Source organism: Triticum aestivum, chromosome 4B (assembly GCF_018294505.1).
Source record: "Triticum aestivum cultivar Chinese Spring chromosome 4B, IWGSC CS RefSeq v2.1, whole genome shotgun sequence".
Lineage (NCBI taxonomy): Eukaryota > Viridiplantae > Streptophyta > Magnoliopsida > Poales > Poaceae > Triticum > Triticum aestivum.
Window position 1 is genome coordinate 478,358,504 of NC_057804.1, and position 72,089 is coordinate 478,430,592.

A 72,089-nucleotide genomic window follows, 5' to 3' on the forward strand; every position below is an offset into this window, starting at 1 on the left:
ACGGTCAAGAGCAACATCTCTCAATTTTGGTGGAACTGCACAAAATGGTTCAACTAAAGCGAAATCATGCTCTCCTGTCTCCTTGTTTGTGCTATGCAAACATGCTGTGCAAACAGGAATACTCTACTACAGATGTTGTGACGGTCAAGAGCATTCGCCAAGTTCTTCGATTGTATGAAATGGCTAGCCAAGATGGATTTAATCCCGATATTCACTTTATCAAAAGGCTCTAATGGGTTGGTTCTGAATCTTGCAAGCTGGGAATCAGTGAGATGTGTAGGCATCTTTGTTGTACTTATTATTTGAATCTTATTTGTTGGTTCTGAATCTTGCAAGCTGGGAATCAATGAGACATGTAGGCATCTTTGTTGTACTTATTATTTGGATCTTATTTGTTGGTTCTGAATCTTGCAAGCTGGGAATCAATGAGATGTGTAGGCATCTTTGTTGTACTTATTATTTGGATCTTATTTGTTGGTTCTGAATCTAGCAAGCTGGGAAACACGGCATGATGATGCAGAGGACAGCAACCATAACAAACAATTCAAACTTGGTAGTATTATCTTTGTGAAAGTGCGACAAATGTGTTGATCGTGTGCGTCCTGAGAATAATAATTCTAATTGCTGTGCATGTTGATCCCGTGCACTGATAGAACGAGCCAATGCATTGCTTGTTTTAAGTATAAATTTCTATTAAAGCTAATTAAATTTAACTAAAGTGACCACTAACTCCTGTTATTACAGTACCAATACAGACCCGCTCGTGAACCGATGTGTGGCCGGAGTAGGTTTCTTAATGGAGGCGTTTAAATGCGCCGAGGGTGCATCTTCTGCCGGGCGTGCAGCGGACGAGGGAGGGGTAGTAACTGTTGTCGCCTATACACACTCAGCTTACTGTTGAATCCAGTTCCCCAAGAGCTGAAAAACGAACTGTTGCCGCCGCCTACACACTCGTTCACTCGAAGAGACTCCAATGGTGATCCGAGGGGTGAGCCTGCTGGATATGGACTTCAGCAAGGAGTTAGTTTGCCGTTTAGTCCTATGGCTGCACCAAGTTGAATGTGATGTACACCAACAATACGGACTCGGTGAAGCTCTGCCTCGCCTCAGTCTTATGGCTGCACCAGGTTCTGGAGCATTCGTCCGTTTCATCGGCAGCGCCAACTGCACCTTCGCTATGGTGGAGAGAAGGAAGAACGTGACGATTCGGCCATCTGGTGCAACAGGCTTGTCGAGATCCAGAAGCAATACAAGATCATCATCAACGGGCAGGAGAAGGACTCCATGGTTGACCTTGCTGAGACCATCATCGACCCCTGATACGCCAACATGAAAGAAGACGACCTGAACACGTGGGAGGTACCTCTGAATCTAGCCTACATAACCTACGCGGCCAAGGACGCATACACATGCTACGACATGTACAGGCAGATCTTGGACATGAGGGCGTGTCTGCTTCCCGTAACCGACGAGTACACGAACAACCGCAGCGTCATGATCAAGCGTGCCAGGAAGGTCTAGATGTTGTACTTTATCTGTTTATAAGCACCTTTATCATCTGAGTGTTTCATGCATTAGCCTATGTGTCGTAATTATCTGTTTTGTCCGAAATATTTCTTTTAAGAACCCATTAACCTGATTGCTTTTTTTAGTGGCTATTTGCTAATGTATGTAAACTAGTTCACTTGTCCGTAAAAAAACTAGTTCACTCGGCTGCCGTGCTTTGAATCTCCTTCCTCCCAACATATTCCTCTCCTCAGGTGGACCCAGCAGATCTCTGAATTTTCTCCCACTTTCTTTTTCGATGTAAACTGAGTTTTCTCCCAGTACTTTCCCCTAGAACCAACTCAACTGTCCCACGTCTAGCCTAAAAAAAAATAATACCCCACGTACTATTAACTCATCAAATTAAAATGATATTTTATTTCGTAAGTTGAAAGTTCTTGCAAAATAATAATAATAATAATTGTTTATATATAACTTGCCATGTTAACTCCTAGTGATTGCGTACATAAGCTTGCAAAGATTTTACTGACGTGCAATCATGTGTTTATGTTTTTATAACATTTCTCCGTCTAGCCCAACATGATATTTTCACCAAGCCCAGCAAGTCCACGGATTTCGAGAAAAATGCAAATGGGATTTAAATGGGCTGCATAGATGCTACATCATTGTTTCACCCAGCCCACCAAATGGACTAAAAACAAATGGACTGGCTAACATGTGGGCCAGTAGGTCGAAGCCTAAGAAGGCGTTGGATTTACATCCAACGGCCGGCATTCTTCTTCAATCTCTCATCTTCTTCCCCCAGCGCTGCCGGAACCGCTTGCTCCAGCCTTCGGCGTCCAGCGGTGTTGTTTTGCGCTCCTTAGCGAAACGCTACGCCGCCGACGGCCAGGCCATCCCTCCACTCCGCATCGCCTGTTATTCTCTGCCGAGTGTAGGCCCACCCCGCACCCGAACCAGTCAAGTTTCCCACTCCTCTCCGTCTGCGACTCCACTACCGCATCTTCCCCATCTTCGGGTCGTTCCAGTCTGGGGCCTTGCCGTCGTCCACCACCTCGGTGCGCTCGGCGCGACATGGTCAACATACGAGAGTCGTCGGAAGAGGACTGTACGTGGAGAGCCTGACGGTTGGGACCCACGAGGTCCATGGTCGCACGCAAGGAAAGTTCCTCCTTATTATGCACTGTACGTGGGAAGGGCTTCTGTATTTCGCGAAACCCCCCCCCCCCCCCCCCGCTGACAGGTCAGACCCACCAGCTATATCTTCGCACGCAAGGAAGTGCCTCCTTATTACGCACCAAAAAAAGAATACCCCCTGCTAGCTGGGACCCACCATAGTGGGTGGCTGACTTGTGGGCCTACTAAGTTGACGAGGACGGAGGGCTTTCTCAACTTAGTCAATATGAACGATTCTAGCTCCAGTGACCGTACGATGTCCATCCAACGGCCATAGTGCTTCTTCAACCTCTGGTCTTCTTGCTCCAGCCGCCCAAAGCAGCGCCGGTCGTGCCACGTGCTCCTGCCTCTCGTGGCCGGCTGTGATGCCGCGGAGGCCTCACCGCCCCCTACTACTCCCACCGCTGGCCTAGGGTATCCCTCTACTCACCCACACCCCCTGTTATTCTGCGGCAACAGCAGCCTCACGCCGCAGCCGAACCAGTGAACCCTCGTACTCCTCTCCATGTGGGCATCCACTGCCGCGTCTTCCCCGGCTCCTCGTCGTCCCCTTCCTAGGCCTCGCCGTCGTCCACCGCCTTGGTGCTTTTGGTGCGGCGTGGTCAATGTGGTCAACGACCGACTTCCATCGGAAGAGTACTGTACGTGGAGAGGCTGACAGCTGGGTCCAAGGCCACAGCCCAGTTTTTTTGTGATTTGCCAAGTAAGTCGCTTTGTCAGGCCTGTTGGGCTGCAAATCTTTCAAGACGAGGAGAGCTTCATTCAGCTGGCCGAGAAAATGGCCTATCAGTAATGAGAAATGGGTTGTACATTTTTAAAACACATCAAACCGGCAATTAGTTTCAAATATCTTTTTTTTCATTTCAAGATTTTAAATTACATTAATGTTTATGCATGGAGAATTTGTTGGATTTTATATTGATATACATTTATTTTTAAAATCAGTTTGAATGTGAGTCAAAATTTCGGGATTAAAAACAATTCGGACCGCACCGAAATATGCAAAATTTCGTATAATTTTTTAACCGTGGCCACAATATGGGTTGTAATGCTAACAAAAAGAATATGGGCTCCAAACAAAACCTTAAGAATTAGCAAATGGGCTGTAAATTATTAGAAATAATGGCAGATGGGATGTATGCTGTTTTCCACAGATTTGAGGCTTTCCTAAAAAAAAGGTTGACGCACAAGCAGTGACTGTTGGATGGCCATCCAACGGCCGTCGTGCTTCTTCAATCTCTGCTCTTCCTGCTCCAGCCGCTCAAACAAGCGTCGGCGGGACTACCTGCTCCCTCCTTCCTGCGGCCGACTGTGCTGCCGCGCAGGCCTCATCGCCCCATCGTACTCCCATCGCTGGCCTAGCCATCCCTCTACTCACCCACACCTGCTGTTATTCTCCGGCGATGACAGACGAACCAGTAAACCCTCGTTCAGTCGTACTCCCCTCTGCGTGGGAAACAACTGTGGAGTTTTCCCTGCCTCCGTGTCGTTCCCTTCCTAGGCCTCGCCGTCGTCCACCGCCCTGGTGCTCTCGGCGCGGCCTGGTCAACATGGTCAGCGACTGACATGCATCTGAAGTGGACTGTACGTGGAGAGGCCGACAGCTGGGTCCACGGCCGCACGCAAGGAAATGCCTCCTTATTACGCGCAAAATAATGATTCCTCCACCTAACATCGAGGACCCACCGAAAGGGCCTCAGTATTTCGTGAAAAAAACGTTACCGCTGCTGACAGCTCGGACCCACCAGCTATATCTTCGCACGCAAGGAAGTGCCTCCTTATTATGCACAAAAAAAATGAATACTCCCCCTGTTAGCTGGGACCCAGTATAGTGGCAGGCTGACTTGTGGGCCTACTAAGTTGACGGGGACGGAGGGCTTTGTCAACTTAGTCAATATGCACGATTCTAGCTCCAGTGACCGTACGATGTCCATCCAACGGTCGTAGTGCTTCTTCAACCTCTGGTCTTCTTGCTCCAGCCGCACAAACCAGCACCGGTCATGCCTCGTGCTCCTGCCTCCCGTGGCCGGCTGCGATGCGGCGGAGGCCTCACCACCCCCTACTACTCCCACCGCTGGCCAGGACATCCCTCTACTCACCCACACTCCCTGTTATTCTGCGGCGATGGCAGCCTCACACCGCAGCAAACCAGTGAACCCTCGTACTCCTCTACACGTGGGCATCCACTGTCGCGTCTTCCCCGGCTCTGCGTAGTCCCCTTCCTAGGCCTCGCTGTCGTCCATCGCCCTGGTGCTCTCGGCGCGGTGTCGTCAACGTGGTCAAGGAACGGCTTCCATCGGACGTGGACTGTACGTGGAGAGGCTGACAACTGGGTCCACGGCCGCAGCAAGGAAGTGCCTCCTTATTATGCGCAAAATAACTATTCCTCCACCTGACAGCGGGGACCCACCGGACGGGCCACCATATTTCGCCAAAAAAATGTTTCCCCCCTGACTGCTGGGACCCACCAGCTACACCTTCGCACGCAAGGAAGTGCGTCCGGAAAAAAAACGATTCGCCCCCCTGACTGTTGGGACCCATCAGCTACATCTTCGCACGCAAGGAAGTGCCTGACAGTCGGGACCCACCTGGTCGAAGCGTATGTAGTGTTGTCATTCTGGTCGCGAACGTGTACGTACATACTAGTCATAGTAGAGGCGCGCACGTACACGTACGTACAGTGGCGAGGGTGCAAGAAAGAAAATACTGCCACGTATGTACATACGGGCAGGGTCTCGAACGCCTACTCGCGCATACGTACATGGCTGGGTCGGAACGGAGAAACAGCATCGTCGTCGTGTTCATGGGGAGGCAACGGAATGCGTCGTGTTCATCGGGAGGCAACGGAACACGTGGGAGCCAACCGGCTGTGTCGGAACGGAATGTGTGGTCGTGTTCATCGGGAGGGCTTGGATGGAACAGGCGATGGAAACGAGGCCTGGCGTACCGCACAACGGAGGAAACGGCCTTGTGTTCGACCGGCCACGTTCGAAACGGGGTCCTGTTGATCGGGAGGGGCCTGGCGTACCGCAAAACGGAGGAAACGGACCTCCTACGGTCGAAACGGGGGTCCTGTTGATCGGGAGGGGTGTGGCGTACCGCAAAACGGAGGAAACGGACCTCCTACGGTCGAAACGGGGGTCCTATTGATCGGGAGGGGTGTGGCGTACCGCAAAACGGACGAAACAGACTTGTGTTGGAGCGCTACGGTCGAAACGGGGGGGAGGGGTGTGGCGTACCGCAAAACGGAACTCCACGGGATACTGTTCATCTCCACCGTCGACCTCCTCCAGCCTCCACGGGCTACCATCGACCTCCTCCAGCCTCCACGGGCTCCTATTTATCCAGCCTCCACCGCGCGCTACTCCACCGGCTACTGTTCAACCACCCCTCCACGGGCACCCCTCCACCGTCTACTGTTCATCCAGCCCTCCACACCACGGGGTCCTGTTCAACCACCCCTCCATGGCCACCCCTCCACCGTCTACTGTTCATCTAGCCCTCCACACCACGGGTTCCTGTTCATCCAGAGGCAACGCCATCACTCACTGTTCATCCAAACCCCCCTGCAACACTCACTGTTCATCCCAGAGGCAGCATCGATCGGCTTCAGTTAGCAGCAGTAGCGAAGGAATCGCTCCATCGGGTTCAGTTAACAGCCATCGATCGATCGCTTAGGTTCAGTAACGCGTAGCCTGCAGTGCAATCGCTCGGGTTCAGTTAGAGCCCAACGCCTCGCTCGGCTTTAGTTAGAGCCAACGCCTCGCACACACGCGCGTACCTGTATGAGAGAAACGCGCATTGCTCTCCCACCGTAACCGGCAACTCCCCGAAATTTTCCTCCCCCTTGCTTCTACCACGGTTTTTTCCGTCATGGGCGGCCCAAAGAATGTCATGCAGCTGCGTCTCCGGCCAGCCCAGGACGAAAAGCCCATTTTCTGTCATGATTTTTTGTCATAGAAGTAGGAGCCCACCACATCTATGATGATACCGGGTTTTGTCACAATTATCGTCATAGAAGTGTCATATGTATGACAGAAAAAATTCGTTCGGCCCAAAATGTCACGGATGTGTCTTTTTTTGTAGTGACTACTTGTGCTTTCAAACATCCCTTAAACCAGTTTTGCCATGAGAGTCCATCATACCTACCTATGGATTGAGTAAGATCCTTCAAGTAAGTTGTTATCGGTGCAAGCAATAAAAATTGCTCTCTAAATATGTATGATCTATTAGTGTGAAGAAAATAAGCTTTATACGAACTTGTGATATCGAAGAAATAAAAGTGACGGACTACATAATAAAGGTCTTTATCACAAGCGGCAATATAAAGTGACATTCTTTTGCATTAAGATTTTGTGCATCCAACCATAAAAGCGCATGACAACCTCTGCTTCCCTCTACGAAGGCCCTATCTTTTACTTTCATCTTCTACCCTTATACAAGAGTCATGGTGATCTTCACCTTTCCTTTTTACACCTTTTCCTTTGGCAAGCACTATGTGTTGGAGAGATCCGGATATATATATATCCACTTGGATGTAGGTTATCATAAAGTATTATTGTTGACATTACCCTTGAGGTAAAAGGTTGGGAGGCGAAACTATAAGGTCCTACCTTTCTCCATGCCCGATTGAAACTTTGTACCCATCAATATCGCGTGAGTGTTAGCAATTGTGAAAGACTATATGATAGTTGAGCATGTGGAATTTGCTAAATCAAAGCTCTTACATAGACCCTTCCTGAAAATAAGATGAATTGCAATTGTTTGATGACTGTAACACCCCGAGACCGATGCTCCAGATGCCTTCCTTGTATTCCGAGATTCGTCGTGTGATTTGTTTTGTTCGTTGCATTCATCCTTGCATCATATGCATTGCATCATGTCATCATGCAACCCTTTTTTTAAAACTCACCTAAATAAATTACATAGATCGTTGATCTATTTAAATCGAGGGATATTCACACGGTGATTTCTCTTTAAAACATATTCAAAGTCTCCTACTATAATTAGGGAGCTATAATAAATATTTCATTATTTGGAATTGATCATAACACACTTGCAAATAAATCCCAATGCCTTTGTTATCTCAATTCTTGGTCTCCAGCTCTGCCCATAAATTCTTTCGTCATTTTCCCGAGCTCCACAAAATTTCTCAACATTTTTTGACATACCGAATACCCACTTCTTTCTCACACTCATTTGAATTAATTCAACTCCACGCCCACGCTCACTTTCTATTTTCTTGGATCAAGCTTATTTTTGTGAGTCCGGGGAAATTAACCCCTTGCGCATATTCTTTCCCTAACCCTTTCTTTCTTTTCTTCTCTCTAATTCTTTTCTGTTAAGGAAAGTGTGTGTGAGAGAGAGAGGAGAGAGACAACCCAGGCCGGCCCATCCATCCCCACAGCCCATCTAATCCCTATAACCCTAGCCCGACCCCCTCTGTTCACTCTCTTCCTCCCCTCGCTCCCTTTGAGCGCCGCCACGCACACGCATCGCCCGAACCCAGCGCCCGATCCCCATCTCCGCCCTCGCGCCGCCATCTCCCTCGCTCGACCCCCTCGGCCTCCTCCACCTCGTCGCCGTTCGGAGCCGCGCCCGTCCCTGTGCACTGGCGCCATGGCCAGCACCACCGCCTCCGCACCCAGCCACATGCGGCCTCCTCCTCTGTCGCCCGCGCCATCCAGCTGCGCCGCGCCCCAAGCGCCAAGCGCCCGATCTGCTCCAAGCCGCACGGTCGGCCATGCCTTCAGCCGGATCCTGCAGCCCGTGCCGTCCAACTCGTGGATCGTGCCTCCCCGTCGACCTTCCTCTCCCGCTTCGCCTCGCCCGCACGTCTCCTCCACCAGCAGCCGGCAACGTTCGAGGGGAACCGAGATCCTCCCGGTCCCCATGGTGGCTGCTTCCCCTGCCCCGAGCTTCCCTGCAGCCGACGTCCAAGTCCCGCGCCCCCATGACCTCGCTCCGCTGCTCATGGCCTGCAACAAACCTCCTCCTCCACCGCCAAGTCCGCCTTTCCCCGCCGTACCATCGCTGGAGTTCACGCCAAGGCCGCTGCAACCTCACCTTCGGCCATGCCTTTGCCTTCCTGTACTGTTGTTCGCTGCACGCCAAGACCACCCCCGTGGATTTTGCCAAGCACCACTATGACCCGTGTGCGACTATGCCAATTCACCAAGTACCCCTCCAGCAAGACCGACGCCTGAACAAGCACACCGACTCTGTGGATTTCGACAAGTCCCTCGACGACCGGCGCTTAGTACCACTACGTTCGCCATGTACATCTACACCAAGACCGGACCGACAAGTACCCCGACAACGTGTGTACCTCTACCGTCGACCCCATGGACCGTCAAGTTCCTCTACCGATGACTCGATCGTTTTCAAACGTGTACAAATATCGTCGCCAAGCCCGCGAGTGCCAGTACTTCCCACGACGACCCGTGAACGACTACTTCCCTCGACGATTTTGAACCGCCCCGAAATGCACGCTTCAAAGGTATAACCGCCGAGACGATGACCCGTGGACGAATGCATGTTGTATGAGATGCTCATGTTCGAACCGTGTCCGAGTTGTCTTTGCGCCGACATGTGGGAACTCGGTAACCGGGATCACCCCACCACCTTTTGCATGACACGCTCATCCGCACACTTCTCTTTTGCATCGGTATCTCAATTGAGTTACCATGACCCGAATGTTGCCGTGGCACCATTTTCGTTTCACCGCCGTGGCACCCTTTTCGTTCCGCCATGGTGACAAATGCTTCATAACATGCTCATGTTAACGTTTTCATAAAAATTGCATAAAACTTGCATATGTCATCCGCATCATGATAACAACATTTAAAATGGTTTAAATTGTGTTTGCATTATATTGCTAAATGACATATGGGGATTTTCCGGAATTGTTGTTTGTTGTTTCCGGCCACTAATGAAAAAGCAAACCCAAAATTAACCGTGTTTCTCTACACACAGAAATGGGATCCTAAACATATTACAATAAGACACCCAAATAATAACTCAATGTCGCATTCCCTAGAAGCAAAAGCTTAGCTCTTCGATGGAGGTACGAAAAGAAAAGGTTGTTCATATGAATTTTCACAGCTATGCCCGGAACAAATCATCACTCTCCACGGATTGACATGTGGGGTCTACTGCCAAAACAATGCCCAGAGCACTCACAGGTCGCCATGTGAAGGGAATATGAAAGTTGTAGACAATACTACATTCCTAGAGACACAAGCTTGGCTCTTCTATGGAGGTATAAAAATAAAATAAAAATGCTCATACTAATTTTCATGGCTATGCCTAGGATCAAATCATCGCTCCCCATCAGCTGACAAGGGGACACCAAAAAAGAAAGCTCGGAGCACTCATCACTCCCCATTTCTAGGGAGCATGGAGGTTATAATAGATATATGTTAAAGAGTATTGTCTTCCATATGAAAATCTGTATGATATATCCAATTGTAACCATTGACTGCAATTCTTTTTCTCTATTTTTACTTATGCAAATTTAACAGATGAACTGGTCGAGTATTACATATGGACTCTATATCGGTGCTCTCAAACTGTAGAAGCGAATATTTCAACAGAGGTTGAAAAATGTAAAAGATCCTTCAAAGGAGTGTCTCCTCAAGGATCAAAATATTATTAGGATCATTATATTTAAATTTATTTATGCTAGGATCATTATATTCTTAGTACCTCGTGTTAGTGTGATGTGTGTCAAAGTTTACTTCGATTAATAAACCAATATTACTCAAACAAGTTTTTTCCTTAAATAGACATGAAATATGTTTAATTAATTGCCATGTGTGAAAGGGCTAGGAGAAACCGAAGGGGAGAGGAGGGGGGATGGATTGATGCCAAATTGAAAATCAACTACCTAAAAAAAAACAGCTTATGGCCTCCAAGGGCATAAGCCAAGCCACAAACTATCTAGAAGGGGCCTGGGTTACGACGCATTTCGTAGTTGACCCCGACCTCAGTTGACATTATCAACACGCTTTAACCGTGGGCTATGCATTGAAGCACATGAAGGCTTGTATTGCATATGTCCAAACCAAATTGGTGCGATGGATGTGGGCCTAGGATACGACATTGAATAAATTTCTCTTTAAATTGGTGCTACCTCAACTCTCACATTCCGTGGCAGATCCTTTCTTCTGTGGCCACACATCCATCGCAACATGCACATCTCCACAACACCTAACTGTTGACCATATCACATTTTAGTCGACTAACACTCAACACTAAACAACATTGTGAGTCGAATCGCCGTCCTATAAAACCTACCTTTTAGCTTTTCTAGCACCCTCTGCGAAAAGAGAACGCCAAAAGCTTAGCGCCGCTTCATCCAACCGGCTTTGATTCGATGGTTCTTATCTTCATCAACATCACCATCCATCTAAAACATTGACTCCAAATGTCAGAAATGTTATTCTGAGGTACCACCTGCTCCCCTCAAATAAACACATTGATTTATGAAATTTGCAGGTACGTCATATGAATGTATATGTACTTGTTGACAAAAAGCAAGATTTATTTTTAACTTCAAATATGTTTTTGTCGAAATTTTTGTATATAAAAGAACAAACTCCAATTGACCCAAGCTCATTTCACAATATCCGGATGAAGAGGGGCTTTATTGTAACCAAGCGCTTGTATGTGCCTTTTGTACAGGAACAACCCGATTTACATAGTACACGATTTTATGTTATAACCTTACAACAACATGCGTCCCTCTTGACTGCAAAGGCACAGCAAGTCCGCATATGTTGTATTAGCAACAAGCAGCCCGCTTGGACAATATAAAGCCTCCTCCTCGGCGGGATGCCTGATTGGCAGTATCCTTCCTAGCCAAACATAGCCAGCATCCACAACTCTACATGATGGGTGGAAGAACTGAGTCATTGTTATCGGACACGAAGAACGACATGTTTCGAAATGCATCCATGCTATTTTCCATCATCCGACTCCAACTATTTTGACTGTCTCCTAAGATGAACTCGTCAGCTAGGGATCTTATTGGCGGTATATCCAAGTCCAGTGGTCCAAGTGATTCGGGCTGCAAAAAGAAATAAAGATAAAAATGTAAGCCTCGGCATAGCTAGTTTGGTTAGTTTGCAGCAAAGATAACAAGTGCTGCTAGGGCATTCGTCTAATACCCAGAATGCGTCATCTAGAGGCTGATCTTTCAATCCAAAATCATTGTCACTTTGAGGTGGTGATCTGGCACAAAGTTCTTCCATTGCCTTGACATCATCAGCACAAGGATTACCAGGAGTATCTCCTCCAGCCAAGTCCTACAACAAGAATGTAAATTAACGGTGTCGAACAGGTAAAAACTTGTTGAGAACCTGAAAATGACAACCGACCTGAAGAAAACCTTGAAACCCTTCTGAATTTGAAGAGTGAACTTCATTGTCGCTATCAGGAGGGCTGCTAGCTGAAGTGTTTAAACCTTGTTGCTTCCTAGCTGTGGCCAACATAAAACTGAACTCATCACATGTTTCTTCTGCACCCCACATGGTGGAATGGGATGTTTGAGCTGGCTGCTCTGCCGCTTGATAACGAGAAGCATGTAGGGCAACAGCAGCATCAAACGAGTCATAGCTGCACGGATTCTCATCGAAAAGAGGATTTTTGGCAATAGAGGTCACTTCACAATCCAAATTAGCAGCCTTGGATGCTTCTGTCAGCAAGTATCCAACACTGATATCAGTAAGGGTATCTGCCCAATCTACTTCCGATATTGCAAGACAATCCATCTGAGGATCAACCTGAAGTATAATAGAACAGATTAGAGATAACAGATCAACCATTAGAATTTTAACTTAAGACAGTTTGCACAAAACAGGAATAAGGACCTCAAAAGCTTGGTTTGCAGGAACTTGTTCTTGATTGTGATCGCCAGACTGAGAGGGAAAGGTATTAATGGAAGGCTCTTCCGCAGCATTCTTGCCTGTACTAGATGGTGTACCAAGCAATAATGCCGACTGATCTTTTGAGTTATTAGATGATTGCTCAGAAGTGAAGTCACTGGGTAAAGTGCCATCCTTTTGCACACAGGCCTCTGAGGAAGATTTGACCTGAATGTCTTCTGGTATCATGCAATTCTCAAAGCGGGTCAACGATATTTCACTTAGTCCTGCCTCAAGCTCAGCAAGGGAGAACCAGCCATACCTTACCAACAAAAAGTTCATACAGCAGTTAGCAATCATATGGCTGGCCACTAATGGTCTAGAACATCACTATTTTATACAGCACAGAAACACCGTACCTTAATCGGAAAATAGAGGGGCTATTCACAGAAAAAAAGACATCAGCCACTGCAACAGTATCTTGTGTTGTCCACCTCTGATAGGTAGCTAAATCCTCTTGATGAGCACAATATGGGAAAAGCACAAGCTCTCCACATGCAATGTTTGAGTTGCCCCACTTGCGATTCAGATGTTCTAAAACAGAAGACATTTTTTTCTTGGAACTTAATGTGAGCTCCAGATGTGGATTATGATCATCCTGTTATAGAGAGATAGGGATGTCATAACATGCTCGTGCTGTTTGAGAATATGAGAAAAGAACATAATATCTCAGTGTGTGCACAGCCATGGCACTAGGCAACACCCAGCAGCATGCCCACTGCAGAAAAAAGATTACGCACAATGTAAATAGCACTACCAAAGTTATTTGTGCTTCATGTTTCATATATCATGAATATTTTGCTGACTACAGGGATCTAAGACTAACAATTAACCAAATAACCAGTAATAACTGATGTATCAAGTGTAGCTGTTGCTGGAAACATGTGATTGGTTTTTTAGCTCGCTAGCAAAAGGAAACATTTACCTTCTCCAATGCCTTCCGTGTGGCTTCATTTATTGGAAATAACTGCAGCTTCAGCTTTGAAGGTGCTTGCGGATCTGCTTCTTTCATATGATTTGTGCCCGCATCTGCCAATACAGAATAAAAATATCAAGAGTTAGCATGACTTAATCTAAGTCCAGTAATTACATGAACTACAGAACAAAGACTAGAAACAATACCATCAACAGTAGATACGTTGTTGGGTGATGAAGCTAGCACAGTTGCATCCGCATTACACGACAAGTTCTGGGTCGTCATTTTGTGTTCAAGCTCCTCAGCTGCATCAGCAACTAAAGAAACACCAGCCATGGCAGCTCTCTCCCATTTCTTATATGCCGCACACGCACCAGCACCCCCTACAACACAAATCATCAGCTATCAACACTAATGCAAGGAATGTTTAACACTATAGAATCCCCCCATATGATAAATTGGGCCAGCAAGACTGGTCAGACATGCAGATTTTATACGATCAAAGATGAGTGAGGCTAAGGATACATCATATCAAAACAGATGACAAGTGATCACCTGCTCTCCTTTTTTGTCTCACAGTTCTGGTGGCAGAGAGGTCTCCTCTGATTACTCCTGACTTGTTAGAATTAGATTCTGCAACCCGTTTCATAAACGCTCCTTTAGAAGAGGCTCCTTTGCTACCGTTTTGGGCATCCATGGGCAAGAGTCCTACTGCGAAAGATTGATTTCCTGGAGTCTTGCTGAGAACTGGAGATGAAGAAGATAAGCGGGTATCCCCTAGTGAACACTTTCTTCTCGTTCTTTTTCTGTCTTTTATCAGTTGATTTCCCTATAAAAATAGGATATGTTGCATGAGAAACAGAACTACTCAAAATAAACAACCTTTATATTGGGGTAAAATCTTGAAGAGAACGGACCAATGCATCTACAAATGTTTTGAATCTCCGAGGCTTCAGATGTAGCTTTGAAGCACTGCAGCTAAATTTCTCGAGAAGAGACCACCTGCATAAAACTCAGTTAATATCTCAGTATTTTTTTCATATAATACAAAAGAAACAACACAGGATCAAATGAAAAGCGACAATTATTAGCAACAGGCATTGCATGTAGAAAAAAGGAGCATTTTGTCTGTCAATATACAAACAATAAGCACCCTCCTAGTCCCAAGCATCCACACCGAGTTATTGTCATTAATTTTGCAATGCAGGAGGAAGAGAAGCTTATAAATTTTCATAAAACTCATTTTGATTGATTAGTCAGAACAGAAAACATACAATGTAATACTCCCTCATTTTGGGGAAAACAACAAAATAATAAATATGACACGGTGTTTACACAATTGATCTATAAAGGCCTCATAGTTCTAGCTCCTAAACACTAATAACCCAGAGGTGTAATCTGCATTGCTGCAAAATATACTGCATGATTTGTAGGTTAGAATGACTATCCAAAGTTCAAGCCTCCTAGGAAAACAATGTCAGAAATATATAGCACAAAAACATTGTAAAATCAGCTACTCCCTCCGATCCACATATTACTTGTCGCTCAAATTGATGTATCTAGACGTATTTCAGTGCTAGATACATCCGTTTGAGCGACAGGTAATATGGATCGGAGGGAGTACTATTTTTTTCTATCATGCAACTTGAATAAACAAATAGTAGTTTGAACTTTGAACTACAACCCAGCAGATTAATTGCATGTCATTAAGGCTCATTCAATTACCAGCGGAGCATAGCAGCAATGGTGTCCTTGGAGTTTCGTGCATCAAGTGAGAACCCAGGACCCAGAAGCTTCTTCATGCGCCTAACAAGGCGATAGTAGTAATGCCTGACCTGTATTGCAACATAAATATTGAACCTTGAGGCTAATGGGAAGTACAACATATTCTCTGGTTCATGAATTTTTATAATTATATCAGACATGTGATCTGTAAGACAATATGCGAGGACAAAGCATCTGCCAACATAGAAAACTAAAAAGCCAAACTTGTCTTCTTGGGAATGGCCAGTTTAACGCGCTTTGCTAGGACAGCGTGCGCCTTGCGGCATTGCAAAATGCCTCAAGCTGCTCTAGGTGTAGCGTCTTCGATTAGACTTGTGCATTTTCTACTCGCCGCACAAGATGCTAAGATACTGAGGCATGCGCCTCGTAGCCAAACATGGTTAGGACAGGAAAATAATAAGGGAAAATAAAAGGCAAAAGATATTACGCTTGTGATTAGGACAGGAAAATAATAAGTGAGATGGTGGGGTGTTTCTAAATCTCATGGTCTGGGTTTTGAAGTTGTCCAACCACAAAACTTGGAAGTAAAATTAGGAAGTGAAATCAGCTGCAGGCTAGGAGGGTGAGTCGCTGTAAGGAGGGGACATCGGCTGCAAGAGAAAGGAGCTCATCATCATTGGATTGTTGAGATGAAGCTTGTGATTCTCCCTCCCTGCAACCCTTTCCCAGCTACCGCAAGAGCAGCTTAAGCAATAATGGCTTCATATGTTTATACTAAGGGGATAGTGGTGCTATGTGAACAAATAACAAAGGCCTTGGTAACAAAAATGATTCCCACTATGCCTTGCTTCCAGATTCCAAACATAAATTGTGCTTACCCTATTCTATTTCTCATAAAAATTGAGAATCCTTTAGGGCAGTTCGTGCACAGTTTGACTTACGGTCTCACATGTATTTTCCTCTCCTTCCAAATTCCTAATTAGTTATGTACAGCATATTGAAAATCCAAGAACATGTACCTGATCTTTGTTTTTGCTCTGGACACGTAGAGTAATCTTCTCAAAATTCTACCAACAACAAAGACAAGATGTTATCCATCCATCAACTAAAGCAGTTTGGAAATCACAGCGTAACATTGCATCCGGAAATTATGCATCTTACTTTTCCTACTTGGCGCAGAGCATTGAAGAAACTCTCCTCCTCTTGGCGTGTCCATGCGGCCCATTGTCGTGTCGCCTTTTTCGCTATCAAGATGAACATAGCGCAAAAAGATCAGGAAAATCCACCACAGGCAAACGAGGAGTTCAGGGGAACGAAATGGGGGGGGGGGGGGGGGGGGGGGGGGGGGGAAACGAACCAGGCTTCTGACTGGGATCGGACGCAGAGGGCGGAGTGGCATCTGGCAAATCAACAGGTTGAGGAGGCGGACTCATCTCTTCACACACCTCCTTCTCCATGACATTCGCGGCGCAAATATCTCGAGATTTCTCTGCTTAGATTTCACGCGAGAGAAAGAAAAATCGAATAATTACGAAACGGAAGAACAGATCCAAGAATTGCACATGCTAAGAGAGAGGAGAACCGTGGTGCCGATCGGGGAGAGCCGCCAGAAGATTTCGATTTGGGACAAAATTTTCTACAGTTTGAGGAAATTTTGAGATTGGGGAGTTAGGGATTTGGAGGAATTGGGGAAAATTAAGGAATGGAAGATGAGAACAATCGGTGAAAGAGGGATCTGTTGCCACGTGTACCTTCTTTTGGATCGCACGGCTATTTTTCTCCCTGGTATGGCCCAAACAACCTACGACGTCAGTGTGGAGGTATTGGACCCTCTTGGCCGGTCGGTCGGTCCGTCCCCTTGCAATACCACGAATTTTGCTGCGGTGTTGTATTCCTATTGTTAGCTTTTTGGGATAAAGAAGGGAAAAATACACTACTGCCCTTCTATCTCTAAAGAGGAATATTCAAGCTCAAGCTTTCTACAGTTGCACACATATGTAACTGTTAATGTTGTGGTGTACTCCATGAAGCAAAATGTGCTACGCAACGATAAAAATTACGGAAAGTGTTTAAACCAACCGGCTGATGTCTAGACAAATCAGCCGCATCCCTCGCGCAACACACGTCATGTAGGGCCCACCGGCCGCTTATCCTATTCTCTCCATGCAACTTCACAGCCACATATTTTCCTCACCGCTGCTTTGACCTCTTCGTCCCCTACCTCTCTCTCTAATGGATCTCGACAGATGAGCTTTCTCCTCCATGAAAGCTGCATGTGCGTCCCCACGCCACCATCTCGTCCCGTCGTCGGTGCTGCAACGCGGCATGATTGGTGAGTTTCCCGTGCTGCAAGTCCTCGACGGAAGCAGTGAGGGCTCGCCAGTGCTGCGAGTCATCGCTGGAAGTAGTGAGGCGTTGCCCATGCTACAGCGTCCGCCTGCTGCAGGCTCACCGTCATGTTGTGACGCTGCATTGAAGCGTACAGAGCGGCAGTTTCTTGCAATTTTATCGCACTAGAAATATAAAGAGGTGAAGATGTGGTTCATGTTGTTGGGGAACATAGTAATTTCAAAACTTTCCTACGCTCACGCAAGATCATGGTGATGCATAGCAACAAGAGGGGAGAGTGTTGTCAACGTACCCTCGTAGACCGAAAGCGAAAGCGTTAGCACAACGCGGTTGATGTAGTCGTACGTCTTCACGGGCCGACCGATCAAGCACCGAAAGCACGGCACCTCTGAGTTCTTGCACACGTTCAGCTCGATGACGTCCCTCGAACTCCGATCCAGCCGAGTGTCGAGGGAGAGTTCCGTCAGCACGACGGCGTGGTGACGATGATGATGTTCTACCGTCACAGGGCTTCGCCTAAGCACCGCTATAATATTATCGAGGACTATGGTGGAGGGGGGCACCGCACACGGCTAAGAGATAAATGATCAATTGTTGTGTCTATGGGGTGCCCCCCTCCCCCGTATATAAAGGAGTGGAGGAGGGGGCCGGCAAAGGGGAGAGGCGCGCCCAAGGGGGGGAGTCCTACTCCCACCGGGAGTAGGACTCCTCCCTTTCCTATTTGGAGAGGGAGAGGGAAGGAAGAGGAAGGAGGGAGGAAGGAAAGGGGGGCGGCCCCCCTCCCAATTCGGATTGGGCTTGGGGGGCGCCCCCTCCCTTGCTCCTTATCCCTCCTTTCCACTAAGGCCCATTAAGGCCCATATACCTCCCGGGGGGTTCCGATAACCTCCCGGAGCTCCGGTATTGTCACAATCTCACCCGGAACCTTTCCGGTGTCCAAATATAGTCGTCCAATATATCAATCTTCATGTCTCGACCATTTCGAGACTCCACGTCATGTCCATGATCACATCCGGGACTCCGAACAACCTTCGGTACATCAAAACACATAAACTCATAATATAACTGTCATCTAACTTTAAGCGTGCGGACCCTACGGGTTCGAGAACTATGTAGACATGACCGAGGCACGTCTCCGGTCAATAATCAATAGCAGAACCTGGATGCTCATATTGGCTCCTACATATTCTACGAAGATCTTTATCGGTCAAACCGCATAACAACATACAGTGTTCCCTTTGTCATCGGTGTGTTACTTGCCCGAGATTCGATCGTCGGTATCTCAATACCTAGTTCAATCTCGTTACCGGCAAGTATCTTTACTCATTACGTAATGCATCATCCTGTAACTAACTCATTAGCTACATTGCTTGCAAGGCTTATAGTGATGTGCATTACCGAGAGGGCCCAGAGATACCTCTCCGACAATCGGAGTGACAAATCCTAATCTCGAAATATGTCAACTCAACAAGTACCTTTGGAGACACCTGTAGAGCACCTTTATAATCACCCAGTTACGTTGTGACGTTTGGTAGCACACAAAGTGTTCCTCCGGTAAGCGGGAGTTACATAATCTCATAGTCATAGGAACATGTATAAGTCATGAAGAAAGCAATAGCAACATACTAAACGATACGTGCTAAGCTAACGGAATGGGTCAAGTCAATCACATCATTCTCCTAGTGATGTGATCTCGTTAATCAAATGACAACTCATGTCTATGGTTAGGAAACTTAACCATCTTTGATTCACGAGCTAGTCAAGTAGAGGCATACTAGTGACACTATGTTTGTCTATGTATTCACACATGTATTATGTTTCCGGGTAATACAATTCTAGCATGAATAATAAACATTTATCATGATATGAGGAAATAAATAATAACTTTATTATTGCCTTTAGGGCATATTTCCTTCAGTCTCCCACTTGCGCTAGAGTCAATAATCTAGATTACACAATAACGATTCTAACACCCATGGAGCCTTGGTGCTGATCATGTTTTGCTCGTGGAAGAGGCTTAGTCAACGGGTCTGCAACATTCAGATCCGTATGTATTTTGCAAATCTCTATGTTTCCCACCTGGACTTGGTCTTGGATGGAATTGAAGCATCTCTTGATGTGCTTGGTTCTCTTGTGAAATCTGGATGCCTTTGCCAAGGCAATTGCACCAGTATTATCACAAAAGATTTTCACTGGACCCGATGCACTAGGTATGACACCTAGATCGGATATGAACTCCTTCATCTAGACTCCTTCATTTTCTGCTTCCGAAGCAGCTATGTACTCCGCTTCACATGTAGATCCCGCCACGATGCTTTGTTTAGAACTGCACCAACTGACAGCTCCACCGTTCAATATAAACACGTATCTGGTTTGCGATTTAGAATCGTCCAGATCAGTGTCAAAGCTTGCATCGACGTAACCAATTACGACTAGCTCTTTGTCACCTCCATAAACGAGAAACATATCCTTAGTCCTTTTCAGGTATTTCAGGATGTTCTTGACCGTTGTCCAGTGATCCACTCCTGGATTACTTTGGTACCTCCCTGCTAAACTAATAGCAAGGCACACATCAGGTCTGGTACACAGCATTGCATACATGATAGAGCCTATGGCTAAAGCATAAGGAACTTCTTTCATTTTCTCTTTATCTTCTGTAGTGGTCGGGCATTGAGTCTGACTCAATTTCACACCTTGTATTACAGGCAAGAACCCTTTCTTTGCTTGATCCATTTTGAACTTTTTCAAAACTTTATCAAGGTGTGTACTTTATGAAAGTCCAATTATGCGTCTTGATCTATCTCTATAGATCTTGATGCCCAATATGTAAGCAGCTTCACCGAGGTCTTTCATTGAAAAACTTTTATTCAAGTATCCTTTTATGCTATCCAAAAATTCTATATCATTTCCAATCAATAATATGTCGTCCACATATAATATTAGAAATCCTACAGAGCTCCCACTCACTTTCTTGTAAATACAGGCTTCTCCAAAAGTCTGTATAAAACCATATGCTTTGATCACACTATCAAAGAGTTTATTCCAACTCCGAGAGGCTTGCACCAGTCCATAAATGGATCGCTGGAGCTTGCACACTTTGTTAGCATCCTTTGGATCGACAAAACCTTCTGGTTGCATCATATACAACTCTTCTTCCAGAAATCCATTCAGGAATGCAGTTTTGACATCCATTTGCCAAATTTCATAATCATAAAATGCGGCAATTGCTAACATGATTCGGACAGACTTAAGCATCGCTACGGGTGAGAAAGTCTCATCGTAGTCAACCCCTTGAACTTGTCGAAAACCTTTCGCAACAAGTCGAGCTTTGTAGACAGTAATATTACCATCAGCGTCAGTCTTTTTCTTGAAGATCCATTTATTCTCGATGGCTTGCCGATCATCAGGCAAGTCAACCAAAGTCCACACTTTGTTCTCATACATGGATCCCATCTCAAATTTCATGGCCTCAAGCCATCTTGCGGAATCTGGGCTCATCATCGCTTCCTCATAGTTCGTAGGTTCGCCATGGTCAAGTAACATGACCTCCAGAATAGGATTACCGTACCACTCTGATGCAGATCTTACTCTGGTTGACCTACGAGGTTCTGTAGTAACTTGATCTGAAGTTTCATGATCAACATCATTAGCTTCCTCACTTATTGGTGTAGTCGTCACAGGAATAGGTTTCTGTGATGAACTATTTTCCAATAAAGGAGCAGGTACAGTTACCTCATCAAGTTCTACTTTCCTCCCACTCACTTCTTTCGAGAGAAACTCGTTCTATAGAAAGGATCCATTTTTGGCAACAAATGTCTTGCCTTCGGATCTGTGATAGAAGGTGTACCCAACAGTTTCCTTTGGGTATCCTATGAAGACACATTTCTCCGATTTGGGTTCGAGCTTATCGGGTTGAAGCTTTTTCACATAAGCATCGCAGCCCCAAACTTTAAGAAACGACAACTTTGGTTTCTTGCCAAACCATAGTTCATAAGGCGTCGTCTCAACGAATTTTGATGGTGCCCTATTTAACGTGAATGCGGCCATCTCTATAGCATAACCCCAAAACGATAGCGGTAAATCAGTAAGAGACACCATAGATCGCCCCATATCTAGTAAAGTACGATTACGACGTTCGGACACACCATTACGCTGTGGTGTTCCGGGTGGCGTGAGTTGCGAAACTATTCCGCATTGCTTCAAATGTAAACCAAACTCGTAACTCAAATATTCTCCTCCACGATCAGATCATAGAAACTTTATTTTCTTGTTACGATGATTTTCAACTTCACTTTGAAATTCTTTGAACTTTTCAAATGTTTAAGACTTATGTTTCATTAAGTAGATATACCCATATCTGCTCAAATCATCTGCGAAGGTGAGAAAATAACGATACCCACCGCGAGCCTCAATATTCATTGGACCACATACATTAGTATGTATGATTTCCAACAAATCAGTTGCTCGCTCCATAGTTCCGGAGAACGGCATTTTAGTCATCTTGCCCATGAGGCATGGTTCACAAGCACCAAGTAATTCATAATCAAGTGATTCCAAAAGTCCATCAGTATGGAGTTTCTTCATGCGCTTTACACCAATATGACCTAAATGGCAGTGCCACAAATAAGTTACACTATCATTATCAACTCTGCATCTTTTGGCTTCAACATTATGAATATCTGTATCACTACTATCGAGATTCATCAAAAATAGACCAATCTTTAAGGGTGCATGACCATAAAAGATATTACTCATATAAATAGAACAACCATTATTCTCAGATTTAAATGAATAACTGTCTCGCATCAAACAAGATCCAGATATAATGTTCATGCTCAACACTGGCACCAAATAACAATTATTTAGGTCTAAAACTAATCCCGAAGGTAGATGTAGAGGTAGCGTGCCGACGGCGGTCACATCGACTTTGGAACCATTTCCCACGCGCATCGTCACCTCGTCCTTGTTGGGGAACGTAGTAATTTCAAAAAAAATTCCTACGCACACGCAAGATCATGGTGATGGCATAGCAACAAGAGGGGAGAGTATTGTCCATGTACCCTCATAGACCGTAAGTGGAAGCGTTATGACAACGCGGTTGATGTAGTCGTACGTCTTCACGATCCGACCGATCCAAGTACCGAACGTACGACACCTCCGAGTTCAGCACATGTTCAGCTCGATGACGATCCCCGGGCTCCGATCCAGGAAAGTGTCGGGGATGAGTTCCGTCAGCATGATGGTGTGGTGACGATGATGATGTTCTACCGGCGCAGGGCTTCGCCTAAACTCCGCGACGATATGACTGAGGTGGAATATGGTGGAGGGGGGGCACCACACACGGCTAAGGAACGATCTTGAAGATCAACTTGTGTGTCCTAGGGTGCCCCTTGCCCCCGTATATAAAGGAGCAAGGGGGGAGGCCAGCCGGCCCTAGAGGGCGCGCCAGGGAGGAGGAGTCCTCCTCCTAGTAGGAGTAGGACTCCCTCTTTCCTACTCCTACTAGGAGGGGGAAATGAAGGGGGAGAGGGAGAGGGAAAGAGGGGGGCGCCGCACCCCCTCCTAGTCCAATTCGGACCAGAGGGGGAGGGGCGCGCGGCCCATGCTGGCTGCCCCTCTCTCTCTCCACTAAGGCCCATAAGGCCCATTACTTCTTTGGGGGGGGGTCCGGTAACCCTCCGGCACTTCGGTTTTCTCCAAAAACGTCCGGAACACTTCCAGTGTCCGAATATAGTCGTCCAATATATCAATCTTTATGTCTCGACCATTTCGAGACTCCTCGTCATGTCCGTGATCACATCCGGGACTCCGAACAAACTTCGGTACATCAAAACTTATAAACTCATAATAAAACTGTCATCGTAACGTTAAGCGTGCGGACCCTACGGGTTCGAGAACTATGTAGACATGACCTAGAACTATTCTCGGTCAATAACCAATAGCGGAACCTGGATGCCCATATTGGTTCCTACATATTCTACGAAGATCTTTATTGGTCAAACCGCATAACAACATACGTTGTTCCCTTTGTCATCGGTACGTTACTTGCCCGAGATTCGATCGTCGGTATCCAATACCTAGTTCAATCTCGTTACCGACAAGTCTCTTTACTCGTTATGTAATGCATCATTCCGTAACTAACTCATTAGCTACATTGCTTGCAAGGCTTATAGTGATGTGCATTACCGAGAGGGCCTAGAGATACCTCTCCGACAATCGGAGTGACAAAACCTAATCTCGAAATACGCCAACCCAACCTGTACCTTTGGAGACACCTGTAGTACTCCTTTATAATCACCCAGTTATGTTGTGATGTTTGGTAGCACCCAAAGTGTTCCTCCAGTAAACGTGAGTTGCATAATTCTCATAGTTACAGGAACATGTATAAGTCATGAAGAAAGCAACAACAATATACTAAACGATCAAGTGCTAGGCTAACAAAATGGGTCATGTCAATCACATCATTCTCCTAATGATGTGATCCCATTAATCAAATGACAACACATGTCTATGGTTAGGAAACATAACCATCTTTGATTAATAAGCTAGTCAAGTCGAGGCATACTAGTGACGTTGTGTTTGTCTATGTATTCACACATGTATTATGTTTCCGGTTAATACAATTCTAGCTTGAATAATAAACATTTATCATGATATGAGGAAATAAATAATAACTTTATTATTGCCTCTAGGGCATATTTCCTTCAGTCTCCCACTTGCACTAGAGTCAATAATCTAGATTACATAGTAATGATTCTAACACCCATGGAGTCTTGGTGCTGATCATGTTTTGCTCGTGAGAGAGGCTTAGTCAATGAGTCTGCAACATTCAGATCCGTATGTATCGTGCAAATTTCTATGTCTCCTACTTGGACTTGGTCCCAGATGGAATTGAAGCGTCTCTTGATGTGCTTGGTCCTCTTGTGAAATCTGGATTCCTTTGCCAAGACAATTGCACCAGTATTGTCACAGAAGATCTTCATTGGTCCCGATGCACTAGGTATGACACCTAGATCGGAAATGAACTCCTTCATCCAGACTCCTTCATTTGCCGCTTCCGAAGCAGCTATGTACTCCGATTCACATGTAGATCCTGAAGGAAATATGCCCTAGAGGCAATAATAAAGTTATTATTTATTTCCTCATATCATGATAAATGTTTATTATTCATGCTAGAATTGTATTAACCGGAAACATGATACATGTGTGAATACATAGACAAAACTATAGTCACTAGTATGCCTCTACTTGACTAGCTCATTAATCAAAGATGGTTATGTTTCCTAACCATAGACATGAGTTGTCATTTGATTAGTGAGATCACATCATTAGGAGAATGATGTGATTGACATGACCCATTTCGTTAGCCTAGCACTTGATCATTTAGTATACTGCTATTGCTTTCTTCATGACTTATACAAAGTTCCTGCAACTATGAGATTGTGCAACTCCCGTATACCGAAGAACACTTTGTGTGCTACCAAACGTCACAACGTAACTGGGTGATTATAAAGGTGCTCTACAGGTGTTTCCGAAGGTACATGTTGGGTTGGCATAATTCGAGATTAGGTTTTGTCACTCCGATTGTCGGAGAGGTATCTCTGGGCCCTCTCGGTAATACTCATCACCTAAGCCTTGCAAGCATGTAACTAATGAGTTAGTTATGAGATGATGTATTACGGAACGAGTAAAGAGACTTGCCGGTAACGAGATTGAACTAGGTATTGGATACCGACGATCAAATCTCGGGCAAGTAACATACCAATGACAAAGGGAACAAAGTATGTTGTTATGCGGTTTGACCGATAAAGATCTTCGTAGAATATGTAGGAACCAATATGGGCATCCAGGTCCCGCTATTGGTTATTGACCGAGAATGGTTCTAGGTCATGTCTACATAGTTCTCGAACCCGTAGGGTCCGCACGCTTAACGTTTCGATGACAGTTTTATTATGAGTTTATAAGTTTTGATGTACCGAAGTTTGTTCGGAGTTCCGGATGTGATCACGGACATGACGAGGAGTCTCGAAATGGTCGAGACCTAAAGATTGATATATTGGAAGCCTATATTTGGACATCGGAATGGTTCCGGGTGAAATCGGGATTTTACCGGAACACCGGGGGGTTACCGGAACCCTCCCGGGGGATATTGGGCCTTAGTGGGCCAAGAGGGAGAAGAGGAGGGCCGGCCAGGGCAGGCCGCATGCCCCCTCCCCCCCTAGTCCGAATAGGACAAGGAAGGGGGCGGCGGCGCCCCCCTTTCCTCTTTCGCCTCCCCCCTTTCCTTCTCCACCAAGGCAAGAGGGGGGAGTCCTACTCCCGGTGGGAGTAGGACTCCTCCAGGCGCACCCCTAGGGGGCCGGCCGCACCTCCCCCTCCCTTCTTTATATACGGGGGCGGGGGGCACCCCATAGACACACAAGTTGATCTACGGATCGTTCCTTAGCCGTGTGCGGTGCCCCCTTCCACCATATTCCACCTCGGTCATATCGTCGCGGAGTTTAGGCGAAGCCCTGCGCCGGTAGAACATCATCATCGTCACCATGCCGTCGTGCTGACGGAACTCATCTCCGGAGCTCGGCTGGATCGGAGGCCGGAGATCGTCATCGAGCTGAACGTGTGCTGAACTCGGAGGCTCCGTACGTTCGGTGCTTGCATCGGTCGGATCGTGAAGACGTACGACTACATCAACCGCGTTGTGATAACGCTTACGCTTACGGTCTACGAGGGTACGTGGACGAACACCCTCCCCTCTCGTTGCTATGCCATCACCATGATCTTGCGTGTGCGTAGGAAACTTTTGAAATTACTACGTTCCCCAAAAGTGGTATCAGAGCCAGGTTTTATGCGTTGATGTTATATGCACGAGTAGAACACAAGTGAGTTGTGGGCGATACAAGTCATACTGCTTACCAGCATGTCATACTTTGGTTCGGCGGTATTGTGAGATGAAGCGGCCCGGACCGACATTACGCGTACGCTTACGCGAGACTGGTTTCACCGTTACGAGCACTCGTGCTTAAAGGTGGCTGGCGGGTGTCTGTCTCTCTCACTTTAGCTGAATCGAGTGTGGCTACGCCCGGTCCTTGCGAAGGTTAAAACAGCACCAACTTGACGAACTATCGTTGTGGTTTTTGATGCGTAGGTAAGAACGGTTCTTGCTAAGCCCGTAGCAGCCACGTAAAATTTGCAACAACAAAGTAGAGGACGTCTAACTTGTTTTTGCAGGGCATGTTGTGATGTGATATGGTCAAGACGTGATGCTATATTTTATTGTATGAGATGATCATGTTTTGTAACCGAAGTTATCGGCAACTGGCAGGAGCCATATGGTTGTCGCTTTATTGTATGAAATGCAAACGCCCTGTAATTGCTTTACTTTATCACTAAGCGGTAGCGATAGTCGTAGAAGCAATAGATGGCGTAAACGACAACGATGCTACGATGGAGATCAAGGTGTCGCGCCGGTGACGATGGTGATCACGACGGTGCTTCGGAGATGGAGATCACAAGCACAAGATGATGATGGCCATATCATATCACTTATATTGATTGCATGTGATGTTTATCCTTTATGCATCTTATCTTGCTTTGATTGACGGTAGCATTTTAAGATGATCTCTCACTAAAATTATCAAGAAGTGTTCTCCCTGAGTATGCACCGTTGCCAAAGTTCGTCGTGCCGAGACACCACGTGATGATCGGGTGTGATAAGCTCTACGTCCATCTACAACGGGTGCAAGCCAGTTTTGCACACGCAGAATACTCAGGTTAAACTTGACGAGCCTAGCATATGCAGATATGGCCTCGGAACACGGAGACCGAAAGGTCGAGCGTGAATCATATAGTAGATATGATCAACATAGTGATGTTCACCATTGAAAACTACTCCATCTCACGTGATGATCGGTTATGGTTTAGTTGATTTGGATCACGTGATCACTTAGATGACTAGAGAGATGTCTGTCTAAGTGGGAGTTCTTAAGTAATATGATTAATTGAACTTAAATTTATCATGAACTTAGTACCTGATAGTATCTTGCTTGTCTATGTTTGTTTGTAGATAGATGGCTCGTGCTGTTGTTCCGTTGAATTTTAATGCGTTCCTTGAGAAAGCAAAGTTGAAAGATGATGGTAGCAATTACACGGACTGGGTCCGTAACCTGAGGATTATCCTCATTGCTGCACAGAAAAGTTACGTCCTGGAAGCACCGCTGGGTGCCAGGCCTGCTGCTGATGCAACTGACGACGTTAAGAACGTCTGGCAGAGCAAAGCTGATGACTACTCTATAGTTCAGTGTGCCATGCTTTACGGCTTAGAACCGGGTCTTCAACGACGTTTTGAACGTCATGGAGCATATGAGATGTTCCAAGAGTTGAAGTTAATATTTCAAGCAAATGCCCGGATTGAGAGATATGAAGTCTCCAATAAGTTCTATAGCTGCAAGATGGAGGAGAATAGTTCTGTCAGTGAACACATACTCAGAATGTCTGGGTATAATAATCACTTGATTCAACTGGGAGTTAATCTTCCTGATGATAGTGTCATTGACAGAATTCTCCAATCACTGCCACCAAGCTACAAGAGCTTTGTGATGAACTATAATATGCAAGGGATGAACAAGACTATTCCCGAGCTCTTCGCAATGCTAAAAGCCGCGGAGGTAGAAATCAAGAAGGAGCATCAAGTGTTGATGGTCAACAAGACCACTAGTTTCAAGAAAAAGGGCAAAGGGAAGAAGAAGGGGAACTTCAAAAAGAACGGCAAGCAAGTTGCTGCTCAAGAGAAGAAACCCAAGTCTGGACCTAAGCCTGAAACTGAGTGCTTCTACTGCAAGCAGACTGGTCACTGGAAGCGGAACTGCCCCAAGTATTTGGCGGATAAGAAGGATGGCAAAGTGAACAAAGGTATATGTGATATACATGTTATTGATGTGTACCTAACTAGAGCTCGTAGTAGCACCTGGGTATTTGATACTGGTTCTGTTGCTAATATTTGCAACTCGAAACAGGGACTACGGAATAAGCGAGCACTGGCCAAGGACGAGGTGACGATGCGCGTGGGAAACGGTTCCAAAGTCGATGTGATCGCGGTCGGCACGCTACCTCTACATCTACCTTCGGGATTAGTTTTAGACCTGAATAATTGTTATTTGGTGCCAGCGTTGAGCATGAACATTATACCTGGATCTTGTTTAATGCGAGACGGTTATTCATTTAAATCAGAGAATAATGGTTGTTCTATTTATATGAGTAATATATTTTATGGTCATGCACCCTTGAAGAGTGGTCTATTTTTATTGAATCTCGATAGTAGTGATACACATATTCATAATGTTGAAGCCAAAAGATGCAGAGTTGATAATGATAGTGCAACTTATTTGTGGCACTGCCGTTTAGGTCATATCGGTGTAAAACGCATGAAGAAACTCCATACTGATGGACTTCTGGAATCACTTGATTATGAATCAGTTGGTACGTGCGAACCGTGCCTCATGGGCAAGATGACTAAAACACCGTTCTCCGGAACTATGGAGAGAGCAACAGATTTATTGGAAATCATACATACAGATGTATGTGGTCCGATGAATGTTGAGGCTCGTGGCGGATATCGTTATTTTCTCACCTTCACAGATGATTTGAGCAGATATGGGTATATCTACTTAATGAAGCACAAGTCTGAAACATTTGAAAAGTTCAAAGAATTTCAGAGTGAAGTGGAAAATCATCGTAACAAGAAAATAAAGTTTCTACGATCTAATCATGGAGGAGAATATTTGAGTTACGAGTTTGGTTTACATTTGAAACAATGTGGAATAGTTTCGCAACTCACGCCACCCGGAACACCACAACGAAATGGTGTGTCCGAACGTCGTAATCGTACTTTACTTGATATGGTGCGATCTATGATGTCTCTTACTGATTTACCGCTATCGTTTTGGGGTTATGCTTTAGAGACGGCCGCATTCATGTTAAATAGGGCACCATCAAATTGCGTTGAGACGACGCCTTATGAACTGTGGTTTGGCAAGAAACCAAAGTTGTCGTTTCTTAAAGTTTGGGGCTGCGATGCTTATGTGAAGAAACTTCAACCAGATAAGCTCGAACCCAAATCGGAGAAATGTGTCTTCATAGGATACCCAAAAGAGACTGTTGGGTACACCTTCTATCACAGATCCGAAGGCAAGACATTCGTTGCTAAGAATGGATCCTTTCTAGAGAAGGAGTTTCTCTCGAAAGAAGTGAGTGGGAGGAAAGTAGAACTTGATGAGATAACTGTATCTACTCCCTTATTGGAAAGTAGTTCATCACGAGAACCGGTTCCTGTGACGACTACACCAATTAGTGAGGAAGCTAATGATATTGATCATGAAACTTCAGATCAAGTTTCTGCTGAACCTCGTAGGTCTACCAGAGTAAGATCCGCACCAGAGTGGTACGGTAATCCTATTCTGGAAGTCATGTTACTTGACCATGATGAACCTACGAACTATGAGGAAGCGATGATGAGCCCAGATTCCGCAAAATGGCTAGAGGCCATGAAATCTGAGATGGGATCCATGTATGAAAACAAAGTATGGACTTTGGTTGACTTGCCCGATGATCGGCAAGCCATTGAGAATAAATGGATCTTTAAGAAGAAGACTGACGCTGATGGTAATGTAACTGTCTATAAAGCTCGACTTGTTGCGAAAGGTTTTCGACAAGTTCAAGGGGTTGACTACGATGAGACTTTCTCACCCGTAGCGATGCTTAAGTCTGTCCGAATCATGTTAGCTATTGCTGCATTTCATGATTATGAAATTTGGCAAATGGATGTCAAGACTGCATTCTTGAATGGATTTCTAGAAGAAGAGTTGTATATGATGCAGCCGGAAGGTTTTGTTGATCCAAAAGGTGCTAACAAAGTATGCAAGCTCCAGCGTTCCATTTATGGACTGGTGCAAGCATCTCGGAGTTGGAATAAACGCTTTGATAGTGTGATCAAAGCATATGGTTTTATACAGACTTTTGGAGAAGCCTGTATTTACAAGAAAGTGAGTGGGAGCTCTGTAGCATTTCTAGTTTTATATGTAGATGACATATTATTAATTGGAAATGATATAGAATTTCTGGATAGCATAAAGGGATACTTGAATAAAAGTTTTTCAATGAAAGACCTCGGTGAAGCTGCTTACATATTGGGCATCAAGATCTATAGAGATAGATCAAGACGCTTAATAGGACTTTCACAAAGCACATACCTTGACAAAATTTTGAAAAAGTTCAAAATGGATCAGGCAAAGAAAGGATTCTTGCCTGTGCTACAAGGTGTGAAGTTGAGTCAAACTCAATGCCCGACCACAGCAGAAGATAGAGAGAAAATGAAAAATGTTCCCTATGCTTCAGCCATAGGCTCTATCATGTATGCAATGCTGTGTACCAGACCTGACGTATGCTTAGCAATAAGCTTGGCAGGAAGGTACCAAAGTAATCCAGGAGTGGATCACTGGACAGCGGTCAAGAACATCCTGAAATACCTGAAAAGGACTAAGGATATGTTTCTCGTATATGGAGGTGACAAAGAGCTAGTCGTAAATGGTTACGTCGATGCAAGCTTTGACACTGATCCGGACGATTCTAAATCGCAAACCGGATACGTGTTTTTATTAAACGGTGGAGCTGTAAGTTGGTGCAGTTCTAAACAAAGCGTCGTGGCGGGATCTACATGTGAAGCGGAGTACATAGCTGCTTCTGAAGCAGCGAATGAAGGAGTCTGGATGAAGGAGTTCATTTCCGATCTAGGTGTCATACCTAGTGCATCGAGACCAATGAAGATCTTCTGTGACAATACTGGTGCAATTGCCTTGGCAAAGGAATCCAGATTTCACAAGAGGACCAAGCACATCAAGAGACGCTTCAATTCCATTCGGGACCAAGTCCAAGTGGGAGACATAGAGATTTGCAAGATACATACAGATCTGAATGTTGCAGACCCATTGACTAAGCCTCTCTCACGAGCAAAACATGATCAGCACCAAGACTCCATGGGTGTTAGAATCATTACTATGTAATCTAGATTATTGACTCTAGTGCAAGTGGGAGACTGAAGGAAATATGCCCTAGAGGCAATAATAAAGTTATTATTTATTTCCTCATATCATGATAAATGTTTATTATTCATGCTAGAATTGTATTAACCGGAAACATGATACATGTGTGAATACATAGACAAAACTATAGTCACTAGTATGCCTCTACTTGACTAGCTCATTAATCAAAGATGGTTATGTTTCCTAACCATAGACATGAGTTGTCATTTGATTAGTGAGATCACATCATTAGGAGAATGATGTGATTGACATGACCCATTCCGTTAGCCTAGCACTTGATCATTTAGTATACTGCTATTGCTTTCTTCATGACTTATACAAAGTTCCTGCAACTATGAGATTGTGCAACTCCCGTATACCGAAAGAACACTTTGTGTGCTACCAAACGTCACAACGTAACTGGGTGATTATAAAGGTGCTCTACAGGTGTTTCCGAAGGTACATGTTGGGTTGGCATAATTCGAGATTAGGTTTTGTCACTCCGATTGTCGGAGAGGTATCTCTGGGCCCTCTCGGTAATACTCATCACCTAAGCCTTGCAAGCATGTAACTAATGAGTTAGTTATGACATGATGTATTACGGAACGAGTAAAGAGACTTGCCAGTAACGAGATTAAACTAGGTATTGGATACCGACGATCAAATCTCGGGCAAGTAACATACCAATGACAAAGGGAACAAAGTATGTTGTTATGCGGTTTGACCGATAAAGATCTTCGTAGAATATGTAGGAACCAATATGGGCATCCAGGTCCCGCTATTGGTTATTAACCGAGAATGGTTCTAGGTCATGTCTACATAGTTCTCGAACCCGTAGGGTCCGCACGCTTAACGTTTCGATGACAGTTTTATTATGAGTTTATAAGTTTTGATGTACCAGAGTTTGTTCGGAGTCCCGGATGTGATCACGGACATGACGAGGAGTATCGAAATGGTCGAGACATAAAGATTGATATATTGGAAGCCTATATTTGGACATCGGAATGGTTCCGGGTGAAATCGGGATTTTACCGGAACACCGGGGGGTTACCGGAACCCTCCCGGGGGATATTGGGCCTTAGTGGGCCAAGAGAGAGAAGAGGAGGGCCGGCCAAGGCAGGCCGCGCGCCCCCTCCCCCCTAGTCCAAATAGGACAAGGAAGGGGGGGGGGGCGGCGCCCCCCTTTCCTCTTTCCCCTCCCCCCTTTCTTCTCCACCAAGGCAAGAGGGGGGAGTCCTACTCCCGGTGGGAGTAGGACTCCTCCAGGCGCACCCCTAGGGGGCCGGCCGCACCTCCCCCCTCCCTCCTTTATATACGGGGGCGGGGGGCACCCCAGACACACAAGTTGATCTATGGATCGTTCCTTAGCCGTGTGCGGTGCCCCCTTCCACCATATTCTACCTCGGTCATATCGTCGCGGAGTTTAGGCGAAGCCCTGCGCCGATAGAACATCATCATCGTCACCACGCCGTCGTGTTGACGGAACTAATCTCCGGAGCTCGGTTGGATCGGAGGCCGGAGATCGTCATCGAGTTGAACGTGTGCTGAACTCGGAGGCTCCGTATGTTCGGTGCTTGGATCGGTCGGATCGTGAAGACGTACGACTACATCAACCGCGTTGTGATAACGCTTCCGCTTACGGTCTACGAGGGTACGTGGACGAACACTCTCCCCTCTCGTTGCTATGCCATCACCATGATCTTGCGTGTGCGTAGGAAACTTTTGAAATTACTACGTTCCCCAAAAGATCCCGCCACGACGCTCTGTTTAGAACTGCACCAACTTACAGCTCCACCGTTTAATAAAAATACGTATCCGGTTTGCGATTTAGAATCGTCCGGATCAGTGTCAAAGCTTGCATCAACGTAACCATTTACGACTAGCTCTTTGTCACCTCCATATATGAGAAACATATCCTTAGTCCTTTTCAGGTATTTCAAGATGTTCTTGACCGCTGTCCAGTGATCCACTCCTGGATTACTTTTTGGTACCTTCCTGCCAAGCTTATTGCTAAGCATACGTTAGGTCTGGTACACAACATTGCATACATGATAGAGCCGATGGCTGAAGCATAGGGTGTTGGGGAACGTAGTAATTTCAAAAATATTCCTACGCACATGCAAGATCATGGTGATGGCATAGCAACGAGAGGGGAGAGTATTGTCCACGTACCCTCGTAGACCGTAAGCGGAAGCGTTATGACAACGCGGTTGATGTAGTCGTACGTCTTCACGATCCGACCGATCCAAGCACCGAACGTACGGCACCTCCGAGTTCAACACACGTTCAGCTCGATGACGATCCCCGGACTCCGATCCAGCAAAGCTTCGGGGATGAGTTCCGTCAGCATGACGGCGTGGTGACGATGATGATGTTCTACCGGCGCAAGGCTTCACCTAAACTCTGCGACGATATTACCGAGGTGGAATATGGTGGAGGGGGGCACCGCACACGGGTAAGGAACGATCCGTAGATCAACTTGTGTGTCTATGGGGTGCCCCTGCCCCGTATATAAAGGAGTGAAGGAGGGGAGGGCCGGCCCTCTCTATGGCGCGCCCTAGGGGAGTCCTACTCCCACCGGGAGTAGGATTCCCCTTTTCCTAGTCCAACTAGGAGTCCTTCCATGTATTAAGAGTAGGAGACAAGGAAGGGGAAGAGGGGAGAGAAGGAAAGAGGGGGTGCCGCCCCTCCCCCTAGTCCAATTCAGACTAGTCAATGGGGGGGGCGCACGGCCTGACTCTCCCTCTCCCCTAAAGCCCAATAAGGCCCATATACTTCTTCCCCCGTATTCCCGTAACTCCCTGGTACTCTAAAAAATACCCGAATCACTCGGAACCTTTCCGAACTCCGAATATAGTCGTCCAATATATCGATCTTTACGTCTCGATCATTTCGAGACTCCTCGTCATGTCCCCGATCTCATCCAGGACTCCTAACTCCTTCGGTACATCAAAACTCATAAACTCATAATATAACTGTCATCGAAACCTTAAGCGTGCGGACCCTACGGGTTCGAGAACTATGTAGACATGACCTAGAACTATTCTTGGTCAATAACTAATAGCGGAACCTGGATGCCCATATTGGCTCCTACATATTCTACGAAGATCTTTATCGGTCAAACCGCATAACAACATACTTTGTTCCCTTTGTCATCGGTATGTTACTTGCCCGAGATTCGATCGTCGGTATCCAATACCTAGTTCAATCTCGTTACCGGCAAGTCTCTTTACTCGTTACATAATGCATCATTCCGTAACTAACTCATTAGCTACATTGCTTGCAAGGCTTATAGTGATGTGCATTACCGAGAGGGCCCAGAGATACCTCTCCGACAATCGGAGTGACAAAACCTAATCTCGAAATACGCCAACCCAACATGTACCTTTGGAGACACCTGTAGTACTCCTTTATAATCACCCAGTTACGTTGTGACGTTTGGTAGTACCCAAAGTGTTCCTCCGGTAAACGGGAGTTGCATAATCTCATAGTTACAGGAACATGTATAAGTCATGAAGAAAGCAATAGCACCATACTAAACGATCAAGTGCTAGGCTAACGGAATGGGTCATGTCAATCACATCATTCTCCTAATGATGTGATCCCGTTAATCAAATGACAACTCATGTCTATGGTTAGGAAACATAACCATCTTTGATTAATAAGCTAGTCAAGTAGAGGCATACTAGTGACACTTTGTTTGTCTATGTATTCACACATGTATTATGTTTCCGGTTAATACAATTCTAGCATGAATAATAAACATTTATCATGAAATCAGGAAATAAATAATAACTTTATTATTGCCTCTAGGGTATATTTCCTTCAGTCTCCCACTTGCAGTAGAGTCAATAATCTAGTTCACATCGCCATGTGATTTAACACCAATAATTCACATCGCCATGTGATTAGCTCCCATAGTTCACATCGTCATGTGACCAACACCCAAAGGGTTTACTAGATTCAATAATCTAGTTCACATCGCTATGTGATTAACACCCAAAGAGTACTAAGGTGTGATCATGTTTTGCTTGTGAGATAATTTAAGTCAACGGGTCTGTCACATTCAGATCCGTAAGTATTTTGCAAAGTTCTATGTCTACAATGCTATGCACGGAGCCACTCTAGTTAATTGCTCCCACTATCAATATGTATCTAGACCGAGATTTAGAGTCATCTAGATTAGTGTCAAAACTTGCATCGACGTAACCCTTTACGACGAACCTTTTTGTCACCTCCATAATCGAGAAACATATCTGAGGGAGTCCTGGACTAGGGGGTGTCCGGACAGCCGGACTATCATCGTCCGCCGGACTCCAAGACTATGAAGATACAAGATTGAAGACTCCGTCCCGTGTCCGGATGGGACTTTCCTTGGCGTGGAAGGCAAGCTTGGCGATACAGATATGTAGATCTCCTACCATTGTAACCGACTCTGTGTAACCCTAGCCCTCTCCGGTGTCTATATAAACCGGAGGGTTTTAGTCCATAGGACGAACAACCATTACAACAATCATACCATAGGCTAGCTTCTAGGGTTTAGCCTCCTTGATCTCGTGGTAGATCCACTCTTGTACTACCCATATCATCAATATCAATCAAGCAGGAGTAGGGTGTTACCTCCATCGAGAGGGCCCGAATCTGGGTAAAAACATCGTGTCCCTTGTCTCCTGTTACCATCCGCCTAGACGCACAGTTCGGGGCCCCCTACCCGAGATCCGCCAGTTTTGACACCGACATTGGTGCTTTCATTGAGAGTTCCTATGTGCCGTCACCGATAGGCTTGATGGCTTTTTCCATCAACAACAACACCGTCCAGGGTGAGACTTTTCTCCCCGGACAGATCTTCATATTCGGTGGCTTCGCACTGCGGGCCAATTCACCTGGCCATCTGGAGCAGATCGAAAGCTACGCCCCTGGCCGTCAGGTCAGATTTGGAAGCCTAAACTTCACGGCGGATATCCGCGGAGACTTGATCTTCGATGGATCCGATCCGTAGCCGAGCGTGCCGCACTGTCACGATGGGCATGATCTAACTCTGCTGCCGGACAGTGTCTTGGAGGCCGCACATGAATCCGCATCGACCCATAATTCGGAGCCGAGCATGCAGATCGAGGACGAGTGGTTGGACACCGCCTCGGGAGCTGCAACTTCCACAGCGATGGAGCCGAACACTGACCTTGTCCCTTATAAAGCTCGTGACTCTGAGGTGCCGGACTCCTTGCCGGACTCCGAACCTCCTGCACCCCTGCCAATCGAATCCGATTGGGCGCCGATCATGGAGTTCACCGCTGCGGACATCTTTCAACACTCACCCTTTGGCGACATCCTAAATTCGCTAAAGCATCTCTCGCTATCCGGAGAGCCCTGGCTGGACTATGGCCAGGATGGTTGGGATACGGACGACGAAGAAATTCAAAGCCCACCCACCACCCACTTTGTAGCCACTATCGACAATCTAACCGACATGCTCGACTACGACTCCGAAGACATCGACGGTATGGACGACGATGCCGGAGACGATCAAGAACCAGCGCCTACAGGGCACTGGAAGACCACCTCGTCATACGACATATACATGGTGGACACCCCAAAAGATGGGGACGGCGAAGAAGCAGCGGAGGCAGATTCCTTAAAGAAACAGCCCAAGTGCCGACGTCAGCGGCGCCGCTCTAAATCCCGCCACAGTAAGAATGGAGATTCCGGCATAGGAGATAATAACACCCCAGAAAGTGCCGAAGACAATCCCCTCCAGCAAGATTCAGCACAGGAGGATGCAGAAGCAAGCCCTCACGAGAGAGCGGCAGACGAAGAGGTCGAGGATGATAATTACATACCTCCCTCCGGAGACGAGGCAAGCCTCGACGATGACGAATTCGTCGTGCCAGAGGATCCCGTCGAACAAGAGTGTTTCAAACGCAGGCTAATGGCCACAGCAAATAGCCTAAAGAAAAAGCAGCAGCAGCTTCAAGCTGATCAAGACCTGCTGGCCGATAGATGGACCGAGGTCCTCGCGACCGAAGAGTATGAACTCGAACGCCCCTCCAAGAGCTACCCAAAACGCAAGTTGCTCCCCCGACTAGAGGAGGAAGCATACATACCTTCATCACCAGCGCACAATACGGCAGACCGACCACCCCGTGGTCGCGACAGAGAGGCATCCAGGCCCTCCACCAAGACCGTACCCCGGCATCGCTCAAAAAGTACGAAGCCACGAGGGAAAGCACCGAACTTGCGGGATATATTGGAGGACAAGGCAAGACAATCCAGATCTATCTATGGATCACGAGGGCGCCCCACGACCCACGACAAATATCGTCGCGCCGGATACAACAACTCCGGCCGGGCCGAACACAGCAGACAACGCTCCCTTGAGCTACGCCGTGATATTGCTCAATACAGAGGCGCCGCACACCCGCTATGCTTCACTGACGAAGTAATGGATCATCAAATCCCTGAAAGGTTTAAACCCGTAAACATTGAATCCTACGATGGCACAACAGACCCCGCGGTTTGGATCGAAGATTATCTCCTTCATATCTATATGGCCCGCGGTGATGATCTCCACGCCATCAAATATCTCCCGCTCAAGCTTAAAGGACCAGCTCGGCATTGGCTTAACAGCCTGCCCGCAGAGTCAATTGGGTGTTGGGAGGACCTGGAAGCCGCATTCCTCGATAACTTCCAGGGCACATATGTGCGACCACCGGACACCGATGACCTAAGCCACATAATTCAGCAGCCAGACGAATCGGCCAGGCAATTCTGGACACGGTTCTTAACAAAGAAAAATCAAATCGTCGACTGTCCGGATGCAGAGGCCCTCGCAGCCTTCAAACATAACACCCGCGACGAGTGGCTAGCCCGACACCTAGGACAGGAAAAGCCGAAATCCATGGCAGCCCTCACATCATTAATGACCCGCTTCTGTGCGGGAGAGGACAGTTGGCTAGCTCGCAGCAACAACCTCAGTAAAAATGCTGGCAGTCCGGATACTAAGGACCACAACGGCAGGTCGCGTCGAAGCAAAAACAAACGCCGCGTTAACGGCGATAACAATGAGGATACGACAGTCAATGTCGGATTCCGAGGCTCTAAACCCGGTCAGCGGAAGAAGCCATTCAAAAGAACCACTCCGGGTCCGTCCAATTTGGACCGAATACTCAACCGCTCTTGCCAGATACATGGCACCCCTGAAAAACCAGCTAACCACACCAACAGAGATTGTTGGGTATTCAAGCAGGCAGGCAAGTTAATTGCCGAAAACAATGACAAGGGGCTGCACGGTGATGACGAGGAAGAGACCCGGCCGCCGAACAGTAGAGGACAGAAGGGTTTCCCCCCACAAGTGCGGATGGTAAACATGATATACACAACCCATATACCCAAGAGGGAGCGGAAGCGTGCACTAAGGGACGTATATGCGATGGAGCCAGTCGCCCCGAAGTTCAATCCATGGTCCTCTTGCCCGATCACTTTCGATCGAAGAGACCATCCGACCAGTATCCGCCATGGCGGATTCGCCGCATTGGTTTTAGACCCAATCGTCGATGGATTTCACCTCACGAGAGTCCTGATGGACGGCGGCAGTAGCCTGAACCTGCTTTATCAGGATACAGTGCGCAAGATGGGCATAGACCCCTCAAGGATTAAACCTACAAAGACGACCTTCAAAGGCGTCATACCAGGTGTTGAGGCCAATTGTACAGGCTCAGTCACACTGGAAGTGGTCTTCGGATCCCCGGATAATTTCCGAAGCGAGGAGTTAATCTTCGACATAGTCCCGTTCCGCAGCGGCTATCACGCTCTGCTCGGACGAACCGCGTTCGCAAAGTTTAATGCGGTGCCGCATTATGCATACCTCAAGCTCAAGATGCCAGGCCCTCATGGAGTCATCACGGTCAACGGAAATACGGAACGCTCCCTCCGAACGGAGGAACATACAGCGGCTCTCGCGGCAGAAGTACAGAGCAGCCTTCTAAGGCAATTTTCGAGTCCGGCCGTTAAACGACCGGACACGGCCAAACGCGCCCGGAGCAACATCAATCAAGACCACCTGGCACGTTCCGAGCACGCGTAGCAATGCGGCCCCAACCCCAGCCCTCGCATGATTGCAAGACCAGCTCTCCGCGTACATCATTACGCTCTGGAGATACCATGGGCATAGGGGGAGGGGCACGACCACAACAGACCCAGAGTGCGGCTCGACCACACCAGGGGCTCCCAAGTGTGTCGCTCTTTTTATTTTTATTTTCCTTCTTTTTATACACAGGACTCCGTTCACCAGAGGCCCTGTCCGGCGGCGAACCCGCCGAACTCACGATGCAACAGCCAGGGAGGGAAAAAGGCTGCGACGAACACTCAGGTGGTCTCCATTACGAGCATTAAATTTGATTATATACACCAGTCCGCAGCCCACCCCTGGAGGGGGACATGTTTAATTAGTCCAATCCCTTGCTTACCGCACTATTTGTATCATTCCGCACTCATAGCAGAATTCCTTGAATAAATAATGCAGCACTTTTTGCCTATAATTGCATTACTTTACATATATGTTCATTAATGACATCTTGCACCCGTATATTTTGGTACGGCCGAATACACCAGGGGCTTATGTTCCCCGCATTATGGTGTGATAAGTCCGAACACTTTCACAAGTGCGGCACCCCGAACTTATAGCATTATATGAATCGGCTCCGAATCATGTCTTGGGTCAATAGTTGGGTTTGCCCGGCTCCCATGTTTTGGTACCTTACGTTCCGTTCTGTCGGCTAAGGTAGCACTGGGAGAACCACTGCGATTGCGCCCCGGTTGAGCTGGGCGAGCGCCTCAGTGGAGAAAGCTAAAACTGACTGGCATGATAAGGCGAGAGACTGGTCGCTGTTCGAGAGGTCTTTTCGAGTCCCTAAAGACTTATGCCGCTTCGAGCGAAGAACCGGATAATGTCCGGCCAAGGCGTGGATAGCGCCCCGAACTCGGTCTTCCGAATACTAGGGGCTTCGCCGAAATTTAAAATTATAGAATTCTATGGCTAAGTGAGAGTGTTCAAGCATTATAAGTCCGGTTGCCTTGTTCGTTGTGTTGAGCGCCTCCCTAGATGGACCCAAAAATGGGAACAAGAGTGCTCAAGTTTATCCCGAACACCCCAGCACTAGTGGCATGGGGGCTGAAGCCGACGACTTGCCATCTCTCAGATTTTATAAACGGCCGCACAGAAGGTAATATTTTAAATCAAACAAGCGTTGCTTAGCGCATATGAACAAAGTTTTCAGCGCACAGGATAACACATAGCGAGTTTACTCAATAATTACATCTCTGGGGCACTCATCCGCAATCTTGCGGGCACCCTTCAGGACAGTCTTATAGTACATCTCGGGCGTACGATACTCCTTGCCCGCTGGCGGCGCGTCAGTGATAAGCCTCTCCGCATCCAGCCTGCCCCAGTGCACCTTTGCGCGGGCAAGGGCCCGACGAGCACCTTCAATACAGGCGGAGCGCTTGATGACCTCCACCCAGGGGCACGCATCCACCAGCCGCCGCACGAGGCCGAAGTAGCTCCCAGGCATGGCCTCTCCAGGCCACAGCCGGACTATGAGGCCCTTCATGGCCTGCTCGGCTACCTTGTGGAGCTCGACCAGCTGCTTCAGCTGGTCGCTAGGGGGCACCGGATGGCCGGCCTCAGCGTACTGAGACCAGAAGACCTTCTCCGTTGAGCTCCCCTCCTCGCCACGGTAGAATGCGGCGGCATCCGACACACTGCGAGGCAGATCTGCAAACGCCCCTGGAGAGCTCCGAATTCGGGTAAGTATCAGGAAGTTTACATTAACATGCTTGCTTTGCATGAAAAATGCCTTACCCGCCGCTATTTTCTTCACATCCTCAACCTCCTGAAGGGCCTTATGGGCCTCGGCCTTGGCGGCTTTGGCACTTTCGAGAGCCGAGGCAAGCTCGGACTCTCGAGTCTTTGAGTCGCGCTCCAAACTCTCATGCTTTTCCATGAGAGCCTGGAGCTCTTGCCGCACTTCCTCCACCCGCGCCTCCTGCTTTTCCCGCTCTGCCCGTTCCGCGGCCGCATTGCGTTCGGCCGCGGACATAGCCTCCTTCAGGGTCGCCACCTCGTTCATGGTCCCTGCAGTACCCACGTTATCCTTGTTATTTTTATTGCAACCTAAATCCTTTTCTGTAAGGCAACTATTCAAAGTGGTGTTACTCACCTTCTTTGTCCTCGAGCTGCTTCTTGGCACGGCCGAGCTATTGCTCGGACCGCTCGAGGTCCTGCTTCAAAGCACCGACCTCCGCAGTCAGTGCGGCAGAGGTCAGCAGCGCAGCCTGCAAACCCATATTGACATAATTTTTAGCAACCCTGCGTATATCTTTTTAGATCCTCAGTCCGGCTTTTCTTTTCAAACACCGAACCGAGCATCAGGGGCTACTGTCTATGCGGTATTACATTACATAATTTTAACTTCTTACCTCAAAGCCTGTTAGAAGGCTACTGCAGACTTTCGTTAGCCCGCTCTTGGCAAGCTGAACCTTCTGAATCACCGCACTCATAATAGTGCGGTGTTCTTCCTCGATGGAAGCGTCTTTGAGCGCCTCCAGCAAGTTGTCCGGCGCCTCCGGTTGGACCGGGGCCGCCGGCATCACGGTCTTGCCCTTCTTACGAAGGGGCCGCCTGCCGGACTCCGGAACCACTGCAGGTTCCGGCGTGGAGTCCGGCGCAAAGTCCGGGAGGCTGCCTTGTGGCGCCTTCGGAGCCTCCTCCCGATGGGTCCCTTCCTGGGATCCCACCTCGGCGTCCTCAGCGGCGCGAGGGGTGGAGGCAGTCGGGATGGAATCTACATCCAACGGAGCCAACGCCCCGCTCGACGAAGCGGGGAGATCATCATCGGCCGGACTACAGGCAGAGTGCGGCATTAGAAGGACACTATGTGACACAAAAGAGAAATTACAAATCATTCAGGAATCCGAATACTTACGATCTTGCCGGAGGCCTGGCCCTTAAGGGCCACTCTTCGTCGCCAACGTTGGCGTTGGCGGAGCTGTCCGGGGGAATAGTCCTTCCCCTCTTGGACCCTTCGGCCTCCACTGTTGGGGAGGCCTTCCTCTTCCTCTCTCCCTCCTCTGGGAGAGAGTCCTATTTCTCCTCCTCGTCTTCGGGGGAGGAGTCCGCCTCGGAGCTATCGTACGATGAGTCCGATATCACCTGGCGCCGGGAACTTCTTCGAGTTCCCGTGGCCTTCTTCTTGGCCTTCTTCTCCGGCACCACATAGAGTGCCGGGACCAGCAGCCCCGTTAAGCGGGCATCCGCTGGGTCTTCGGGAAGGGGAGTCAGACAATCTACTTGTTCGGACGTCCTCTGCCAGTCCTGTCAAAGGCATTGAGAGTTTTAGATCCCATATAGAGTCAAACTATGAAAGAAAACAACTGTCCCGTAGAGGATAACGAAGCTTACCTCACCGGCCGGGCGCTTGGTGTTGAATCCGCGATCCTCAGTCGCGGACGCGGGGGCTTCTCCGCCATTGAACAACACCCTCCAGACGGCTTCATACGTCGTGTCGAAGAGCCCGCTCAGAGTCCGGTGTCGTGCCGGATCAGACTCCCACAGATTGAAAGCCCGTTGTTGGCAGGGGAGGATCCGGCGGATGAGCATGACCTGGATCACATTGACAAGCCTAAGCTTCTTGTTCACCAGGGTCTGAAGACAGGACTGGAGTCCTGTCAGCTCCTCCGAACTGCCCCATAGCAAGCCCTTCTCTTTCCAGGAGGTGAGCTGCATAGGGATACCAGATCTGATCTCGGGGGCCGCCGCCCACTTAGGGTCGCGCAGCTCGGTGATGTAGAACCAACCCGATTGCCACCCCTTGACGGATTCCACGAAGGCCCCTTCAAGCCAGATGACGTTGGGCATCTTGCCCAACATGGCACCTCCGCACTCCACTTGAGCGCCCTTCAGTACCTTCTGCTTGACATTGAAGGTCTTGAGCCACAAGCCGAAGTGGGGCTGGATGCAGAGGAAGGCCTCGCACACGACGATAAATGCCGAGATGTTGAGTATGAAGTTCGGCGCCAGATCGTGGAAATCCAGGCCGTAGTAGAACATGAGCCCCCGGACAAAGGGGTGAAGTGGAAAGCCCAGTCCGCGGAGGAAGTGGGGAAGGAACACGACCCTCTCATGGGGCCTGGGGGTGGGGATGAGCTGCCCCTTGTCGGGCAGCCGGTGCGCGATGTCGCTGGACAGATATCCGGCGCTGCGCAGCCTTTCGACGTGCCCCTCCGTAACGGAGGAGGCCAACCATTTGCCTCCCGCTCCGGACATGATCGGAGAAGGTCGAGATGAGATGCACGGACTTGGGCGCTGGAGCTCGAGGGTGTGGAAGATGGATAAGCAAAGGAGGAAGAAGGCGTAGGTAAAAAGGGTAGATCCTTATCCCCTTATATATGGGCGGGCGAAGACTATACGTCCCCACCGGCCTGGTAAAACTCGCTTATCTCCCAAGCGCCACCATCAATGGCGCGGGTGGGTTACCCACGTCCGTATTGATGAGAATCCCGGGATAAGGGGAACACGATCTCTGCTTCGACAAGACGTGCCAAGGAAACCGCTTCGCTAAACGCGCTGAGGTGGTATAATAAAAAACGATTCAAGTAAAGGCTTGGTAGTGGCGTGACGTCATGCTACAAGATACGTCAGCAGATTGAACTTGTGTACATAATATTCTCTCTAAGGTGGAATGTGGAATTTATTTTGCAGAGCCGGACACTATCCTGGTGTTCACAATCTTCTATGAATTATTCGGAGGAGGAACCCGCCTTGCAATGCCGAACAATATGTGCGCCGGACTCATCGTCATTGAAGCCTGGTTCAGGGGCTACTGAGGGAGTCCTGGACTAGGGGGTGTCCGGACAGCCGGACTATCATCGTCAGTCGGACTCCAAGACTATGAAGATACAAGATTGAAGACTCCGTCCCATGTCCGTATGGGACTTTCCTTGGCGTGGAAGGCAAGCTTGGCGATACGGATATGTAGATCTCCTACCATTGTAACCGACTCTGTGTAACCCTAGCCCTCTCCGGTGTCTATATAAACCGGAGGGTTTTAGTCCATAGGACGAACAACCATTACAACAATCATACCATAGGCTAGCTTCTAGGGTTTAGCCTCCTTGATCTCGTGGTAGATCCACTCTTGTACTACCCATATCATCAATATCAATCAAGCAGGAGTAGGGTTTTACCTCCATCGAGAGGGCCCGAACCTGGGTAAAAACATCGTGTCCCTTGTCTCCTGTTATCATCCGCCTAGACGCACAGATCCGCCGGTTTTGACACCGACAATATCCTTTTTCCCCTAAGTATAATTTTGACCGATGTCCAGTGATCTACTCCTAGATCACTATTGTACTCCCTTGCTAAAATCAGTGTAGGGTATACAATAGATCTGGTACAAAGTGCATACTTTATAGAACCTATGGCTGAGGCATAGGGAATGACTTTCATTCTCTTTCTATCTTCTGCCGTGGTCGGGCTTTGAGTCTTACTCAATTTCACACCTTGTAACACAGGCAAGAAACTCTTTCTTTGACTGTTCCATTTTGAACTACTTCAAAATCTTGTCCAGGTATGTACTTATTGAAAAACCTTATCAAGCCTCTTGATCTATCTCTATAGATCTTGATGCTCAATATGTAAATAGCTTTACTGAGGTCTTTTAAAGAACTCCTTTCAAATACTCCTTTATGCTTTCCAGAAAAATTCTACATCCTTTCTGATCAACAATATGGCACTCACATATACTTATCAGAAAGGATGTAGTGCTCCCACTCACTTTATTGTAAATACAGGCTTCACTGCAAGTCCGTATAAACTATATGCTTTGATCAACTTATCAAAGCGTATATTCCAACTCCGAGATGCTTGCACCAGTCCATAGATGGATCGCTGGAGCTTGCACATTTTGTTAGCACCTTTAGGATTGACAAAACCTTCTGGTTGCATCATATACAACTCTTCTTTAAGAAAACCATTAAGGAATGCAGTTTTGACATCCATTTGCCAGATTTCATAAAATGTGGCAATTGCTAACATGATTCGGACAGACTTTTAAGCATCGATACGAGTGAGAAAATCTCATTGTATTCAACATCTTGAACTTTGTCAAAAACCTTTTTCGACAAGTCTAGCTTTGTAGATAGTAACACTACTATCAGCATCTGTCTTCCTCTCGAAGATCCATTTATTCTTAATGACTCACCGATCATCGGGCAAGTCAATCAAAGTCCACACTTTGTTCTCATACATGGATCCTATCTCAGATTTCATGGCCTCAAGCCATTTCGCGGAATCTGGGCTCATCATCGCTTCCTCATAGTTCGTAGGTTCATCATGGTCTAGTAACATGACTTCCAGAACATGATTACCGTACCACTCTGGTGCGGATCTTACTCTGGAACACCTACGAGGTTTGGTAGCAACTTGATCTGAAGTTTCATGATCATCATCATTAAGTTCCTCACTAATTGGTGTAGGAATCACTGGAACTGATTTCTGTGATGAACTACTTTCCAATAAGGGAGAAGGTACAATTACCTCATCAAGTTCTACTTTCCTCCCACTCACTTCTTTCGAGAGAAACTCCTTCTCTAGAAAGGATCCATTCTTAGCAACGAATGTTTTGCCTTCGGATCTGTGATAGAAGGTATGCCCAACAGTTTCCTTTGGGTATTCTATGAAGACGCATTTCTCCGATTTGGGTTCGAGCTTATCAGGTTGAAAACCTTTTTCATATAAGCATCGCAACTCCAAACTTTAAGAAATGACAGCTTAGGTTTACTACTAAACCATAGTTCATACGGTGTCATCTCAACGGATTTAGATGGTGCCCTTTTAACGTGAATGCAGCTGTCTCTAATGCATAACCCCAAAACAATAGCGGTAAATCAGTAAGAGACATCATAGATCGCACCATATCCAATAAAGTGCGGTTACGATGTTCGGACACACCATAACGTTGTGGTGTTCCAGGTGGCGTGAGCTGTGAAACTATTCCACATTGTTTTAATTGAAGACCAAACTCGTAACTCAAATATTCGTCTCCGCGATTAGATCGCAGAAACTTTATTTTCTTGTGACGATGATTTTTCCACTTCACTCTGAAATTCTTTGAACCTTTCAACTATTTCAGACTTATGTTTCATCAAGTAGATATACCCATATCTGCTCAAATCATCTTGTGAAGATCAGAAAATAACGATACTTGCCATGAGCATCAACACTCATTGGATCGCATACATCGGTATGTATTATTTCCAATAAGTCAGTAGCTTGTTCCATTGTCCCGGAGAATGGAGGTTTAGTCATCTTGCCCAAAAGGCACGGTTCGCAAGCATCAAATGATTCGTAACCAAGTGATTCCGAAAATCCATCTTTATGGAGTTTATTCATGCGCTTTACACCAATATGACCCAAACGGCAGGGCCACAAATAAGTTGCACTATCATTATTAACTTTGCATCTTTTGGCATCAATATTATGAATATGTGTATCACTACGATCGAGATCCAATAAACTATTTTCATTGGGTGTTTGACCACCGAAGGTTTTATTCATGTAAACAGAACAACAATTATTCTCTGACTTTAAATGAATAACCTTATTGCAATAAACATGATCAAATCATATTCATGCTCAACGCAAACGCCAAATAACATTTATTTAGGTTTAACACTAATCCCGAAAGTATAGGGAGTGTGCGATGATGATCATATCAATCTTGGAACTACTTCCAACACTCATCGTCACTTCCCCTTCAACTAGTCTTTGTTTATTCTGTAACTCTTGTTTCGAGTTACTAATCTTAGCAACCGAACAAGTATCAAATACTCAGGGGCTACTATAAGCACTAGTAAAGCACACATCAATAACCTGTATATCAAATATACCCTTGTTCACTTTGCCATCCTTCTTATCCACCAAATATTTGGAGTAGTTCCACTTCCAGTGACCATTTCCTTTGCAGTAGAAGCACTCAGTTTCAGGGTTTAGGTTCAGCTTTTGGGCTTCTTCACGAGAGTGACAACTTGCTTGTCATTCTACTTGAAGTTCCCTTTCTTTACCTTTTCTTGAAACTAGTGATCTTGTCAACCATCAACACTTGATGCTCTTTATTGATCTCTACCTTCGTCGATTTCAACATCACGAAGAGCTCGGGAATCGTTTTCGTCATCCCTTGCATACTATAGTTCATCACAAAGTTCTACTAACTTAGTGATGGTGACTAGAGAATTCTGTCAATCACTATCTTATCTGGAAGATTAACTCCCACTTGATTCAAGCGATTGTAGTACCTAGACAATCTGAGCACATGCTCACTAGTTGAGCGATTCTCCTCCATCTTTTAGCTATAGAACTTGTTGGAGACTTCATATCTCTCAACTCGGGTATTTGCTTGAAATATTAACTTCAATTCCTGGAACATCTCATATGGTCCATGACGTTCAAAACGTCTTTGAAGTCCCGATTCTAAGCCGTTAAGTATGGTGCACTAAACTATCAAGTACTCATCATATTGAGCTAGCCAAACGTTCATAACGTCTGCATATGCTCCTGCAATAGGTCTGTCACCTAGCGGTGCATTAAGGACATAATTCTTCTGTGCAGCAATGAGGATAAACCTCATATCACGGATCCAATCCGCATCATTGCTACTAACATCTTTCAACATAATTTTCTCTAGGAACATATCAAAATAAACATATGAAAGCAACAACGCGAGCTATTGATCTACAACATAATTTGCAAAATACTACTAGGACTAAGTTAATGATAAATTTAAGTTCAATTAATCATATTACTTAAGAACTCCCACTTAGACAGACATCTCTCTAGTCATCTAAGTGATCACGTGATCCAAATCAACTAAACCATAACCGATCATCACGTGAGATGGAGTAGCTTTCAATGGTGAACATCACTATGTTGATCATATCTACTATATGATTCACGCTCGACCTTTCGGTCTCTGTGCTCCGAGGCCATATCTGCATATGCTAGGCTCGTCAAGTTTAACCTGAGTATTCCGCGTGTGCAAAACTGGCTTGCACCCGTTGTAGATGGACGTAGAGCTTATCACACCCGATCATCACGTGGTGTCTGGGCACGACGAACTTTGGCAACGGTGCATACTCAGGGAGAACACTTCTTGATAATTACTGAGAGATCATCTTAAAATGCTACCGTCAATCAAAGCAAGATAAGATGCATAAAGGATAAACATCACATGCAATCAATATAAGTGATATGATATGGCCATCATCATCTTGTGCTTGTGATCTCCATCTCCAAAGCACCATCATGATCACCATCGTCACCGGCGCGACACCTTGATCTCCATCGTAGCATCATTGTCGTCTCGCCAATCTTATGCTTCTACGACTATCGCTACCGCTTAGTGTTAAAGTAAAGCATTATAGGGCGATTGCATTGCATACAATAAAGCGACAACCATATGGCTCCTGCCAATTGCCGATAACTCGGTTACAAAACATGATCATCTCATACAATAAAATTTAGCATCATATCTTGACCATATCACATCACAACATGCCCTGCAAAAACAAGTTAGACGTCCTCTACTTTGTTGTTGCAAGTTTTACGTGGCTGCTACGGGCTTAAGCAAGAACCAATCTCACCTACGCATCAAAACCACAATGATAGTTCGTCAAGTTAGTGCTGTTTTAACCTTCGCAAGGACCGGGCGTAGCCACACTCGGTTCAACTAAAGTACGATTACGACGTTCGGACACACCATTTCGTTGTGGTGTTCCGGGTGGCGTGAGTTGCGAAACTATTCCGCATTGTTTCAAATGTAAACCAAACTCGTAACTCAAATATTCTCCTCCATGATCAGATCGTAGAAATTTTATTTTCTTGTTACGATGATTTTCCACTTCACTCTGAAATTCTTTGAACTTTTCAAATGTTTCAGACTTGTGTTTCATTAAGTAGATATACCCATATCTGCTCAAATCATCTGTGAAGGTGACAAAATAACGATACCCGCCGCGAGCCTCAACATTCATTGGACCACAAACATCAGTATGTATGATTTCCAACAAATCAGTTGCTCGCTCCATAGTTCCGAAGAACGGCGTTGTAGTCATCTTGCCCATGAGGCACGGTTTGCAAGTACCAAGTGATTCATAATCAAGTGATTCCAAAAGTCCATCAGTATGGAGTTTCTTCATGCGATTTACACCGATATGACCTAAACGGCAGTGCCACAAATAAGTTGCACTATCATTATCAACTCTGCATCTTTTAGTTTCAACACTATGAATATGTGTATCACTACTATCGAGATTCAATAAAAATAGACCACTCTTCAAGGGTGCATGACCATAAAAGATATTACTCATATAAATAGAACAACCATTATTCTCTGATTTAAATGAATAACCATCTCGCATCAAACAAGATCCAGATATAATGTTCATGCTCAACGCTGGCACCAAATAACAATTATTTAGGTCTAAAACTAATCCTGATGGTAGATGTAGAGGTAGCATGCTGACCGCGATCACATCGACTTTGGAACCATTTCCCACGCGCACCGTCACCTCGTCCTTAGCCAATCTTCGCTTAATCCGTAGTCCCTGTTTCGAGTTGCAAATATTAGCAACAGAACCAGTATCAAATACCCAGGTACTATTGCGAGCATTAGTAAGGTACACATCAATAACATGTATATCACATATACCTTTGTTCACTTTGCCATCCTTCTTATCCGCCAAATACTTGGGGCAGTTCCGCTTCCAGTGTCCAGTCTGCTTGCAGTAGAAGCACTCAGTCTCAGGCTTAGGTCCAGACTTGGGTTTCTTCTCTTGAGCAGCAACTTGTTTGCTGTTCTTCTTGAAGTTCTCCTTCTTCTTCCCTTTGCCCTTTTTCTTGAAACTGGTGGTTTTGTTAACCATCAACACTTGATGCTCCTTCTTGATTTCTACCTCTGCGGCTTTTAGCATTGCGAAGAGCTCAGGAATAGTCTTGTCCATCCCTTGCATATTATAGTTCATCACGAAGCTCTTGTAGCTTGGTGGCAGTGATTGAAGAATTCTGTCAATGACACTATCATCAGGAAGATTAACTCCCAGTTGAATCAAGTGATTATTATACCCAGACATTTTGAGTATGTGTTCACTGACAGAACTATTCTCCTCCATCTTGCAGCTATAGAACTTGTTGGAGACTTCATATCTCTCAATCCGGGCATTTGCTTGAAATATTAACTTCAACTCCTGGAACATCTCATATGCTCCATGACGTTCAAAACGTCGTTGAAGACCCGGTTCTAAGCCGTAAAGCATGGCACACTGAACTATCGAGTAGTCATCAGCTTTGCTCTGCCAAACGTTCTTAACGTCGTCAGTTGCATCAGCAGCAGGCCTGGCACCCAGCGGTGCTTCAAGGACGTAATTCTTCTGTGCAGCAATGAGGATAATCCTCAGGTTACGGACTCAGTCCGTGTAATTGCTACCATCATCTTTCAACTTTGCTTTCTCAAGGAACGCATTAAAATTCAACGGAACAACAACACGAGCCATCTATCTACAACAAACATAGACAAGCAAAAATACTATCAGGTACTAAGTTCATGATAAATTTAAGTTCATTAATCATATTTTCATGATAAATTTAAGTTCAATTAATCATATTACTTAAGAACTCACACTTAGACAGACATCTCTCTAGTCATCTAAGTGATTACGTGATCCAAATCAACTAAACCATGTCCGATCATCACGTGAGATGGAGTAGATTCAATGGTGAACATCACTATGTTGATCATATCTACTATATGATTCACGCTCGAACTTTCGGTCTCCGTGTTCCGAGGCCATATCTGTATATGCTAGGCTCGTCAAGTTTAACCTGAGTATTCCGCGTGTGCAACTGTTTTGCACCCATTGTATTTGAACGTAGAGCCTATCACACCCGATCATCACGTGGTGTCTCAGCACGAAGAACTTTCGCAACGGTGCATACTCAGGGAGAACACTTCTTGATAATTAGTGAGAGATCATCTTAAAATGCTACCATCAAACAAAGCAAGATAAGATGCCTAAAGGATAAACATCACATGCAATCAATATAAGTGATATGATATGGCCATCATCATCTTGTGCTTGTGATCTCCATCTTCGAAGCACCGTCGTGATCACCCTCGTCACCGGCGCGACACCTTGATCTCCATCGCAGCATCATTGTCATTTACGCCATCTATTACTTCTACGACTATCGCTACCGCTTAGTGATAAAGTAAAGCAATTACAGGGAGTTTGCATTTCATACAATAAAGCGACAACCATATGGCTCCTGCCAGTTGCCGATAACTTCGGTTACAAAACATGATCATCTCATACAATAAAATATAGCATCACGCCTTGACCATATCACATCACAACATGCCCTGCAAAAACAAGTTAGACGTCCTCTACTTTGTTGTTGCAAATTTTACGTGGCTGCTACGGGCTTAGCAAGAACCGTTCTTACCTACGCATCAAAACCACAATGATAGTTCGTCAAGTTGGTGTTGTTTTAACCTTCGCAAGGACCAGGCGTAGCCACACTCGATTCAGCTAAAGTGAGAGAGACAGACACCCGCCAGCCACCTTTAAGCACGAGTGCTCGTAATGGTGAAACCAGTCTCGCGTAAGCGTATGCGTAATGTCGGTCCGGGCCGCTTCATCTCACAATACTGCCGAACCAAAGTATGACATGCTGGTAAGCAGTATGACTTGTATCGCCCACAACTCACTTGTGTTCTACTCATGCATATGACATCTACGCATAAAACAAGGCTCGGATGCCACTGTTGGGGAACATAGTAATTTCAAAAAAATTCCTACGCACACGCAAGATCATGGTGATGGCATAGCAACGAGAGGGGAGAGTATTGTCCACGTACCCTCGTAGACCGTAAGCAGAAGCGTTATGACAATGCGGTTGATGTAGTCATACATCTTCACGATCCGACCGATCCAAGTACCGAACGTACGGTACCTCCGAGTTCAGCACACGTTCAGCTCGATGACGATCCCCGGGCTCCGATCCAGCAAAGCGTCGGGGATGAGTTCCGTCAGCACGACGGCGTGGTGACGATGATGATGTTCTACCGGTGCAGGGCTTCGCCTAAACTCCGCGACGATATGACCGAGGTGGAATATGGTGGAGGGGGGCACCGCACACGGCTAAGGAACGATCTTGAAGATTAACTTGTGTGTCCTAGGGTGCCCCCTGCCCCCGTATATAAAGGAGCAAGGGGGGAGGCCGGCCGGCCCTAGAGGGCCCGCCAGGGAGGAGGAGTCCTCCTCCTAGTAGGAGTAGGACTCCCTCTTTCCTACTCCTACTAGGAGGGGGAAAGGAAGGGGGAGAGGGAGAGGGAAAGAGGGGGGCACCGCCCCCCTCCTAGTCCAATTCTGACCAAAGGGGGAGGGGGGGCGTGGCCCATGCTGGCTGCCCCTCTCTCTCTCTCCACTAAGGCCCATAAGGGCCATTACTTCTCCCGGGGGGGTTCCGGTAACCCTCCGGCACTTCGGTTTTCTCCGAAAATGTCCGGAACACTTCCTGTGTCCGAATATAGTCGTCTAATATATCAATCTTTATGTATCGACCATTTCGAGACTCCTCGTCATGTCCGTGATCACATCCGGGACTCCGAACAAACTTCGGTACATCAAAACTTATAAACTCATAATAAAACTGTCATCGTAACGTTAAGCGTGCGGACCCTACGGGTTCGAGAACTATGTAGACATGACCTAGAACTATTCTCGGTCAATAACCAATAGCGGAACCTGGATGCCCATATTGGTTCCTACATATTCTATGAAGATCTTTATCGGTCAAATCGCATAACAACATACGTTGTTCCCTTTGTCATCGGTATGTTACTTGCCCGAGATTCGATCGTCGGTATCCAATACCTAGTTCAATCTCGTTACCGGCAAGTCTCTTTACTTGTTACATAATGCATCATTCCGTAACTAACTCATTAGCTACATTGCTTGCAAGGCTTATAGTGATGTGCATTACCGAGAGGGCCCAGAGATACCTCTCCGACAATCAGAGTGACAAAACCTAATCTCGAAATACGCCAACCCAACATGTACCTTTGGAGACACCTGTAGTACTCCTTTATAATCACCCAGTTACGTTGTGACATTTTGTAGCACCCAAAGTGTTCCTCCGGTAAACGGGAGTTGCATAATTCTCATAGTTACAGGAACATGTATAAGTCATGAAGAAAGCAACAACAATATACTAAACGATCAAGTGCTAGGCTAACGGAATGGGTCATGTCAATCACATCATTCTCCTAATGATGTGATACCATTAATCAAATGACCACACATGTCTATGGTTAGGAAACATAACCATATTTGATTAATAAGCTAGTCAAGTAGAGGCATACTAGTGACGTTGGGTTTGTCTATGTATTCACACATGTATTATGTTTCCGGTTAATACAATTCTAGCATGAATAATGAACATTTATCATGATATGAGGAAATAAATAATAACTTTATTATTGCCTCTAGGGCATATTTCCTTCAGTCCTTAGCCAGTGTCCGCTTAATCCGTAGTCCCTGTTTCGAGTTGCAAATATTAGCAACAGAACCAGTATCAAATACCCAGGTGCTACTGCGAGCACTGGTAAGGTACACATTAATAACATGTATATCACATATACCTTTGTTCACCTTGCCATCCTTCTTATCCGTCAAATACTTGGGGCAGTTCCACTTCCAGTGACCAGTCTGCTTGCAGTAGGAGCACTCAGTCTCAGGCTTAGGTCCAGACTTGTGTTTCTTCTCTTGAGCAGCAACTTGTTTGCTGTTCTTCTTGAAGTTCCCCTTCTTTTTCCTTTGCCCTTTTTCTTGAAACTGGTGGTCTTATTGACCATCAACACTTGATGCTCCTTCTTGATTTCTACCTCCGCAGTCTTTAGCATTGCGAAGAGCTCGGGAATTGTCTTATCCATCCCTTGCATATTATAGTTCATCACGAAGCTCTTGTAGCTTGGTGGCAGTGATTGAAGAGTTTTGTCAATGACGCTATCATCTGGAAGATTAACTCCCAGTTGAATCAAGTGATTGTTATACCCAGACATTCTGAGTATATGCTCACTGACAAAACTATTCTCCTCCATCTTGCAGCTATAGAACTTATTGGAGACTTCATATCTCTCAATCCGGGCATTTGCTTGAAATATTAACTTCAACTCCTGGAATATTTCATATGCTCCATGATGTTCAAAACGTCGTTGAAGTCCCGGTTCTAAGCCGTAAAGCATGACACACTAAACTATCGAGTAGTCATCGGCTTTGCTCTGCCAGACGTTCATAACATCTGGTGTTGCTACTGCAGCAGGTTTGGAAACCTAGCGGTGCTTCCAGGACGTAATTCTTCTGTGCAGCAATGAGGATAATCCTCAAGTTACGGACCCAGTCCGTGTAATTGCTACCATCATCTTTCAACTTTGTTTTCTCAAGGAACGCATTAAAATTCAACGGAACAACAAGCCATCTATCTACAACAAACATAGACAAGCAAAATACTATCAGGTACTAAGTTCATGATAAATTTAAGTTCAATTAATCATATTACTTAAGAACTCCCACTTAGATAGACATCCCTCTAATCATCTAAGTGATCACGTGATCCAAATCAACTAAACCATAACCGATCATCACGTGAAATGGAGTAGTTTTCAATGGTGAAACTGAAGATGAAGGAAAATGCCAGTTGCAAGTGTTTGTCTAGGAGTTATGTGTAAGTAATGTTATTCATGGCAATTACTTTGCTTTGTCCCATACATCCTACCTCCATGATGGTTATATACAGTACATTTTCCCATTTTTCTCTATAGAGAAGGACCAATTTGGAAACTCAGGATGAGGTAACCTGTGCTAATACCTCTGCTATCTTCAGGAATGCTTGGTGGCAGTATCGGAATTACCTGAAGAAAACGTACTTCACCGGCAAAGAAACTCATCAAATTCCCTTACGTTCTCCTGAGACACATTTACTGGACGATGACTGGGAACGCCTTGTTCTGTACTGGTCCCGAACCAAGAATGTGGTAAGGTCTATGAGCTCATTTTCTATTTTTAAGTACTATATTCTTGCATCTTACTGTATTCTGTTCATGTAGAACAAGTGCCTAAACCTGAAGAACAAATGTTCTAATTTAAGGTTCCATTGCTATCATAGTTCAAAAAAGCGTTAGGCGTGAATTGTGCGTTTTGCCACCGCCTTGCGCTTTACTGACCAAACGCATGCTTATGCACAGTTATGCATAGATTAAGCATAGTTATGCGCAATGCGTTTTGCCAATGCCTAGAGCCTAGGCGCGCTTAAGCGCACGCTTAGGCGTGCCTTTTTTAACTATCATTGCTATCGTGCATACTGCTTTGCTCTTGTATTACTGTATTTACTCATACAAACTTATTTTTAAATTGAAGGATCCAATCAAAACTCCAATGGCACAGCAGGTATGTTCATGCATGTTTCTTTAACAGGTTTGCTCTTATCAATAGCTCTGCTGATTTCAATTTCAATTGTGTATACAGTTGACTTCTCATATCATGCACAATACTAGCATCACAACAGAGCCAATAGTGTTGTTGTACATGTAAACCCGTGGTACCCATCTGAAATCTTGTTGTGCCGTGTAGTTTCCCATGCTTTGTATTCTTTCACTGCTGCTTTGTCTTGAACTGATATGATTTGAACCGTGTCTCTATTTTGATTTGGCAAGACAATGCAGTGACCATAGGACATAGATATATGTTTGTTTGATGCTTTTATTATGTACTAGTACTTGGCAATAGAAGACTTGGTAGTTTAATCATGTCCACCTTACTAGTGAACTGGTTCACCGAAATGAGTTTCATATACTAGTACATGCTAAACCTGTTATGTGTCTGCTTGTTTCTTATTTTAGAATGCTGACAAAATATTGGGGAAGAGTGCCTTATTAAGCAATGGTAAAGGAAGTAATGCAGATAAGATTCAGTATAGTGACACATCCTTGTTGGTCTCCAACAAAGCTGATAAAATAGCGAAGGAATACTATCTTGAAGACAGTGAGACAACCCCAAAGTCATGTCTTGGTTTAGTGTTTGAGTTACCACTACCACTTGCACAAGATATTCAAACTCACTGTCTGAATCAGTTCAGTTTCTTGAGTCTCAACTACAAGATGAAAGACATCGATCAGCTGTGCTGAGACAAGAAGCGGAAGGATTGCGGAAGTCCTTGGAGCATTCAGATGCATACTTTCTGGTGCAACAGCAAGCGTTGGAGGATTTTAGCGCCAAACAGGACAAAGCTAATAAGCTTGCTAAGCTTATTGCCAGCATGGTGGATACCTAGGATAACATTTCTTGAGCTCTTTTGAAGTAGTTTCAGTTATGCTCTTGTTTTGCTGTCGCGTTTATTTGCACTGGTGGCCAATTTTGACGGCCAGTGTATGTCATATGCTGCTTTGTTCCTATATTTGCTAGTGGCGAACTTTGATGCCCAGTGGATGTAATATGTGTAATAGCGGTAATAGGCTAGCGTTAATTGCTTGCTTATTTATTTCCTTATTGTCTTGTTTAGTTGTTTGCTTGTTCACTACAGTTCTTTTTCTGTGTTTTTCTAGTGGCCACAATAACCTATTTTTGGTAACTAGGCCAAAATAATCATGGCAACACACGGACTGTTGTAACCATGGGCCTTCTGCGGGCCGTATGATCCATGGGCCTTCCACGGGCCGTAGGATCCATTGGCCTAATATATGGGCCGTAGGATCCATGGGTCTTCTACGGGCCGTACGATCCATGGGCCTTCTACCGGCCGTACGATCCATGGGCCTTTTACGGATCGTAGGATCCATGGGCCTTCTACGGGGCGTATCATCATTTCGCCAATCGTGGGTCGTACTATTCGTGGACCATAACGGGCTGTTAATAGGCCGTATTTGATAACTCTATGAAAACAGCCCAAAGGGTTTTTTTGACATGAAAACGGCCCAACGTATTAACGGGCCACAAATGGGCCGACTGTAACGACGGGCTGAATTTGGCCCACAAGCAGAAAATGACAGTAACGAGCCGTAAGTAACCGAATGCTGGAAATGAGCCCAAGAATAAATGGACCCTGAGAAGGCCGGAAGATAACTTGGGCTGCAAACGGCCCAATGGAATAATGGGCCGTTAATGGGTATAAAGTGATACACTGTTCATTACGGGCCAGTTTCACCACGGGGCGTTAATGGGCCAAGAGTTACAAAGGGCCTCATATGGGCCGACAGACGTCATGTGCCATACATGGGCCGGAAGTTAAAATGGGCTGGAATCATATTGGACGGCCAGATGAAGCTACTAGGCCTAATTCAGAGAGGTCGTAATGGGCCCTGGGTTAGCGGGTTGTAAATGGGCTATATGCGAACAGGCCGTTAACAGGCTTTCCGTGGGCCGGCCCGCCACCTTTTGACCAAGTCAAACGGGTCGTCCTTTTCACAGGAATGGGCCTCTATTGGGCCGTGCCACGTGTCGACGTATCATAGGCACCTTGGGTCCAATGAGTGGATGACATCTGTCCCAACGGTGAGCAGACACGTGTTTCCTCCAGCCAATGATGATTTTACACGTAGAAAATCCCCATTGGTCGGGGCTGTTAATGGGTTATCGGATCCAAACCGGACCCGATAGCTTAACGGTGTTTCTTTATGGTGGATGCCACATGTCGGTCACCCTTGACGAAAGCACTTCTGTGACGCGCGATTTATCGTCATGGAAGTGGACACTTCCGTGATGATAATTTTGGTAATGACATGGAACACTTCTACGACAGCACAGGTATGACTATCTTGATTCGGTCATAAAATCGTCATGGATGTACATGCATGACAAAAAACGTGACCTACTGTGACAAACACATATCATGTATTTTTTTTGTAGTGGGATGCACTAGAGCTTTAAGTGTATGAAAGCTCAAACAACTTGCTTGCTCACGAAGACCTAGGGCAATTTGAGGAAGCCCATCATTGGAATATAAGAGCCAAGTTCTATAATGAAAATTCCCACTACTATATGAAAGTGACAACATAGGAGACTCTCTATCATGAAGATCATGGTGCTACTTTGAAGCACAAGTGTGGTAAAAGGATAGTAGCATTGCCCCTTCTCTCTTTTTCTCTCATTTTTTTGTTTTTTTTGGGGGGGGGGCTTCTCCTTTTTTTGGCCTCTTTTTTTTGTCTGGAGTCTTATACCGAATTGTGGGGGAATCATAGTCTCCATCATCCTTTCCTCACATGGGACAATGCTCTAATAATGAAGATCGTCACACTTTTATTTTCTTACAACTCAAGAATTACAACTCAATACTTAGAACAAAATATGACTCTATGTGAGTGCCTCCGGCGGAGTACCGGGATGTGCAATGAATCAAGAGTGACATGTATGAAAATATTATGAACAGTGGCTTTGCCACAAATACGATGTCAACTACATGATCATGCAAAGCAATATGACAATGATGAAGCGTGTCATAATAAACGGAACAGTGGAAAGTTGCATGGTAATATATCTCGGAATGGCTATGGAAATGCCATAATAGGTAGGTATGGTGGCTGTTTTGAGGAAGGTATAAGGTGGGTGTATGGTACTGGCGAAAGTTGCGCGGTACTAGAGAGGCTAGCAATGGTGGAAGAGTGAGAGTGCGTATAATCCATGGACTCAACATTAGTCATAAAGAACTCACATACTTATTGCAAAAATCTATTAGTTATCGAAACAAAGTACTACACGCATGCTCCTAGGGGGGTGGATTGGTAGGAAAAGACCATCGCTCGTCCCCGACCGCCACTCATAAGGAAGACAATCAAAAAATAAATCATGCTCCGACTTCATCACATAACAGTTCACCATACGAGCATGCTACGGGAATCACAAACTTCAACACAAGTATTTCTCAATTCACAATTACTCACTACCATGACTCTAATATTACCATCCTCATATCTCAAAACAATCATAAGGAATCAAACTTCTCATAGTATTCAATGCACTTTATATGAAAGTTTTTATTATATCCCTCTTGGATGCCCATCATATTAGGACTAAATTCATAACCAAAGGAAATTACCATGCTGTTCTAAAAGACTCTCAAAATAATATAAGTGAAAAATGAGAGTTCATAAATTTATTCAAAATAAAACCACCGTCATGCTCTAAAAAGATATAAGTGAAACACTAGAGCAAAGACAAACTACTCCGAAAGATACAAGCGAAGATCAATGAGTAGTCGAATAATTATGTAACTACGTGAAGACTCTCTAATATTTAAGAATTTTAGATCTTGGGATTTTATTCAAACATCAAGCAAAACAAAATAAAACAAAATGATGCTCCAAGCAAAACACATATCATGTGGTGAATAAAAATATAGCTCCAAGTAAAGTTACCGATGAACGAAGACGAAAGAGGGGATGCCATCCAGGGCATCCTCAAGCTTAGGCTCTTGGTTGTCCTTGAATATTACCTTGGGGTGCCTTAGGCATCCCCAAGCTTAGGCTCTTGCCACTCCTTATTCCATAGTCCATCGAATCTTTACTCAAAACTTGAAAACTTCACAACACAAAACTAAACAGAAAACTCGTCAGCTCCGTTAGTATAAGAAAATAAAACCACCACTTAGGTACTATTGTGAACTCATACTAATTTCATATTGGTGTAATATATAATTTATTCTAACTTCTCTATGGTTCATACCCTACGATACTACTCATAGATTCATCAAAATAAGCAAACAACACATAGAAAACAGAATCTTTCAAAAATAGAAAAGTCATTAGTAATCTGTAACTCTTCAATACTTATGTACCTCCAAAAATTCTGAAATAAATTGGTTGACGTGAGGAATTTGTCTATTAATCTTCTTAATAAAGAATCAACTCAAAAGCACTCTTCTATAAAAAATGATAGCTAATCTCATGAGCGCAAAGTTTCTGTTTTTTATAGCAAGATCACATTAACTTTCACCCAAGTCTTCCCAAAGGTTTTACTTGGCACTTTATTGAAACAAAAGCTATAAAACATGATTACTACATTAGCATAATCATGTGAACACACAAAAATAGTAGGTATAAACATTGGGTTGTCTCCCAACAAACGCTTTTCTTTAATGCCTTTTAGCTAGGCATGATGATTTCAATGATGCTCACATAAAAGATAAGAATTGAAACATAACGGGGGCATCATGAAGCATATGACTAGCACATTTAAGTCTAACCCACTTCCTATGCATAGGGATTTTGTGAGCAAACAACTTATGGGAACAAGAATCAACTAGCATAGGAATAGAAAACAAGCATAACTTCAAAACTTTCAACACATAGAGAGGAAACTTGATATTAGTGCAACTCCTACAAGCATATATTCCTCCCTCATAATAATTTTCAGTAGCATCATGAATGAATTAAACAATATAACCATCACATAAAGCATTCTTTTCATGAGCCACAAGCATAGAAATTTTATTACTCTCCACATAATCAAGTTTCTTCTCATTAATAGTAGTGGGAGCAAACTCAACAAAATAACTATCATGTGAGGCATAATCCAATTGAAAATTAAAATAAAGATGACAAGTTTCATGGTTATCATTATTCTTTATAGCATACATGTCATCACAATAATCATCATAGATAGTAACTTTGTTCTCATAATCAATTGGAACCTCTTCCAAAATAGTGGATTCATCACTAAATAAAATCATGACCTCTCCAAACCCACTTTCATAATTATCACAATAAGATTCAACACCCTCCAAAATAGTGGGATCATTACTTCCTAAAGTTGACACTCTTCCAAACCCACTTTCATCAACATAATCATCATAAATAGGAGGCATGCTATCATCATAATATATTTGCTCATCCAAACTTGGGGTACTAAAAATATAATATTCATCAAACATAGCATCCCCAAGCTTGTAGCTTTGCATATCATTAGCATCATGGATATTCAAAGAATTCATACTAACAACATTGCAATCATGCTCATCATTCAAAAATTTAGTGCTAAATATTTTATAGACTTCTTCTTCTAACGCTTGAGCACAATTTTCCTTTCCATCATTTTCACGAAAGACATTAAAAAGATGAAGCATATGAGGCAACCTCAATTCCATTTTTTGTAGTTTTCTTTTATAGAGTAAACTAGTGATAAAACAAGAAACTAAAATATTCGATTGCAAGGTCTAGAGTTATACCTTCAAGCACTCACCTCCCCGGCAACGGCGTCAGAAAAGAGCTTGATGTCTACTACACAACCTTCTTCTTGTAGACGTTGTTGGCCCTCCAAGTGCAGAGGTTTGTAGGACAGTAGTAAATTTCCCTCAAGTGGATGACCTAAGGTTCATCAATCCGTGGGAGGCATAGGATGAAGATGGTCTCTCTCAAACAACCCTGCAACCAAATAGAAAAGAGTCTCTTGTGTCTCCAACACACCCAATACAATGGTAAATTGTATAGGTGCACTAGTTCGGCGAAGAGATGGTGATACAAGTGCAATATGAATGGTAGATATAGGTTTTTGTAATCTGAAAATATAAAAACAGCAAGGTGGCAAGTAACAAAAGTGAGCGAAAACGGTATTGCAATGCTTCGAAACAAGGCCTAGGGTTCATACTTTCACTAGTGCAAGTTCTCTCAACAATGATAACATAATTAGATCATATAACAATCCCTTAACATGCAACAAAGAGTCACTCCAAAGTCACTAATAGCGGAGAACAAACGAAGAGATTATTGTAGGGTACGAAACCACCTCAAAGTTATTCTTTCCGATCATCCATTGGGCTATTCCTATAAGTGTCACAAACAGCCCTAGAGTTCGTAGGAATATAACACCTTAAGACACACATCAACCAAAACCCTAATGTCACCTAGATACTACAATGTCACCTCAAGTATCTGCGGGTTTGATTATACGATATGCATCACACAATCTCAGATTCATCTATTCAAACCAACACAAAGAACTTCAAAGAGTGCCCCAAAGTTTCTACTGGAGAGTCAAGACGAAAATGTCTGCCAACCCCTATGCATAAGTTCACAAGGTCACAGAACCCGCAAGTTGACCACCAAAACATACATCAAGTAGATCACGTGAATATCTCATTGTCACCACAGATAAGCACATGCGAGACATACATCAAGTGTTCTGAAATCCTTAAAGACTCAATCCGATAAGATAACTTCAAAGGGAAAACTCAATGCATTACAAGAAAGTAGAGGGGGAGAAAAATCATATGATCCAACTATAATAGCAAAGCTCGCGGTACACCAATATCGTGCCATATCAAGAACACGAGAGAGAGAGAGAGAGAGCGAGAGAGAGATCAAGCACATAGCTACTGGTACATACCCTCAGCCCCGAGGGTGGACCACTTCCTCCTCGTCATGGAGAGCGTCGGGATGATGAAGATGGCCACCGGTGATGATTCCCCCCTCCGACAGGGTGCCGGAACAGGGTCCCGGTTGGTTTTTGGTGGCTACAGAGGTTTGCGGCGGCGGAACTCCCGATCTAGGTTTCTTTTCAGGGGTTTTTGTATTTATAGGCATTTTTGGCGTCGGTTTCACATCAGGAGGGGGTCTCCGAGTCAGCCACGAGGTAGGGGCACGCTCCCTGGGGGTAGGGCGCGCCTCCCACCCTCGTGGATGACTCGGGACTCTTCTGGCCCAACTCTTTTGCTTCGGGGGCTTCTTCTGGTCCATAAAAGATCTCCGTAAATTGGTAGGTCAATTGGACTCCGTTTGGTATTCCTTTTCTGTAAATCTCAAAAACAAGGAAAAAACAGAAACTGGCAATGGGCTCTAGGTTAATAGGTTAGTCCCAAAAATCATATAAAATAGCATATAAATACATATAAAACATCCAAAACAGATAATATAATAGCATGGAACAATCAAAAATTATAGATACGTTGGAGACGTATCACACCCATGCCATAGATGTTGTTCCTCCATTTGATTTTTATTTTTTTATTTTTTTTGTACAGGCATATACCTCAAAAAGGAGAAACTGAATCAAAGTAACACATCAGCCTGGAGCATCAACACCAACGAATGTAGCACATGAAAAAGACAAAATTCAATTAGAGAGAGTTATCTACTTCTAGATAGAGCATCAGCACAGACCAAAGTAGCTCATCAGAAAGATGGAATTTAATCAGAGAGAGATATTAATTTTTAGCTAGAGAATCCCATGGGAGAGAGAGAGAGAGAGAGAGGAGGGAGGAGTGATGACACGGAAAACGAACCTTGTTGCGCGTTGCCTCTTGTAGCGCCTCTTCCTCTAGGCTGCCTCTCACAGCTCACAAGAGCATGGAAGAACACAAGAGTATTGGTGGCCACTGCCTCATGCAGTCGTGCCTTTTCTCCTCTTTCTATTCTCTTCTCTCTTCTCTTGTCACAACTCAAACAATATGCTTTACATCTCTTATATAGAGACTCACGCACCCACACAGTCATGGCAACACCAGCCACTAACCACTCCCTAGCTACAAGCATGGCAACGTCCATCACTTGCATAGCCAACGCCCACACAATGCCATCTCTCCTAGAATCTCTCTAGGACGTGCATGCACTACCGGCTAACAACTCATGCGTGCATGTAACTAGCTAACCAACTAACTGATTCTCTCAGCCTACCATATCTATTCAGCTTGCAGCTTGACTCCAACCCAACGCATGCAAGGATATCAACACAATGGACCAGACCTTGCTGGATCACTCAACACTTGTACCGCAGCCAGTCACGCACTAGCCTCCACCGCGTCTTGCCACTTCTCAAGGCGTCGCTGTATCACATGTCATCTTTGGCATATCGTCGTGCTTGCTGCATCGCACTTCAACCAGGAATCTCGCCTCCTTCGCGCGCACAACTGAAGCACCATTTGACTACGTACACTTCTATAGACCATCTAAACTAGCAAAACTCCAAACTAAACATGTGATACAAAATATCAGGATTAGTGCTAACATTCATCCCCTAATCTTGATATCACAACCTTCGATCCGGATCACCCGCCGCCACTTGACATGCCATCACGACACCATAGAAACTTGCCGTGGACAACACCATCACAGTGTCAATCACCACGCACAATCTTGCCGTGGACGACACCGTCACCATCTAGCGGTATCACACCACAAATGGCCACCAACGACAAAATACGGCACCACGCCTCCGCCGGTCTCCACCTCGCACAGACGTCCTCCACCTCACATGGAGTCCCCACGCTGTCATCTCCACCACGGATCAACGAGGCTCTGATGCCAATTGTTGGCGCTGCCTCTCGCAATGCCTCTTCTTCCTCCTGGCTGCCTCTCACAACTCACAAGAGCATGTAAGAACACAGGAATATTGGTGGTCGCTGCCTCACGCAGTGGTGCCTTTTCTCCTCTTTCTATTCTCTTCTCTATTCTCTTGTCACAACTTAAACAACAAGCTTTACATCTCTTATATAGAGACTCACGCACGCACACAGTCACGGCCACACCGGCCACTAAGGGCATCTCCAGCCGTTGGCCTCCCCAGGAGGCGTTTTTTTCGCCGCCTGGGGGGCTGCCGGCGAAGATTTTGACCCTGGGACGAAAATTTTCCCAGCCGTCCCCCCACCCAAGACGCATTTCGAGGACGCGTGGCGGCACCGCAGCTCGACACCATCTCCAGCACCATCGAGGACGCCTGCCACCGTCCACCGCACGCTCCTTGGCACGGGCATCGCCGCCGCGTACCACCATCCCTCCTTGGCACGGCATGTGCAGCAGCCACACCGCCCGCGAGGTCAACGAGCGAGGAGAGGAGGGAGGAAGGAGGAGGAAGGGGGGCGCCTGGCCGCACCCGCGCCCGCCCGCGCCTGGCCGGCGCCGACGAGGACGGAGAGGAGGGAGGAGGAGGAAGGGACCTGCCCGCGCGCGCCCTCCGTGGCCTGCTCGCGCCTTGCCCTCGCCGTCCTGCCCTCGCCGTCCTGCACCTCCCTCGACCTCCCTCGCCGTCCTGCACCTCCCTCGCCGTGCAGAGGGGTGGCGGGGCGGCGCGGGCTGGCTGGCAGGAGGCCGGGCGCGCGACGCAGAGGGGTGGCGGTGCAGCGCAGAGGGGTGGAGGTCGGCTGGCTGGCGGGAGGCCGGGCGCGGCGACCCGAGGCGGGACGCGGCCGCAGATGGCTGGCGGGGCGGTGCGCGCAGCCGGGCGCGGCGGCAACGCGGCGGGCCTGAGCTGCGGGAAGGCACCAGGGCAGGGAGGCGCGCGCGGTCGGGCGCGGCGGCGACGCGGCGGGAGCTGCGGGAAGGCACCAGGCATGGCAAGAGAAAGCGGACGGAGAGAGAGGGAAGGTGGGGCTCTGCGACGAAAAAGTGAAGAAAGCGACGGGGGAGTGGCTGCAGGTGGGCCACAGGAGGCAAAAAAGTGGCGCCGGCACGCCCAGCTGCCCCCCGGGGAGCTGGGTTCGGGGTGGTACTACCGGCGCTATTTTTCTATAAATCCGGTGAAAAGTGACGCTTTGGGGGCGTGAGTGGGAGGATTTTTTGCCGCCGGCGCCCAAAAAGTGGCTTGGGGAGGCTTCTTGAGGGGCCGGCTGGAGATGCCCTAACCACTCCCTAGCTACAAGCACGGCCACTTCCAACACTTACATAGTCAACGCCCACACAACGCCATCTCTCCTAGAATCTCTCTAGGACGTGCATGCACCACCGGCTAACAACTCATGCGTGCATGTAACTAGCTAACCAACTAACGGATTCTCTTAGCCCTACCATATCTATTCAGCTTGTAGATTGAATCCAACCCAATGCATGCAAGGATATCAACACAATGGACCAGGCCTTGTCAGACCACCCGGCTTAACTTGTACCGCAGCCAGTCACGCACCAGCGTCTGTCGTGTCTTGTCGCTTCTCATGGCGTCGCCGGATAACATGGCATCTTTGGCATCTCGTTGTGCTTGTTCATCACACAACAACCAAGCATCTCGCCTCCTGCGCGCGCACAACTGAAGCACCATAGGCCATGTACACTTCTCTAGACCATCTAAACTACATGCAAAACTTCAAACTAAACACGTGATACAAAATATCAAGATCGGTGCTAACACTTGTATGGACACTACGCGATTGCCTTGCGATGGCATGGCAAGCAGCCTTAACACCGAGCCAAACAGGCGATCGAAAACCCATGACCAAAGCAACCAGGAGTCATAGCACCAGCAAGGCAATATATAGACGATGAGCGCCATGGCAACATTCGAGACAGCAGAACCCAGTAGCCATAGGCATCAGGCAGGAGAGGACCCGGGTGAGAGGACGTTGGCTGCAACAGCCGCTACGTAGCAACCATTGATACGCATCTTCCCCGGGAAGAGGACGGGGGACAGGACATCATGGTGTTGATCCATTTGCCGCCGCCACAGTTGTGCGTCTCCCATAGGGGAGAGGTTGAGTGACTGGGGCGCCATGGATGCTGGCGTGAGTATAAAGAGACAGAGGTAAGCGTTGCTTGCCAAGGCAGCAGCACCAGAAGACCGCCATCCCAAGCTGGAGCGTGGCCGCCTCCGTCGAACCCGGCCAAGCAGAAGACTAAACCTAGGGTTTGGTTCGGTCCCCGTGGCTGAGCAAAGCAGGAGGTTGAGTAGGGAGAGAGAAAATAGCGGACCACGACTACCATGACCTGGGATGGAGGGGGTGTAGCCAAGAAGAAACATGAGAGGGGAGGGCGAGGAGGCACGATGAAGCGCAAACCTCTTTTTACCGGTGCTGGGATCTACCGGCGAACCCCTAGCCAATAGAAATAGGACAACACATCAAGTCTTTTACACACGGGAGTTGTATTCTCCTTTTTAGCAGGATGCCTGCTCTGTATTACCCGCGCTAGGTCCACAACCAAGGACGCCCCACCACGTGCATCTCCACTACTATTAAACAATCAAACAAAAACTTTCTTACGTGCACCCCGCGAAACATCCACGGACACATCACCACCACACGATGAAGCCCACGTGACCCAATCTAACAACCATCATTAATTTATTAGAGATCTGGTGTGCGCCTAGCAGTTCACGTAGACTGACCGTACTCCACCAGATGATTCGGCAGACTAATTGAGGGACTTCAATCAGCTTTTAATGTCACGGCTGATTTGCTTCCAAAATCCATCATTCGGTTTCCAAATGAGCCTGATTTCTTCCCGGGTCCCCCCATAAATCCCGCAATTAATCCCACATCCACCGTCCCACCTGACTCTCACCCCCATCTTGACTGCCTCCACGAGGCCGCCACAGCTCCATTGCCGAGCTAACCACGCCCCTCGCTGATCCGGTTCTCTCCTTCAGCGATCTTCCAGTCCCACTGCGGCCGTGAGATTCACCGCGCCGGTGTGGCATCCCTCTGGTGGTTGCGCCTGCCATTATCCATGGTACAAGCTCAGAACCCCCCTTGCCTTCCTGTTCCTCTCCCGTGTTGGTGTCCTATGTGCCACCCATGATGTTCTCTCCTGCATGGACATCCCAAAGACGCTCTTAGGTGGCACATGTGCTGGTCCTATTGCTGCGTGTGATGTGCCTTGCTGCTAAGCGTTGATCCAGTTTGTAAGTTTTTTAGTCCAATCCAGTTTGTAAGGCTTTTTTTTAGCCCAATCCAGTTTGTAAGTAGTGCTACGTGAGAGATGATCAGATGAGACGGGCCTGATAATCTTGTTGCTGCTGTTGTACTACATGTCCATCGGGAGCAAGGTTAGGAGAAAAGAAGAGAAAAGAAGCGGCGAAAGTGACACAGTCCAGTACAGATCTCGCATTGAATCCTCCCCTATAAGGGTAACATTCTCTCATTTGGATTGATTAATGTTGGAAATTCTGTTTTTCTTCTAATTTTAATCCTTCATTCAGGTATGCATCTAATCAGTTGTACTGCATCTAATGTACATATGCTGTGTGGCAAAAAGATGTTTGTAAACTCAAATATGTATGCTTCGGATGTGTCTAATATATGTTACATTAGCACCAAATTAGCGCTTCTCATTAACCATGCTCCCATGATATCTAACATATGCTTCTAATACAGAGATCTAATGTGATCGCGGACATTAGAATCTTACACCCATCTCGGCAAGCATGCAGATTTCTCAAATCTAATCAGTTGTAGTGTCAAACCATTGCTTCGTATTAGCCTTGCTTCCTACTTTTTTATTTATCACATCTTTTGTGCTTCACCCACTACCGGCATGTGCTTTAGTCGCTGCCAGTGTTGCTTCCTGGAGTGAATTTTTGACACAACCATTGCCTGTGTGAGCACTTCATTGTTTCCCATTGATGATTTTACTATGCAGGTTTCTCTGCCTACAACCTGATGCATTGTAAAGATGTCGAGTACGCTACCACCAAGATGTGGTGGTCTTATTGATGACGGCGAGCTCGCGTGCATGTGAGATAGTCCAGTCAGCGTGCTTGCGACGCTAACTAGACGGGTGGAAAATAATGTTGTTGTGATAGCAATTTTTATTTCTTAATAATTTTTAAAAATGAGGACATATGTAATTACCAGTTGCATATTTTGCCCAGCCCTTCATTGTCACCATGGAAGCAAATTCTCGATATAATTGAAGCAATGGTTCATTGTCGTGGAAGCATATCCCATAACGGAAGCAACATGTGCTTACAACAGAACAAAAATTTCATTATATTCCAAGGAGATAGGAGTTTGCTTCCATCTGCCTATTCACAACACAAGCAGACACAAATTATTCGACACAAATGATGGTAACAATTTATATTATTATGGAAGCAAGTTGAGTCGATGATAGTATATTATAATTGAGTCGAATGTTGAGTTGGATAAATTTTTTCTTACATCGGGCTTGCTTGATTTGTATGGAGATACAGGGTTAATGCTCTGCCGAATATGCATGCAAGGCACTGTTTTGGATTGTTTGGCATTTTATGGCAACCTTCAGATGTTGATGCAAAAGACAAGTGACATGTTACTGTTTTCATATGATCTATTTAATTAGCTTTTGTCCAATGTGGTCATGGCACAAGGCACAATTTTGCCAAATGTATTGCTTGATACAGGTAGGGAACATAAACACATCTACATGAGCTATTTCATTCTTTGCTTTGCTATTTTAATGCTTTGCTTTGCTAACTATTGCTATGTTAGTAACTTCCAATAGCATATGACATGAAATATTCATTGCATTTTATTTTATTTTGCACCCTGATCCACTCACCCAAGAAGGGGCAGTTATCCATGAGTAGAATCTTGGATTAACTTGTATCAATCTTGTTTTTGTAAGGATCGCAATGAAGCAAAGTAGAATCACAAGAGGACACAAAAGTTGTGTTTTAGTAGAACGTGTCATAGTCTCATCTTCGATAGTAATATGCAATGATTTTTTTGTAAGTTTAATATTAGTAGCACGTTCCTTGTAATTGATCTACAGTGATGGCGGCAACACTAAGCTAGAACCCAATATTGACTCATTCAGCATGGGCATGCTGCTAGATATGCATGCATGTCAATGCTTGTTTTACATGGAGCTTCGTGATGTACATTGACCATGATGATCCTTTCATTTTTATTATCCAACTACTTATATTATTTTATCAGAACTTAAGGATTCACTGAAGCTTGTGGCTTTCGATTTTCTCATCGAAAACTACAAAGCTTCACTGAAGGGATGACACGACTTAAGTTCAAGTCATTGAGGGAGTGATAATTCTTACAGATCAAAGTAAACACCTATCGTATGTGGGTTTCAAAAATACAAAAGTCTGATAATAGACAAAAACACTCATCGTTCAACTTATTTGTATATTTTTATGAACTATATTATTAGTGACGCTTTGTGGTCAAGGATATAATTTTTTTTCTGTGGATGAATTGAGTTATTAAATTTCATTCCAGGCTTGAGCATGACAATGAGTAGAGGTGCACAATGTGTGTACAAGATTGTTACACTATCATCTTAGCCCAGTTTTGCACAATGTGTGTATACCATGTTGAACGCTACTTCCAGTTCTTCTATTTTGTTATCATATTACTTTTGTTAATGTATCTTTTTCTTATTAATTTCTACACTGAATGTATGAAAAGATTGTTGTGGTTACACAGTCATGGTAGCACCAGTTGTATCTATAGATTGTGATACATGGTGATGCATCTTTGTGAGGTTAATCGTGTGTTGAGAAGTCCATTTGCAAAACTATATCTGCAAAGGCATAATTTCATAGAAATTAAGATTTGAAATAATTGTTTCCTAAGTAAGATAACTGGGGAAATTTCTTTCTATGATTATACGTGCGTTGCACGTGCACGCTTACTAGTATCCAAGACGCCATATCACGTGCATGTCCAGCACAGCGGCACCACGACAATACAATAGCACAGTGATCAACTTCTTAAATTAGCTAATTAGCTTATATTTTCCATAACCGCATATTTCACTTTTTCAAAACACTTATTTGAATTCTTTCAATCACATATTTCAGTTTCCATATCGCTTATGTTTTCAGTTATTCCAATGTACTCCTATTTTTTACCACAAAAAGGATGTAAATGATTATTTCAAAGGAGTGACATAAAAAATTTCAATTCAAAAGAGTGAATTTTTTTCATACACATATCAGTTTCAGTACATTTCACTTTCAAATGAGTGTACTCTAGAAACAGTAACATATAAAATTTAAAAAACTTAGAACATGATTTCAGTTATTCAAATCTCACTTTTCCCAAAGATCAAACTAGTTATTTCAAAAAAGCAAAAAAATGAAATCAAATTTAGAAAACTGATTATAGTTATACCAATGTAATTTTTTCACAATAGAGTGGAAAATATTATTACAAAGGAGTGAAATATTCAATAAACTTACCAGTTTCAGCATTTTTGACTTCTAAAAGAGTGAATTATGTTTATAAGTGGAAAGAATATATCAAATAATTCACTCTTTTAAATATTTGAAATGGATTATATTTTCACTTTTGAGTAAGCAAAAACGAGCGAAATTGATTATTTAGAAGTAGTCACATAGCCATTTCAAATACTAAATTCACTCAAAGACCCTATTTCAGGTTTTTTAAAAGACCCTATTTCAATTCTTTCAAAAGTTCATTTCACTCTTCACCATTTTAAGATTGAAATTGAGTTTTCTAAAAGTGGTCGAAACAATTTTAATTTATATTTAAAAATCTATTTTGATACATATCTCATTCATATAACATGCTACAGATATATGAAATAGCAGTTTTATATATTTCAGGGAAGTAATTTCATATTTCAAAAGAATGAAACTTAGATTTCAAAAAAGTGGCATAAACAA

At 45.5% G+C, this 72,089-nt stretch overlaps 1 protein-coding gene and 1 long non-coding RNA gene across 2 annotated transcripts; one reads left to right on the forward strand and one right to left on the reverse strand.

Annotated features, from left to right (window-relative positions):
- Positions 1–11,301: 11,301 nt before the first annotated feature.
- LOC123092816 (TSL-kinase interacting protein 1) lies at positions 11,302–17,133 on the reverse strand. Its single transcript, XM_044514648.1, has 15 exons — positions 17,001–17,133; positions 16,832–16,885; positions 16,607–16,738; positions 16,411–16,493; positions 16,269–16,316; positions 15,250–15,359; positions 14,442–14,526; positions 14,080–14,353; positions 13,731–13,907; positions 13,534–13,637; positions 12,968–13,206; positions 12,555–12,870; positions 12,063–12,467; positions 11,853–11,990; positions 11,302–11,752 (listed from the first exon to the last, which is right to left on the reverse strand). Exons 3-15 carry the CDS (start codon positions 16,704–16,706, stop codon positions 11,570–11,572), a joined length of 2,262 nt encoding a protein of 753 aa, XP_044370583.1. The 5' UTR covers positions 16,707–16,738; positions 16,832–16,885; positions 17,001–17,133; the 3' UTR covers positions 11,302–11,569.
- Positions 17,134–67,948: 50,815 nt separating this feature from the next.
- LOC123095014 (uncharacterized) lies at positions 67,949–70,756 on the forward strand. The gene is made up of 3 exons (XR_006446076.1): positions 67,949–68,363; positions 68,508–68,588; positions 69,101–70,756. It is a non-coding gene; the product is annotated as an uncharacterized lncRNA (long non-coding RNA).
- The last annotated feature ends 1,333 nt before the right edge of the window (positions 70,757–72,089 follow it).

Coding starts and splice junctions, on each gene's coding strand:
- LOC123092816 (XM_044514648.1), bottom strand. CDS start 16,706: ATGGAGAAGGAGGTGTGTGAAGAGATGAGTCCGCCTCCTCAACCTGTT. Junction 13,207..13,533: donor CACGGAAGGCATTGGAGAAG/GTAAATGTTTCC, acceptor TCTCTATAACAG/GATGATCATAATCCACATCT. Junction 11,753..11,852: donor CTCTAGATGACGCATTCTGG/GTATTAGACGAA, acceptor TTCTTTTTGCAG/CCCGAATCACTTGGACCACT.